General features: G+C 54.1%; 4 protein-coding genes across 19 annotated transcripts in view; 2 read left to right on the plus strand and 2 right to left on the minus strand.

The window, feature by feature from the left end:
* Window positions 1–8284, minus strand: part of SLC8B1 (solute carrier family 8 member B1) — a 20039-nt gene extending 11755 nt beyond the window's left edge. Inside the window, exons 1-8 of one of the 6 annotated variants that reach the window (XM_053929063.1) lie at window positions 8147–8284; window positions 6211–6578; window positions 4814–5057; window positions 1055–1207; window positions 914–966; window positions 708–766; window positions 455–559; window positions 207–374 (exon numbers count right to left, since the gene is read on the minus strand). In XM_053929063.1, the coding sequence (XP_053785038.1) occupies window positions 207–374; window positions 455–559; window positions 708–766; window positions 914–966; window positions 1055–1207; window positions 4814–4969 (694 nt within the window). In that variant the 5' untranslated portion in view covers window positions 4970–5057; window positions 6211–6578; window positions 8147–8284. Of the gene's footprint in view, window positions 1–206; window positions 375–454; window positions 560–707; window positions 767–913; window positions 967–1054; window positions 1208–4813; window positions 5058–6198; window positions 6876–8146 lie in introns of those variants that run through there. The other 5 variants (XM_053929066.2, XM_053929067.2, XM_053929065.2 and 2 more) reach the window with 5 other exon arrangements.
* Window positions 8285–17064: 8780 nt separating this feature from the next.
* On the plus strand, window positions 17065–34037 carry PLBD2 (phospholipase B domain containing 2). Of its 2 annotated transcripts, none has more exons than XM_053928130.2 (12): window positions 17065–17414; window positions 20748–20841; window positions 22376–22534; window positions 23797–23897; window positions 24114–24328; window positions 27918–28015; window positions 30185–30345; window positions 30968–31063; window positions 31331–31402; window positions 32017–32169; window positions 32872–32910; window positions 33117–33256. In XM_053928130.2, the coding sequence occupies exons 1-12, from the start codon at window positions 17143–17145 to the stop codon at window positions 33118–33120; spliced, it is 1464 nt and encodes a 487-aa protein (XP_053784105.1). In that variant the 5' UTR covers window positions 17065–17142; the 3' UTR covers window positions 33121–33256. The 2 variants fall into 2 exon arrangements, with proteins under 2 accessions (XP_053784105.1, XP_053784104.1); XM_053928129.2 differs by having other exon boundaries at window positions 17067–17414; window positions 32748–32910; window positions 33117–34037.
* Window positions 34038–36586: 2549 nt separating this feature from the next.
* SDS (serine dehydratase) lies at window positions 36587–40677 on the minus strand. Its single transcript, XM_024566801.4, has 7 exons — window positions 40392–40677; window positions 39969–40008; window positions 39601–39740; window positions 39420–39508; window positions 38510–38737; window positions 37493–37617; window positions 36587–36795 (listed from the first exon to the last, which is right to left on the minus strand). Exons 1-7 carry the CDS (start codon window positions 40542–40544, stop codon window positions 36587–36589), a joined length of 984 nt encoding a protein of 327 aa, XP_024422569.1. The 5' UTR covers window positions 40545–40677.
* A 10236-nt stretch (window positions 40678–50913) lies between these two features.
* Window positions 50914–67905, plus strand: SDSL (serine dehydratase like). Of its 10 annotated transcripts, XR_006656402.3 has the most exons (12): window positions 51167–51289; window positions 54870–55064; window positions 55240–55279; window positions 55955–56094; window positions 57818–57906; window positions 58548–58775; window positions 59218–59342; window positions 63341–63459; window positions 64571–64680; window positions 65491–65532; window positions 65933–66100; window positions 67796–67905. XR_006656402.3 is itself a non-coding variant. In XM_053928609.1 (10 exons), exons 4-10 carry the CDS (start codon window positions 54891–54893, stop codon window positions 60481–60483), a joined length of 990 nt encoding a protein of 329 aa, XP_053784584.1. In that variant the 5' UTR covers window positions 51212–51289; window positions 52170–52249; window positions 53771–54032; window positions 54870–54890; the 3' UTR covers window positions 60484–60682. The 10 variants fall into 10 exon arrangements, 4 of the variants coding, with proteins under 4 accessions (XP_053784586.1, XP_024422621.2, XP_053784584.1 ...); XR_008427360.2 differs by having other exon boundaries at window positions 64571–65532; XR_008427362.2 differs by lacking the exon at window positions 64571–64680 and having other exon boundaries at window positions 64703–65532.
* The last annotated feature ends 71 nt before the right edge of the window (window positions 67906–67976 follow it).

The raw sequence follows: 67976 nt of genomic DNA on the forward strand, positions 1-67976 counted from the left end.
ATTCTGAACATGCCCTCAGCTCAGCCGGCCCCGTGTGGTTATCCAAACCGTAAGTTTCCTTTTTGATTCAAGCTGACCTGAGGAATGTTTCCACCACTTGGAACCGACAGAGCCCTGTGCCCTGCTGGCCACCCTGTGGCTGTCCCCCTGTGCCTCCCTGTCATCAGCCCTGGAATCACCCCCGCCCCAGCCCTGTGGCTGCTCACCCAGGGCCCAGGCCAGTGTGACCCTGCCGAGGTACAGTGCGTAGAAGATCAGGAACACGGCCACCATGTAGAAAATGATGTCTCTGAGGAAGGGCCTGGAGGCAGCCGTGAAGGGACGCAGGATGGCGATGCCGCCCGCCACCACGGTGGTCACCAGCACGCCTGCCCCTGCAGGAGAGGATGCCAAGTTCGGCCCGCCCTGCGCTTCCCCCTACTGACCCCCCATCCGCGGCCGGGGTTGCTCCTACCAAACAATGCCCCGAAGGCCAGGCCGGCTGTGTGGGGGTCCGAGAAAGCCACCATGGCGCTGAAGATGTCAGGTGCACCGTTCCCAAAGGCCAGGAAGGTGACACCATGGGAGAGCATGTCAAGGGGGGGTCAGTGCAGAGGCCCCAGCCTGCCCAGGCCTTTCCTGGGCCAGGTGCTGCCACCCCTGTGTCCCAGCCACACCCCTCCTTCCCTCCCCTCCCTCCAGGGGCGCAGGATCTGGAGGAAAGGATACTGCCACATTGTGAGATAGCTTGAGCGTGGTAGAAATGGCTGACAAGTTAGGGCAGAAACTACAGAGAAAAAGCAAATGGTGAGGACTCCACAGTGAGTGACCCCTGTTCCCGCCCTTTCCCCACACCTAGGGCCGCCCAGTGTCAACCTCCCAAGACCCCGTATGTCCATCTGTAAGCTGGACGTGAGTCCAAGGCCCAACTCACAACTTCTCCGCGGTGACCCCCAGAATCAGAAAGAGGTAAAGCAGCCAGAAACCCTGGGTGGGGAGGCGGGAGGGGGAAGGGGGCGTTAAGTCCAGACGGGGCCCCCAGCCCACCCACCAGCTCCCCGAGGCAGGGCCTTACATAGAGGGTGATGGCCAGAGGGAGGAGGTTGGGGGGGAAGTGGCAGAAGATGCCTTCCAGGTAGTCCAGGTAGCCCCCACCACTGTGGCAGTCGGGGTTGGTCCGGACAAAGTCACAGCGGTCAGAAGTGTTCAGGCCGCACACGTCACGACACTGCAGAAAGGAAAGGGTGGGAGGACATCAGGGGTGTGACACTCTGAGGGTCACCAGCCTGGGCCCATCTAAGCAGCTGAGGACAGCCCCCTTCAGCCTGGCCCCCAAGCCTCCCATACCCTCCAGCCACCAGCTGCACACTTTCATTGTTTAAATGTAAACTTGTGTTTGAAATTAACACAGGTGCCGGGCCAGGGGGCTCAGTTGGTTGGAGCATCGTCCCAGGCACCCAAAGGTCGCCGGTTCGATCCCCAGTCAGGGCACATTCCTAGGTTGTGGGTTTGATCCTGGTCTGGGCACGTATGGGAGGCAACTAATCGATATTTCTCTTTCACATCTCTCTCTCTCTCCCCTCCCCTCCTTTCTTCTCTCTCTAAAATCAATAAACATATCCTCAGGTGAGGATTAAAAATAATGTTTAAAAAAGAAATTAACACAAGCAATTCATAAACACACATTTGTTTCAAACAAAAACAAACCATATATAAAGATTTCTAAATTCCTCCTTCTCCCTGCCTCCACAATCCCACCTCTCTCCAGAGGTCCTGCCACGATCAGCGTGAAGTGCACCCTTACAGACATTTCAGTTTGACCACATTTGCATATACGTCCTATTTTACAGTTTGGTGTGTCTTACAGAAACAGACCCATCCTAAACCTCTTATTTCTGCAATTTGCTTTATACTAATATGTTGATACACAATGAAGAAGAGGGTGACAAAAGTCAAAAACCTTCTGAGTGATTTCCACACTCCAGGCACTGCGCTAGGAGCTCAAATGTCGCTCACTTAGTCTGCACAGCCTTGTGAGGAAGGTGCCATGAACTAAGGCAGTGTCCTGGGTCCACTCGGTGGTGGAATCAGGCTGGAACCCGGGCTGTTTGAGCCTCTAGAACCCCTGTTCTTACTACCACACCCCCTTGCCTTCCTGTCGTCTTAAATTTTTATTTTTTTTATTTATTGATTTTGAGAGAGAAAAGAGAGAAACATCGATTTGTTGTTCTACTTCCTTATGCACTTACTGGACGCTTCCTGTATGCGCCCCGACCAGGGATCAAACCCACAACCTTGGTGTATCAGGAAGATGCTCTACCGAACTGAGCCACTTGGCCAGGGCGCCGCCGTCACTTAACAGCAGCGGAGTATATTTGATGCTATGAGGGCTGCATAGTGGAGGAGACACTTCCCCTCCAGTGGGCTTTGGGTGTGTTTAATCTTCCAATGATGCCAACAATGAACCTTCTTGCACATGACTCTCTGAGCGCACGGGAGACGATTTCACCAGAGAATTCTGGAAGTGAGAGTGCTGAGTCAGAGCAGATCCTCATCTGGGTTCCTCCCAGACAGGCACTGACAAGCATACCTCCTTTAGGGCGCTTCGCAGACACTGCAGTTTTTACAGATGGAAGGCCAGGGGGTCAGCCCTGCGCCAGGCAAATCTATTGGCGCCGTGTTTCCAACAGCAGTCGCTCCCCTGGACTCCCCCTGTCCCGTTTTGGTAATTCTTGCCACAGTTCAAACTTTTTCACCAACGCTATACAGTACAATATAAACTTAACTTTTATATGCACTGAGAAGCCAAAAAATTCACGTGACTCACTTTATTGCACTGTGTGCTTCATTGCAGTGGCCTGGGACCCAACCTACGACACCTCCGAGGTATGTCTGTGCAGGTAAGTAACGTATTTGGGAGGTGTGTGGGATGTAAACCCCGGCACCGGGGGGTGGGACGGGGAAGGGAAAGCCACCACTGCAGGCTGGACTGAGACTGTTCCCACCTTGGGCCAGTCATCCTGCGGGCAAGGGAGCTGGGAATTTATTTATCCACCAGGCCCCCGTCGGCCACCACGGAGGATACTGGGGAGGGAGACGTTAGTTTCCTGGCATTTCTGCTTCCCTTGCTTATGGGTGGTTCTGGAAAAAGATGTGGGCAGCTGGAAGTCAGCAGAAGCCCATCAACATGGTAGGGTCCAAAGGGCACAGGCCGGGCTCGGACAGTGTCCGCTGCAGGGGGGTAAACCTCCCAGCGCCCTCCCCAAAGCCGCACTTACAGCGGCTCCCAGCTGCCCAGGTCCAGTTCAGGCCGGTGTGGTAGACTCACAGGGTTCAAGGGCAAGTCTGATTACTTGTGAAGTTAAGCGCTCTTTTCCTGTGTTAAGGGCCATTGGTATTCCTTCTCTGAACAACCAGGTTTCTTTCCAGTTGGAATGTTTGCTTTTTCTTATTGACTTGGAGTAGCCATCTAACGGATATTAGCCCTTTGTCATTTGTCAGGCCGTGAGTTTGCTTAGGCAATGCCTTTGGCCTTGTGGGCTGATAAAAGGGTTCCTGTGGAAAGGAACCTCATGGGGTGATCTGATCATAAATTACCAGGCCTGTAACTCCATCGAAAGGTGTTAACCCACCCTGTCTGTTGTTCTTGGGCACCAACCCCCACCTGGCTTTCTCCAGTCTTTCACGTAGCTCCCTCCTTAAGTTCAAATGCATTAAAAGAACCTGCAAAACTGTTACTCTCCAGGGCATTTAAAATCTTGCTCCCCAGCCTATGTCATTAGTTTGGCTCAAATAAACTCTTTTATAAAAATTCTCCACAGGTACATCAACAGCCCAGAAGGTCCGCCTTCTCAATCATTTTGTTCAAAAGCTTCATCAAAACCACCTTGCATCCATTAGAATGACTGTTATTAAAAACAATTAAGTGCTAGCAAAGGTGTGGAGAAATTGGAACCCATGTCCCCTGTCGGAGGGAATATGAAATGAAGCCACCACATCCCTCCACCGAACCATCCGTATATCTCACTCATTGTGCCTCCAACATGTACCCCAGATCTCACCATCTTTTTCCTGTCTCCCACCATCGCTCATCTGGGTAGCTGCAGGAGCCCCCCGCCCCCCCCCCCCCCCTGCCGCACTGGCCCCCTTGCTGCCACTCTCAACCCAGAGAAGCCAGAGAGGTCCCCTGAAGAAATATATATGATTTTGATAGCCCTCTGCTTAAAACTCTCCATTGGCTCCCCACTATCCTGAAATAAATCTCACCTCCCAGCCTCAGCATATAAGGCCTTTTATAATGTGGCCACCACTCCCTCTCCATCCTTCTCTCTGAACTCTCTTGCCCTCACTCACTCTGTCCCAGCCACTCTGGCCTCCTCACTGCTACGGGAGCACACTAAGCTTGCTCTTGCATTAGGGACTTTGCACTTGCTGTCCTCTTCTGCCTAGAATGCTCTACCCCCGGAGGTCTGTACAAGTGGCTTCTTTCCTTCATTCTTCACTCAAAAGTCATTTCCGCATAGAAGACATCTGTGACCACCCAATCTGAAACAGTTGTTAATGTACCCTCCCCCTTACAGCTCCACCTCCCCAATGTCTCTTGATCCTATTATACACAGCATCTTACCACCTGAACTTCACCTGTTTACATCTTTATCTGACCTCCCAGAAGACTGTTTGCTCCATGAGGGCAGGGATTTTTGTCTCTCTTGTTCCCTCGTTTATCCCAGGGATCAGCTTAGCACCTGGCACATAGTAGGTACTCAATAAATATTTGTTGATTGGATGACTACACCCCCACCTGATGATGCCCGCTTCCCTCCTGGATACTCACATCTACATCGAGAGTCTGGTTCACACCCGAGGCTGGAAGCTGGGGGCTGGTGTGGGCCCATGGCGAGGGGCCACTGGTCCCAGACCCTGTCTCCACCATCAGCAGCACACAGAGCGAACGCAACACCCAGTGCAGATTCAGTCGTCCGTTGGCCATCGGCCCCCAGGGGGCCTCCCCTTCACCTTCTGCTTCCCCTTCTTCAGTGTGTCAGTTCCAAATGGCCAGCTGCTCCAGCCACCTGCAGCTTGGGGGTGAGAAGGAGAGCCACTGTCCCTGAAGACCCCAAAGCCCGGCAGGAGGGGCCTGAAAACTTTTTCAACTGAGGCTCTTTCCTCCCTCCTACCCTGACCAGAGGAAAACCAACATAGAAACCCACACTCTGGATGGAAGTTCCCCGAGGAACCCAGGCCACCCCCCACCACTCCTTCAGTAAACAGATTAGATATACCCTTCTTCCTGTGCCCCAGTAATGTCTCCATGGAAACCTAGGACCCTCTCCTCTAGCCTGAAACCCGAATAATATGGAGGCTGGAGGGGACGGTCCTGGGATCCAGAATCCAGATTGCCGCCTGGGCGCCACTGGATGACATAGATACAGGAAGAGGGCAGTGGTTGGGAATGCTGCAAGTCCTCAGAACAACAAAACACACACACATTTTTGGGCGTGGACTTGGCCACCAGTTTGAGGCTACTAAGCAAGCCTGCTGTTCTACGTCTTACAGTGAGTCAAGCTCTTAACAGTAATGATCTCATTCCATCCCCACACGTTGCCTGGGGCGGAGGTGGGGGGCAAGGCTATTAGTCCCCCTTTACAGATGAGCAACCTGGGGCAAACAGGCAGGTCAGTTCCTCACTCTCTACCACAGCTGCCTCGCCTCCCTCAGAAGGACTCTGGAGGGATTACTGTCCCCGCCCCTAAGTGAGCTGGGCTCAGAGGAGTTCCGTAATCTGCCTGAGGTCACACAGCAAGGAGGTTCGCAAAAGCCAACAGCGCCTTAGATAGGGAAATCGAAGCTCAGAGGGAAGTGAATTGCTCAAAGTCACACAGCCCGGTAGCAGATTCCGGCTGGACTCTGCCACCCTGCCTCCCACCCCCCACCAGGACAAAAACGACTTCATTTCCTTCCAAAGAAATTAAACCAAAAAGAAAAATCTTTGGCGCACTAATTTCCTTCTTTTGGCTCTTCCACACGTGTAGCTGAGCATGTTTTATTTTTGCCATCAAGAAAAACACAGCCCAGAAAACGTTTGCTTTTGTGTGTGTGTGTGTGTGCAAGGATTGCACAGGCGGTTGTTTCTCAACGTCCTGGCAGGAGCAGGAGGAGGCCCCGAGGAAAGAGAAGGGGAGAGGAGTGGGCAGAGGCCGCCGGTCTCTTTTTCCTCACCTGTTGACTCACCTCTTTTGTTGGTCTCCAGAATGTCGCTTGTCACCGACTTGGAAGCGCTGACCTGCAACTAGAAACTCCAAGTTTCCAATACAGTGCCAGCCACTTAACGAGCTGTGCAGCTTTGGGGAGATCACGTCACCTCTCTGAGCCTCTGATTCTTTTGTAAAATGGAGACAAATGCTGGCCCATGAGCGCATACAATAGGGGTTCAATAAGTGCTCGCGCCTTTGGTGCCCCCAACTTGAGGATCAGCACGCACCCGTCTCCTTCCTAATGGTTGCGTAGGTCCTGTACTCATTCACCAGGGGGCATTTACTGGGCTCCTCCGGTGCGCCCATCGGGTGCCCAGCGCTCAGACGCTCGGAAGTTCTGCAGACCTAATAGGAAGGTGCGGACGCAGAAAATCGGGACAGCCACCACCGTTGCGGCCGCACTTTCCAGGTGCTCAGCTTCTCAATCCCGACAGATGTTGAGAAGTTGAACTCCGGTGCCGGGTCTTCCCGCTACGCCCCAGGGGGCAGGCAGGCTCTTCTTACCTCGTGCCCGGCCTCGGACCCATAACCTACTAACCTGGACCTCTCTCGGCCTTGCGGCCTTCCTAGTCACCACCCGATGGCCTGCGGCGCCCGACCTCCCGCCCCCGACACCGCCCGCCCGGGAGCCCCGCCCGCTGCAGCGTCCGGGACTAGTCCTCGAGCTAGTCCGGGGCTCGTCCCGCCCCGGCCCAAGGACACGCCCTTTAGGGCTCGCCCCGCCCCTGTCCTTAAAGGCACAGGCTCCTGGGGAGGTCCCGCGGGTCTCACTGGCCACTCTCCTCTGAGCTCTCTGCCCAACAGTTCTGCTTTTGCCGCTACAGCAGAAGCGGAGCTGAAACCAAATGGGTACAGACAGCAGGAGGCCGGAGAGGGGAAGTCAGAGGGTGAAACTAGGGGGTTCTATTCCTGAGGGTGGGGGAGGCGAGAAGACGCCAAAATGCCTCCAGTAATGGATGGTGATAAGGAATATTGGAGAAGGTCCCGGGCGAGGAGGGCCCCGCCTTCCCCACAAATATCCCAGCTGTCCTGCCTGAAATCCCTCTATTTGAGCAGCCTCCTACTGGGTTGAGCAGTTCCCTCCAGTAGCAGCACTTTTAAGAGAAGGGTAAGGCAAACTGGTCAAGACAAGGGAATTAGTGATCTACTCGTCCAGACAGAAAAGAGTCCCCCTCCCCAGTTTCCCAGGTTCCTGGGGAAAGTTCTGGTCATCTCTGTCTTCCCTGCCACTGGCCAGGGGACAGCACGGGTGCTGGAGCAGGGCGATGAAGCTGGGAGGCCGGGTCTCCTCCCAGGCTGTTCCTCCAGCCCCACACCTGTCTCCAGAACTGGCCTCTCCCTCTGCCTGCTCTGAGCCTGGCCTGAGGCCCTTCACCTGGCGCCCCTTTCTGACTTCCTGTTTTACTCCCACCTGCATCCCCTCTGGCGCTGGCCTTGGAAATTCTCCCCATTCTCTGAACACCCTGCTCCTTACTCACCGCCAGGCCTTTGCTCCTTCCGAGTCCTCTGCCCAGAGGCCAGTCCTTCCCTTCTCCACCTGACAACTCTTATTCCTGTTCCCCACCCAACTCAGATGCCACCACCTCCAGGTGGTCTTCCACCTTCGTCCCTGCCCCTCTACCTCTGAGGTTTCTAACCTTAGAGAGACCACACCTCTAGTTCCCCACGTGATATCTCTAGAATCTCAGAGCATCGGGGTTCTGTGTGACCTTGGGGAAACATTTAGACTCTGAGCTCCAGTCTCCCTCCCTGTCAGACAGGGACCACGGTCGTGCCCATCTCCTGGGGCCCCTGCACGATGAAACAGCACTGGATAAGGCCCAAGCCCCGGGCCTGGTGCTGAGTGAACCCTCCTTCACTGGAAGGCGTTGCTATTGCTATCATTCCATGAATCCTACAATGTCCGGACTTACCCGCCTTTGTCCCCCACCAGGCTGGGAGGCCTCACAGCAAGGTGCAGGCCCAGCTTCGTCGTGTCCAGTGCGTGGGAAGAAGAGCCTGAGCCAGGGCAGCTGCTCCCCGGGGCACCTGCTGCCTGAGGAAGTAGCTCCAGAATTGCTGAGTGCGGAGCCTAAATCCTCCTTCCCCCAGGGGCCCTGACGCTGGTACTCAGGGGCCCCGCCAGGGTGGGGACTTGACGTCATCACCCTAGGTCAGCTGGGCGAGCAGATCACTACCTCCCTGTTTCCCAGGGGTCAGGGAGGTGACAGGAGAGGGGGGCAGAATGAGCGCCTATTGGGAGAAGCCTGGAAAGATCCAAAGAAAAGAATCATTGGACACAGAGAGGGGAGACACAGGTGGCCTGGGACACAGCCCTGGCTTGCCCCTGCTTCGGTGGGCAGTGATCAGTGTTAGGGCCTATTTCCATCTGAGAAAGGCTGTTTTGATATCACAAGATCAGCATCCGCAGTCACTCAGATGTAGGTTCGAATCCTAGCTCTGCCATTTACCGGCTACTTGACTTGGACAGCATCTCATCTTTTGGAGCCTCATCTGGAAAATGGGGCTGCTAATGGCACGTATGGGGTGCCCATAGGACTGTGGTCAGGATGCACTGAGATTATATCTGTAAAACCCGTCACCCATTGCTTGGTGCTTATACAAGCTGAATGAAGGGAAGCTGCTGTTATCATCATCATTTGTAGTAGTGAGGGTAAAAGAACTTGACCCAGTGTCCGGCACTCAGTAGGTGAAAATGTCAATTCACTTTCCCTGAAAGAAGAATTTTGTGCTTGTATCAGTTATCTATTGCTGTGTAACAAAGCATCCCAAAATTTAGAGGCCTGATCAGACATTTTATTATCTGTGACGGTTTCTGTGGGCCAAGAATTCAGGACGAGCTTGGCTGGGCAGCTCCAGCACCGGTCTGCCCTGCCGGTGCCGTCCAATGGTGGCTAGGCGGGAGTGGTGGGGGCTGCCTGGCCATTTCTCTTTCTTCTCGGGGTCTCAGGGCGGCTCTGTGGGAATCTGTCTACATGAGCTGATCTCTGGACTTTCTCAGAGTATGGTGGCCTCAGGCAGTCGGACTGTTCCGATGGCAGAGCCAGGACCTGAGACAGCTGGGGATGCGGAAGGGTTCCAAGAAACGAGGCAGAAGCCGTATTGCCTCTTATGGCCTCGTTGTGGAAGTGACACTGTGTCACATAGTAATATGCGAGCTCTTGATGTGTCTGTGTACGGAAAAGGCAGCCTGCCACCAGCCTTAACCCCCAGAGGTGACTAATGGTGGGTGTTTAGGCAGTATAACAGGAGCAGAGGGGAGCTGTACTTTGGGGGTAGGAGGAGAAAGGACCCTCAGCTCCCGCTGGGTGGAAAGCCACCTAGAGCGCCACACGCAGGCTGCCTCTGTCCTCAGCCTTTTAGGAGCAAACCCCAAACCCATGAAAGAAATAACGACACTATGGAAGACTTACACTTACAGCGATGTGGGAGGAACGCCGCCCAGCAGCGTGCTCCTCCCGTCCACCGCGGATGAGAAATAAATCGTCTTGGACACAATCTTGCTGTTCTGGCGGGAAACAGGGTGGCGATTCCCCCTAGAAGGGAACGCCCGAGCCCTTCTCCCAAATGGCTTTTATTGGCAATGGTATGTTCCCTTGCTTGTCCCATCTACCAGCCCTGTGGGGTGATCCCCCCTTCACAGAGGAGGGAATTGAGGTTCAGGGAGGTGAAGCACCCACAGGGAAGAAGCAGTGATGGGATCGGCACCCGGGTCCACGTGACACTGAGTGAGTCTCCTTCACCACCACGATCCTGTATCGCGCAAAGATAAGGCCAGCTCAGGCTGACACTGAGCATCCCTGTTCCGGGGGTCCCTGGCGTGGGTGGCGGCTCCGGGAACGATGCAGGTCCCTGGGGAAGGCGTGGGCAGGAGTAAGGGGTGAGAGGGGGAACTTGGAAGGGGAAGGAGAGAGAACCAGAACTTTCGGTCTTAGCCCAAGAGGGTCAGAGACTTAGATGGTTCCTTAAGATGCCTGAGTCTCACCTGAAACTTGTGCAAGTTCCCTCCTGACTCCAGCAGCCCTGAGCTCATAGTCGCATGGCCCCTTACTTAAACCCCCACAGGGACGGCATGCTCATTACCTCCCACGGCAGCCCAATTACCAGGGGACAGCAGCAATTGTGAAAAAGTGTGTTTCCACTGGCGTCGCTGGGGGCGTCTCTGGGACTAATCCTTCTAGAAGGTGACGGGGCGATTGATGTATGTAAATCCTAAGAGCCTCAAAAGCTCATGGGCCTTCTGCGCCCCCAGGGCTGCTCCTGGAGCTTTCCCGAAGTAAAAGATTTGGCCAATGTGCGAAGCACAGGAGGGTTTTGCTACAACCGCCTCTGCGACTGTGCAACCTCGGAACCCCCCTAAGTGTCCGGTAATGGCCCTTGTCATGGTTGCCACGAACAGAATTGTTCAATCCCTTTTGGAGCAGCTAGACCCAGGCTCCCAGCTTGAGTTTGTCCCTGGGGGAAGTCACCCCTCCTCTCGGACTGTGGTTTTCCATCTGTACCATGGGGTCAAGGTTTCGGGGATCCCTCAGGGTAGATGCACAGATTAAACGAGGAAATGCACAGCAGGTGAAGGTCAGATGCCTTGTCTACAACACAGAATTGCTCAGCGGTCACGGAGAGCACACCTGAGTGACTGCACTCACCTGGGTGACTGGTCTCACCTGAGCCGCAGCGATGGCCACCGGTCCATGACCTATATAGGGTGGGTCAAAGGCTGAGCACTGGGGCCATGCTGCCACAGCTAGGGGGCCAGCCTGGTGCTGACCGGGCCACTCTGAGCCGGGCCTGGGCGCTCTCTGCCCAGGATCCCTGTTCTCTTAACCTGGCCGGCTTCTTTGGATGGTGGGGACCTTAAAAACCGGCTGTGTCAGGGTAGCACCTGCTCCAACCTACAGAAACATCGTGGAACAATGACCACACTCCAACTGCATGACATATCCATCTCCTCACATGGTTGTCATTCTCTGGTGTGGGGAGAGGATACTTCAGGTGGACTCTCTAAGCAAATTTCAAAAGTATCCAATACCTTGTCGTTGCCTAGTGTCACCACGCTGTGTGTTACATCTCCTGAAGTTACTCGTTTTGCATGACTGCAACTTTGTACGCTTTGAGCACTCTTCCCCACCTGCCCCTCCCGCAGCCCCTGGGAAGTGCCAATCTACTTTCAGCATGTTCGAGTTTGACCCTTTTAGGTTCCGCATGTACGTGAGCTCAGGTAGCTTCGGTCATTCCGTGTCTGCCTGATTTTACTTAACATAGTGTCCTCCAGGTTCCTCCCTGGTGTCGCAAACGGCAGCATTTCTTTCTTCTGAGATGCTGAATAATATTTCGTTGCACGCATGCGCTGCGTCTTCTCTCTCCAGGCCTCCACCAGTGGGCGCGTAGGTGTTTCAACCCCTTGGCTACTGTGGATGATGCTGTAAAGACCGTGGGAGGGCAGACGTCTCTTTGAGATCCTTTCCTCTGCATGCAGATCTAGCAGTGGGATTGCTGGATTGCACGGTAGTTCTGCTCCTAATTTTCTGGGGAACCTCCACGCTGTTTTCCACAGTGGCTGCACCAATACACATTCCCACCAACAGTGCACAAGGGGTTCCTTTCCTCCACATCCTGGGCAGCACTTTAAAAAAAAATTTTATTTAGAGAGAGGGAAGAAAGAGCGAAAGAGACGGAGAGACATTGACGTGTGAGAGACATATCAATTGGTTGCCCCTCGCATGCTCCCAACTGGGGACCTGGCCTGCAACCCAGGCATGTGCCCTGACTGGGAATCAAACCAGCAACTTTTTGGTTCACAGGCCGGCACTCAATCCACTGAACCACACCAGCCAGGGCTTAAAAAAAAAAAAAAATAGCCATCCTAACAGGTGGGAGGGCATGTCTGAAGATTTTCATCAGCATTTCTGGAAAGGGGGTTTTCTGGGGGTGCTCATCTGCGTGCCGGGACCGCCTGGCTGGCCACTGCTACCAGCTGGGTGTACTTGGATTTGTCTCGAGGGCCCTTCAATGACAGTCTGTCCTCTGTGATTCCCCAGCAGCCCTAACCATTTCCAGCAGCCTCCCCCTGACCACTCCCCTAAGGCCAGGCCCCTCCTTCCCTCTCTGGGGTGCAGACCTTGCCCTGACATCGCCCTATACTTGGCCCTGATCTTGTCCCTCTCCCGGATGTCAGTTACATTACCTCTTCAGGCCTCCAAGGAGAAAGGGACAGCCCTCCTGCCCCTGCAGCCCCTCTGTCCCCTGAGATTCACCAGCTCTGGGGTGTGAGGCTGTGCAGGGGCATGTGCAGGGGGAGAAACGAAGCCAGTGCAGACAGTCTTTCACACGCTTAGAGAACATCCAAGGACACGAGGACACATTTACTAGAACTCTGGACTCTTGCAGGGACCTCCCTTACACCCCATCCTGCTCCCTCCCCCACAACACAACTGTCCCCATCTCCACGGCCATCCCATCCTCCACCCACTCTTTGGGCCAAGGAACACTGGAGTCCTCCCAGAGTCTTTCTCTCCGCCCCCGGCAGCCATTCCGTCAGCAAGCCCTTCCCCGGGAATGACAAACGCTGGATGTTTCCACGGCCGCCCTGGTCTCAGGGCCAAAGGTGGCTGCTGGACCCTCCTCACTGTCCGCTTGCTTCTGCCCTCGTCACCACCACAGCTGCCAGAGGGACCCTGGCACAAGGCTAAGTCAGATAATGTCCTACTCCGCCCCCCCCCCCCTCGTGGAGAAGTGTTTCGCCAATTGCTGATCTCATAAGGGGCTCGCATGTAACATGTAACAAAACCCCAAAACCAAACCAAAACAAAACTCCTGAAACCGGAAAAGTCAATGTTCGTGCTGCTTGTCACTATCAAAACCAGTAAGTAGAGACAAGGACTGAATCTTCATGGGCTCTTTATTCAGATGCCGGGGACCTGAGAGATGGCTGGTTACATACTCCTCAAAACCACATTAACACCTCATCTCAAGCCGACCTTTTTGTGGCAAGAAGGAAAGGGTAGGTAAGGGGTTTGGGAAAAGGTTAATCAGGTAAGAGTTGCAGTTCAGCTGGTGATTTTCCTAGTGTTTCTCTATCTGCTGATCAACAACAATTCTTTATCTGCCTCACGGACATTCCCCTCCCTGGGACACAAGGCTAAGATACCATCTCCATCCTAGCTTGCTGGCTCCCTGGGGCACCAAGGGTGAGTTGCTTGTTCACCTCCTGGAGTCAGGTAGGTCACGCATCCCAGTTCCTGGAGTAGCAGCTCTCCACAGCATTAATCACTTAAGCCTCTGGGCTATGACTGAAGCTAAAATCTTTAACTCTTGAGTCACCCTATCCCTCCTACAACTCAATAACAAGCAGGCAAATAATCCATCAAAAAACAGGCAAAGGATTTGAATTGACGTTTCTCCCAGGAGATACTACTTCACATGCATGAGGATGGCCATGGCTTAAAAAGATAATAGCAAGTGTTGGTGAGGATGTGGAGGAAATGGAACTCTTATTCCGTGGTGAGGATGTGAACTGGGGCAGCTGTTTTGACAAGCAGTTTGGCAGTTCCTGAAAATGCTAAATGAAGAATTACCCTATAACATAGTCATGGGTTACTTATTAGTCAGCTCGGGCTGCCGTATCAAAATATAACAGACTGGGGGTCTTAAACAACAGGTATTTATTTCTCACAGCTCTGGGGCCTAAGACCAAGGTGCTGGTATTCTCAATATGGCTCATGGGCTTTTATTAAATTCAGTGTTTCTTAGTGAATTACTGTTATTATTTTTGTGCCCACATGGTCCTAGTGGGAGCCTCTTCAAGCCAGCTCCTGGTCCTTTTGACACGTCTCCATCCTTCCTGGAGTATCTCCTTGCTTTGGGGCACAGCGAGGGGTGCCAGGTGTGGCTTGTGTGGCCCAACTGGAGTCAGCCATTCCCTCCAGGAGCTCTGGCTCCCCTTAGTGGAAATCAAGAGCTGGGTATTGCTGTGCTCATTGTCACTGAGGTGTCACTGTTCCTGGGCCCTCTCCAGTGGACAGAGCTAGAAAATAACTTGTATGTCGATACGCTCCCAGATTTCTACCTACAGGTATGAAAAACCACGAGTTCATATGGATACCTTAATTTCCTGTCCAGTTCCACAACAGTCTTCTGAGGCTTTTATCCTGTAAGATGAACCTGAACCCCAAATCAACGTTCTATTTATTTATTTGCTCAGCGCCTACAATCAACACACAGAGAATCATTTCGGAATTGCTACACCCACAGCACTTTAAAAGAACAAACTGATGACCTAAAGTGGAAGACTCATTCAGCGTGGGTTATATTATTTATTTAAAATAAGTCAGGTTTATTTATTTCTGTTTGCATTCATTTTTATGAATCTTCCCCATCCTATAGATTTGAGTTTCTTTTTAACTATGCAAAATATCAACATATTTCCAAAAGTCAAAACTATACACAGAGTCAACACTTGTCATGTTCTTGCCTCCCACCACTCCGTTCTAACTTGTCTTCTTGGGGAACCAATTTTACTAGTTTCTGGTTCTTCCTTCTTGTGTTTCTTTTGTAGAAGTTAGAAGATTTAGGTAAATTTCATTTTCCTTTCTTTTTGACACAGGATAGCATCTATATGTAATTTTGGGGGGTTTGCTTTTTCCAGTTAACGCTGTTTCTTTAGTCACTTTAATTCAGTTTGTACAGCTGCACAGTGTCGGAGCTGTAACTGTGCAGGTTCCACAGTTTTAATTAATTCTCTCTCTATGGCCTCTAGAGCATTTCCAATATTTTAAAACTACCAACAATGCTGCAGTGAGTAATTTTATGCATAAATATTTAGAAGTGGGATTGCACAGTCAGAAAGTAACATCAGCCCTGACTGACGTCAGTTGGACGCCGGTTCGATTCCCGGTCAGGGCACATGCCTGGATTGCAGGCCAGGCCCCAGGTTGGGGGCATGCAAGAGGCAACCGATGGATTTTTCTCTACCTCTCTTTCTCCCGCCCCTCTCTCTAAAAACAAATAAAATCTTTAAAAAAGGAAAGTGAAATCATATGCAGTTTTCTTAGACGTTACCCACTTCCCCTCCAAAGTGCACACGGACCCGTGACGCATGCGCACCTACTTCCCTGTGCTCACCCGATCGGCAAGCTTGTAATTTTTTCTGGTGTGAGACTTGAGGAGTGATATTTCAGTGTGGTTTCCTTAAACATTTTTTTTTGAAAGTAGTACAATTTCTGTGTAGCCTTTTCCCAGTTTCTCCCAATGATAACATCCTCTATAACTGGAGCACAATGATCAAAATCAGGAAATTGACATCAGTACAATACTTAAAACTTTTTTAGAATAATAATCATTATTTTTCTAAGATTTTATTTCTTTTTTAGAGAGGGGGAAAAGAGGGAGAGAAACATTGATGTGTGAGAAAAACAATGATCGGTTGCCTCTTGCACACCTCCAGCTGGGGACCTCGCCGCAATCCAGGCCTGTGCCCTGACCAGAAATTGAAGGGGCGACCTTTTGGTTTGCAGGCTGGCGCTCAACCCACTGAGCCACACCAGCCAGGGCTTTAAATCATTAAAAAAAAATTTTTTTTACTGTATACCAAATAAATTTTAATGGGTGAAAGAATCAAATATAACATAAATGTTTTATTTTTATTTTTAAATTACAGTTTACTTTAAATATTATTTGTATTGGTCTCGGGTGTACAGCTTAGTGGTTAGATAATCATACACTTTACATAGTGTTCCCACGGCATTTCCAGTAACCACCTGGCACCGTACATATTTAGTTATAAATTTTAACTAAATTACAGACCTTATTCAGATCTCACCAGTTTTACATGCACTCATTTGTTTTCAGTGTATATTTCTATTACAAACTTTTATCCTCAGTGACCCACAATTTACATTTCTCTTATAGTGAATGAAGCAATCATTTTCGATAACTTTAAGAGTTATTTTTACATCTTTTTCACAGGTTGTCTGTTTATATTTTTTGCCCATTTTTTTATTTGGTTTTCAATCCCTCGCCTCAGATTTAAAGAGTTCTTCATAGATTAGTAATACTAGCCTTCTCTGTATATGTTGTAAATAATTTCTCCCCGTTTGTCAGTTGTCTTTTGACTTTGCTTATGGTGTTTGAACATAGAGAAGTTAAAGAAAATTTTATGTAGTCAAATGTATTCATTTTTTATTGCATCTGCATTTTGAGTCATAATTAGAAAGCCTTTCCCCACACATAAATTATGGACGAGTCCACCCATATTTTCTTCTAGTACTGCCGTTTGATTTTTACATTTAGATTCTCATCGTTTAGAAGTTTATTCTTGTGTATTGATTGAGGAGTGGATCCCGGACCAAACGAAATGAAAAGAAATAGAGAACATTTTTGAGACAATTGGAAAACTTAGCATAAAACCCTGTACTAGATAATAGTATTAAATGAATGGTAAATTTCCTGACTGTTACAATGGTTTATTGTGGTTAAGTAGGGTGATATCTTTTCTCTTACGAGATACTGTACACCTATCTGCTGCATTTAGGGTTGACGCGTCGCGACGCCTTCAATGACTTCTTAAATGGTTGAGCAAAACATATATATAAAGAGAAATTGATTAAATATAACAAAATATTAGCAATTGATGGCAAACGAATGTGTATTTACTCTCCTCCTTGCTACTTTGCTCGGTGTTTGAAATTTTGAAAAATAGTAAGTTGGTGGAAATGTGCTAGGCAGGGTTTTCGAAGGGGAACAGTGCCGGGCTCTTTAAGATGGGCCCCGCCCCTTACGTCCCACTCCGGGCCCCGCCCACCCGGAAGATCTTGGCTCCAGCCCGCCTCTCTCAGCGGCCTGCGCTCTTTCCGCCCGGCGCGGCGGGGTGCAGTCGCGTCGGCGGGGCTGCGGTGCCTGGCTCCGCGCAGTGATGGTGGCCCCGAGGTGCGTCACCCCCGGCGCCCTCCTGGTACTGGCGCTGACGCGGGCGCTGGCCCTGCTGGTCGGACTGTTCTTGAGCGGCTTGACGGGCGCAATCCCGACCCCGAAGGGCTCCTGGGGGCCTGGCGGGCTGGACCCACCCCCTTCCCGCAGCCGCTCGGTGCTCTTGGACGCCGGGACGGGCCAGCTGCGTCTGGTGGATGGCCGCCACCCGGACGCCGTGGCCTGGGCCAATCTCACCAACGCCATTCGCGAGACCGGGTAAGGGTTGACCCGACTCCAAGCAGCACCAGGCGGGGTGGCGTGGGCGCTCAGCCTCACCTGCCCCTTGGACAAGCCTCTTGCCAGTGACAGTGCCCTTGTCTCCCTGGGGGTCAGTTTCCCGCTTCTGAGGATGCAGCACCGCTATCTGGACCGCGTCCCTGGTAGGGTGGGAGCCGATGCAGCATCCCTCAACTCATGGGGACCAGTTCCTTTTAGCCTGGTGTGACAGTGCCTCTGTCTCCCTGGAAGCCAGTTCCTTGTCATCAGGGCCCGTCCGTGGCTGGTGGGTGATACAATAACTTCTATCTCCGCGGAGGCCAGTCCCCATGTCCCATGCCTCACTTCCCCACCCCCTGGGCCTGTGGGGCGGTGAACTCTCCAGAAAAACTTTCTTGGTTGTACTTTGCCCCATGGGTACCAGCTCCTTGCTTGTGTCCCAGAATCAGGGCAGCAGGATTGAGCCTAGGTTACAGGCCAGTCCTAAATTCAGAGACCCTGAGAAAGTCACTGCCTGGGCTCACTCCTCCCTTCCTTCTCTCCTGCTCCCGGGATGCATAGTCTGGAGCCCAGGGCTCCGTCCTTGGCAGTCGTGGTCACCATCCTTCTGGCTGAGACTGTCATTCTGTTGCATGACTCTCATCTAACTCCTTCGCCTGCCTGGACTCCCATTTCCCCTTCTGTGGTCCAGATTTTGAGGATGTGCCCTGGCTGGGAGGTTGGGTGGTACCCCCTCTCAGACCTTCTTGTACCAGGGCCAGGGCCCAATCATTCATTCATTCACTTACCTGGTTTGCTTGGCCTTGTGACACAGAACTGAGCGGGTGGAGGTTCCCCATACAGTGGGGGAGATAGTTCCAGAGGGGGGAACCCGAGTCCATGGGAGTGTGGAAGTCTGCCTCTAACTTTGTCAGCAGGGCCCAGGCCCTGGATCCAGGCTTTGCTGGGGGTCTTCAGAAACTCAGCGTCCCATCCCATCCTGGGCTTATCCCTGTGCTTAAACTATGTGGCCCCTTCCTGCAGGCACGGCCACTGCCCCCACCTCCAGTTTGCTGGCATGCGTCAATTCCTGCAGTGTTGGGGAGACCCAGGTCATCCGCATTGTGGTGTCTTGTGGCACTTGGGCGGGTATCAGATAGAAGGGAAGTCTGGGGGATGGATTTGCTGCTGACACAGGAGCTAGGTGGGGCTAATTTGGGAAGGCTCCCAGGGAGAGGAGGCCACAGGGTTGGCTGGCACCGATGGAGGGAACCAGAGCTCTGTGGCTCCGTGACACTGGTGTCTGGTGACCCGTTCTCTGCTGACTCACACACATCTTTGGCCCTGCTTAGCTGAGCCAAGAGGGCATGACAGAGCTCTGCCTGGATGCCTGCTAGAGGAGGAAGCACAGATGGGAGGCCCAGCTGGGGAAGGGACTTTGGCCCCAGGAGGCCCCCACTGGGCTGCTTTGGGAAACAGAAGTGGGGCGAGGGTTTCCTTGATTGTGCTCATGGGAGGCTCTTGCAGGCCCAGCTCCACCGCTCTGTGACTGTGGGCAGGTCACCACGCCTCTCTGAGCCTGTTTCTTTACCTGAAGGTGTGGAAAGTCAGTGGGATCACAGAAAGCACCTTTGCTTACTTACTGAAGGAAGGAGTGACAGAGACAGGAGCAGGCCTCCTCTGCCCCGTTTTACAGATGGGGGAACTGGGGCCCGAGGTGTGAGCCCAGTTCTCTTCCACCCTTCTTGCTCTCGCTTCGCCATTCCAGCATCTTTTCTGTCTGGGCTCTCATCGCCTCCTCCCAGACTCCCACGCCCCTTTCCCGCTGAGTCTGACAGCACTTGGGGCTATGATGTAGGGAAAACCATCAGAAGCCCCATTTTATATTAGGGAAACTGAGGCCCTCAAAGGCACCCTCTTGAGAACTCGATGAAAGAGAGACTTCTGGGTAGGCTGGCCGCAGGGCAGCAGAACTGTGGGTGGCTGTGTCAGTTTGTGAAGGGTGGGGTCAGGCATCTGCCTCTTCACCTTCTCTTCACCCATAATGGACAGAGGACTGAACCAAAGAACTATAAATGACCAATAAAAACAAAATATATGTAATGACTAATTATGGGACTGTAATTAAAACAACATGATTCAGTTTTTTAACTAGCACCTTAGCAAAGTTGGAAATGGTTAACAGGAATCATTTTAAGCAAGGAAGTGGGCAGACAGGTGTTTGTACATTGCAGAAAGGCAGCATATACCCTGGTGGGGTTCTGGGACTGGCAGGTAGAAATACAGAATTTTGGGCTTTACCCCAGACGTCCTGATCGGTATTGGCTTCCTCACAAGGGCTTTCAGTGACCTGTGTGCACATTAGAGTGTGAGAATTGTGACTTCACAGGAGGAGTAGGGACTGGCCTGCCTAGAATCACATCCTGGCTCTGCCCTTTGCTAGCTCCCTGATCTTGGGCAAGTGTATCATCTAGTACTGGGCAACCGTGCTGTGTAACAAACCACCGCCCAAACCCGGTGGCTTAAAATGGCAACCGTTTACCTTTATGAGGCCAGGGGGGAGTGGGGCAACCCTGCTTTGTGCTGTAAGTCTGCAGGCCTGCTCAGCTCCGTGTGTCTCTCATCTTCCTGGGATCGGTGGGCTGGCCAGGGCTTGTTCTTTGTATGGCGACAGCAGAGGCACAAGAGTTCCGGTGGAAGCACAGGTCTCCTCTGGAAGGCCAATGTTATAACTGGCACAGTCACCTCGACCCACGACCCTGACTCCATATGGCCAAAGTCACGTGGCATGACCGAGCCCAAAGTAAGGGGGCGGGGAAGGACACTTGGTCATTTGCAGTGAGGACTGACTGCAGAGTGACCTGGCGGAGAGCATGGGTACGGGCAGAGGGGGAGCAGTGCCTTCTGCCACAGCAGTTCCCGGGCTCTGCTCCAATTTCCTCCCGTTCTGTACGATGGGCACGTGCCAGTGCGACTCTGGAGGGGTGTCACGAGGATTCAAGCGTTAACAGATATGTGCGTGGCTAGCACAGCGCCTGGCGCAGCGGAAGACCTCAAGAAATGTTAGCTGGTGTTTCCGTGGGGGTGGGGGAAGGTTAGCACAGCTTTTGGGGGGAGGGTGCTTGTCAGTAGCCATTAAAGTGAAAAATGCATGTTCCTCCGACCCCGCATTTCCTCTTCGAGGGATTCAGCCTGACATGTGCACACAGACAGATGGACAGACGTCACGTGGAGGGCGGTTCGTCACTGTGGCTTCTGATGGGTTTGACCCTGGAAACGGCTGTGTGCCGAGCTGAGTGCCGGCTTTGTACCTGTCCCTGTGCCGACCAGGTGTCCCCTCTCCTCCCTCTCCAGGTGGGCCTTTCTGGAGCTGCACACGGATGGGCACTACAATGACAGCCTGCAGGCCTACGCGGCAGGGGTGGTGGAGGCTGCCGTGTCCGAGGAGGTAAGGGCCAGACGGGGACACTCGGGGCTCCTGTCTCCCCCACCCCACCAAATGTGCTCCCCAGGGAGCTCTGGGGCGTGCTGAGCTATGTGCAGAGTAGGCTGCCCGCCCTTACCCCCCGCCTTCCGTCTATTTGGGGAGAAAGGCTCACGTGTTCTCACACATCTACACGAGGCACTGTGTAATCCATATAAAAATATGCATCACCGATTCGAAGCCACCAAGCACAATAATAAAGTGAGCACCCAAATGGAAACCCAGAATGTTCCTGATATTATTGACTCTGCTGTTATTGGGAGGCCCTCTCCCTTCATTCATTCCCTGTCAGTCAGTCAGTCACTGATATTGAGATACAACTCATATGCCAAAAAACTCAATTTTAAAATGTCCAGCGGTTTTTAAAGTATCTTTATGAGGTTGTGCAGCCGTCGCCACTATTTAATTCCGGAACGCTCTTGTCACCTTAAAGGGCTGGAACCCTACAATATCTGGTCCTCTGCGGCTGGCTTCTTTCACTGAGTGTCACATGTACAGGGCTCATCCGCGTTGTGGTAGGTGTTGGCGCCTCATTCCTCTTTATGGCCGAACGGTGGTCCAGGGCAAGGGCGTGCTGTTTATTCATTCATTTGTCGGTGGTTGGACGTCTGAGTCATTTCTGCTACCTGGCTTCGGTGAAGCGGGTTTCACAACATGCAGCGAACCCTTAGACAACATATTCTTTTGCTGTACTTGACTTGGAAGTCCATGAGAGTGCGCGTCACGCATCTCAGACGTCGGGCGGTGTCAGAAGTGGGTGGGGCCATGGTTGGACCCGTCCTGCGCCCACACTGGGCGGGCACCCACTCTGGAAAATAACTTGGCATGGTCTTATAGGGTCAGACACACACGTGCCCCAGCCCCTAGTGGTGACCTGAGGATGTGCAGGAAGTGTTCAAAGTCGCCCGGAGGTGGGAGCACCCAGCTGCCACCAGCGGGTGGATGGGTCAGTCACACAGTGCAGCGTGACAGGGGACGAAAATGAATGAGCACCGTGGGTGAACCTGAGGTTTATGATGGCAAGAGGGAAAGAGCACGTCACAGAGGACAGCCCACAGTGTGACAGCCTTTTATGAAAGCCACACTCCTCATTCTGACCCCCGGTAGCAGTTTTGGGCACCTCGATGGCTGTGGAGGTGGCCAGAGTCTGGCTGGGCCTGTGCCGCGTTGACTGACTTAGCGGACACTTAGATTGATCAGGGGTCCCCAGTAACAGAGGAGGCATAATCTAGGGCAGACTTCGAACGCTAATGGCTTTCAGAGGAGGGAGATGTCCAGAGGCGTCGGGCCCTGTTGGGTGGGAGCTGGGTGGGCAAGAAAGGCCTTCAGGGAGAGGAACCTGCGGGAGCAAAGGCGCAGAGGCAGCATCATCAGGGCGCCTGGCTCTTGGAGACCTGGGTAGGGGTGAGGACTCTGAGCCCGAGTGGGGAGCGTGTGGGGCCCTCAGGGGAGAGAGTGCCCAGCTGCCCTGCCCTCGCCCACCTCGCCCACCCCACAGCTCATCTACATGCACTGGATGAACACGGTGGTGAACTACTGCGGCCCCTTCGAGTACGAAGTCGGCTACTGCGAGAGGCTCAAGAGCTTCCTGGAGGCCAACCTGGAGTGGCTGCAGGGGGAGATGGAGCTGAACAAGGACTCCGCCTACTGGCACCAGGTGGGCATGGCCGCCGTGCTCAGTGGGGTGGGGCGGAGGGTTGGGTCCACTTGGGGACTTGCGTCACCACCAGCGGGGCTGCTGCTCTTCCAGCCGGTGACTCTTCTGTCCCCCACCTCTGGTGGCCAGCCCTTTGATGTGTCCATCACTGTCTCTATCCCTCCCAGCTGACCTACCATTCATCTGTCTGTTCAATCTCTACCTGTCCTTCCTTCCATCCATCCATATACCTGCCTGGTGGAGCTCTGGCCGCCCATCCTAGCCTGCCTGTCTTGCCAGTCCATTCTGCCCCTACGGTCAGGGAATCGCTGTAGTTCATTGCCAGCACGTTGTTTTACTTGCGCACAAGGGAGGTGGCTTGATCGATTGATCACATCAGAAAGGGGTCTTTCTAAAAAAAGAAAGGGAAAGGGGAGAGCTAGAACACCCGGAAGTTTTGTTTTCCTTTGCTTGAGGGAGCTGCCGACTAGTCAGGAGACCCAGGGAGGATGCTCTGCCTTTGGGCCCCTGGCCGGGCCATCAACAAAGTCATTTATGTATGGATTCCGTGGAACATCGCAAGAGTTTAACTGTGAAGGACACACCACCGGCAGCCTCTAGAAAGTGGCTGCCTGTGACTGTGAGCACCTCTACCTCACCTAGGCCAGGTGTGCATCTGTCGCTAAGTAGAATTTCTCACTGTCCACCCACCCACTGACTCATATCCTCACCCACTAACCCATTCACCCATCTGTTCACCCATCTATCCACCCACACACACATCTATCCACTCAACCACATACCATCCATCTTGCAGATGATTATTAAGGGCCTGGTGGATACCCAGCACAGGCCAAGGCCCTGTGGGGACACAGCGATGATACTCCATGGTTACGGAACTATGACAGTCACGATGGGGAGAAGTCAGCCACATGAGATAGGTGCCCTGACACAGCAGTGCAACCAGTAGCTAAACTCAGAGCTGCCTGGGAGGCTTCCTGGAGGAGGTGGCTTTGAGCTGGACTCTTAAGTGGGTGTGATTTGGGAGTTGGCACAGGGAAGGGGCATACAGTTCATTAATTGAAGGCAGGAAGGTGCTTGGCATGGACAGGTAGGTGGTGGTAAGGGGGTGTCAGGGCTGGCTGGAGCCTAGAGGGTGATCTAGGCCTCTCCTGCTCTGTCTGGACCCCTAGGCCAGGCCCTTTCCCCTTGTAGGAGAAGGTGTGAGCCTGGGGGAGAGGCCTCATCCTCCCTCTGCCCCCTGCCCTCTGCCCCCTCCCCAGGTGCGGCTGACCCTCCTGCAGCTGAAAGGCCTAGAGGACAGCTATGAAGGCAGTGTGACCTTTCCAACTGGGAAGTTCACCATCAAACCCTTGGGGTTCCTGTAAGTGCCACCCCCAGAGTGGACAGGGTAGGGGAGAGGGCCGCACATGTCGTAGTCAGACAGGCTTGCGCTCTAGGACTGGCCCTGCCACTACTAGCTACAGGTCTCAGACCGACTGCCTAGCCCCCCAGAGGCCGAGCATCCCCCTCCGTGTTCTGGGTCTGTGACAGCCCTGGGAGCAGGCGTGGTGACCCTGTGGTGCCCTGGCCTCCGCAGCCTGTTGCAGATTTCTGGGGACCTGGAAGACCTGGAGCTGGCCCTGAATAAGACCAAGACCAGGCACACTGTGGGCTCTGGCTCCTGCTCCGCCCTCATCAAGCTGCTGCCTGGTCACAGCGACCTCCTGGTCGCCCACAACACCTGGAACTCCTACCAGAACATGCTGCGCATCGTCAAGAAGTACTGGTTCCAGTTCCGAGAAGGCCCCCAAGGTGGGTGGACGTGGGTAGACCTGTGTGAGTGCGGATGTGGGAGCACAGGGCGGGTTGGGGCTGCTAGGACGCACCACACTCACTGTGGGAGCATTCTAAGGGCTCATCTTGTTGTTTTTTAAAGATTTTATTTATTGATTTTTAGAGAGAGGGGAGGGAGAAAAAGAGGGAGAGAATCATCAACTTGTTGCCTTTCACATGTCCCCAGCAGACAACCTGGCCTGCAACCCAGGCATGAGTCCTGACCGGGAATAGAACCAGTGACCTTTTGGTTCGTAGGCAGAGGCTCAATCCACTGAGCCACACCAGCCAGGGCTTATCTTGTTTTCAACATGTTAATTTTCTCTAGGTTTTTATTTCACAAGGTGTATCTGTTAGCTGGTGCTGCATAACAAACCACCCCCACATTTAAAACAACAAAAGCTTAAAATAGCCATTTGCTTTTGTCACATGTCTGTGGGTCAGCTGGGTGGTTGTGTTGTCCTAGGCCTGACCTGGCTGATCTTACCTGGCTCACTGATGCTTCTGGGGTCAGCTGGGACCAGCTGACTGACCTCGCTTGGCCTCATTCCTAGGCCCCAGGGGTTGGCTGTCAGCTGGCATGATGGGGTAGCTGAGCTTCATGGCTAGCTCAGCAGGCTAGCTCAGGCTTATGCCTGTGACCTCTGGCCAGGGAAGTGTGGACGGCCTCCTGAGGGCTAGCTAAACAACTGGCCTAGCATCCTGATGCCCAAAGCAAGTCAGGGGACCGCTCAGATTTGAGAGGTGGGGGACTAGACCCCGCTCTCTGATGTAAGGAACTGCAGAGTCACATTGCCATGGTGTGGTTGCAAGCATGGGAAGAATTAAAGACGGTTTCGCAAACCACAGGAGGAAGGCACGGAGGCACTCTTCCTGTCAAAGGTGAAAACTTGGCAGCCGAGGCCCACTACCCCATGGTGCCTCCCCGCTCCCTACCCCAGGCGCAACCCCAGAGTTAGTCCCTGCCAGATGTTGTAGTGCCTCCCTCTTGGCCAAACTTAAAAACTTACCGTTGCCAGGAGGTGGCGAGAAGACGGGGAAATGTACAGCCTCAGTCAGTACTAATGGGACTAGGCTTGGCACGGCCACTTTGAAGAGGAACCTGGCCGGCATCTGATACAACTCGAGAGCCGTCACTCCCGTGATCAGCGGTTCTCTGGCTCAGACCTGTCTGTGCGGAACCACAGCAGTTCTGCACAGGGAGCGTGTTCAAGGATGTCACCTGCAGTGGTGGTTTGAAGACAACCTAATGCCCCTTGATTTAAATCTAAGTAAACCTCCAAACTGATATTTATACCGGAAGGCGTGCACATCCTAAGGGTGTAGCTGGGATTCGTGCACGTTGAGCCCACACCTGTGTGTGGTGCCCGGAGTGAGGAACAGAGCATTCCCAGCCTCCAGAAGCTTCTCTCCCGCCCCATGCCGGGTACTGGTTACCAGCCCAGCGTGCTGCCTGTCCTGCCTTCTCACAGCACAGAACAGGTTTGCCTGGTCCTGGATGCTCCGTACACGGGAGCACACGGAACGTGCTTGTCTGTGTCTGCTCAGCAGGGCGTCTGCGAGAGCCGTCCGCGTGGCTGTCTGCAGCGGCAGATTTATCATTCGAGTTGCTGTGTGCCCATTAACATTTCAGTATCTTTTGAAAAGACCCACATAAGTCATACTCGTCTGTGACAGGAAATTGGAAGCTACAGCAAAACATACACACGCAACGAGAATTACTTAACACCCCCCACGACCCGCAAGAGATCGTTTCTCTGAACATTTGGTTATGTTTTCTCTGGACTTTAAAAAAATGCCCCTCAATTTCCCATTTGTTTCCCTTTATTTGTATTACACAGTAGTACGTGAATACATTCCAGCCTCACAGGTGAGGAGACACATCTCCCATGATACCCTTCGGTCCACATTTGAACAGCTACGTGTTCAACTTAACATGTCCCCGGTTGAGGATCGGGGCCATTTCCAGGGCTTTGCTCCTTGGAACAGTGCTGCAGTGAGCACGAGCCCCCCACCGTCCCCCGCCCCCAGAGATGTTTCCTCGTGGAATGGCTAGGTTAAAAGATGGGCACAATTAAAATCTTAGTCTCTAGATAAATGCAGCCAAATTGCCTCCAGGATCGGATGGGCCAGTTTACACTTCCACCACCAGTCTATGAGGGTGCTGACTTTCACCACAAGTTTGCCAGCACTGGGTGTTATGGTTCATTTCAATTTCTTGCCATTTTAATGGATGATAAATGACATTTCAGACTAAGTTTGGTTTGGGTTTTTTTTGGATTAATTTTATTGATGGATAGCTTACATACACATTTCAGAGTAGATAACCTGACAGGTTTGGACAAACACGGGCAGTCTTGTAACGGCCGTTCAGTAATGATAGAGAACATTTCACTCACCCAGGAAAGTTTCCTCTGCCCCAGATAAGGGGACTGAGGCTCAGAAAGGTTTGGGAACTTGCTCTGGGCCAACGAATTAATAAGAAACTGGGCCGCGATTCTACCCAGGTCTCCTGCCTCCAAAGCCCATGCTCTTATATGACCCAGCAATCCCCCTTCCGGGTGTTTATCCAAAAGGAATGAAATCAGGACCTCAGACTGATCCCTGCTCTCCCCTGTTCCTTGCAGCCTTATTCACAGTAGCTCAGGTATGGAAACAACCTGAGTGTCCACCGGCGGGTAAATGGATAAAGACACTCTGGCATGCACACAACACACAATGGCGTATTATGCAGCCTCAGCAAAGGCGGAAATCCTGCCACTTGCAACAGCATGGCTGGCCCTTGAGGGCCCTGTAATAAGTGACATACGCCAGACATGAGCAGACAAATACTGCAGCACCACTTACAGGTAGGATCTAAGCAGGTCGCCGTCATGGAGGCAGAGAGTAGTGCGGTGGTCGCCAGGGGCTGGGCGGGGGAAAAGGGAGGCGCAGGCCGGGGAGCCCAAGCTTCCAGTGAGGAGATGGGTAAGTTCCGGGGACGCAGGGTACAGGGTGGTGACTGTAGTTTACGGAACTGTGTGCACTTGAAATCTGCGCAGAGGGTAGATCTTAACCGTGCCCGCCATACACACCAGGAGGGAACTGTGGGAGGTGATGGACGTGTTAATTAGCTGGATTACAGCCATCATTTCACAATGTATTAAATCATCACATTGAGTATCTTAAATAGGGACAATTTCTGTCACTTATATCTCCATAAAGCTGGGGAAAAGGAGTCCCCCCCCAAACAAAACCTATGCTCTCAGATTTCTGGGTATTGCCTTCTGAATTGTATTTTTTACAATAGGGCTTTGTAATTTAAAAAAAGCAAAGCCAATAAAAGTACTAGTAAACAAACAAAAAATATATATGTATTTTGCTCCTAGCTTCTCTCTCACACACACGCGCACACACACACATATCAAATGCCCGCTTCACTAAACAGCAGAGAGAAAGGTGTGGGGGCTCCCTCCCAGGCCTGCTGCTCCCCACCTGGGGACTCCTGAGTCTCATGAGCGGGGGTGCAGGGCCCCAACATGGGCCTGTCTGAGCAGCACCCCCAACCCTGCATGCTGTCCCCCTACAGAGGACTCTCCCCTGGCTCCTGGCAACAAGCTGGTGTTCTCCTCCTACCCCGGCACTGTCTTCTCCTGTGATGACTTCTACGTCCTGGGCAGCGGGCTGGTGAGTCCCCCTCTCCTGTCACCGTTCTCCCTGGCTGCTCCTCACCCAGCAACCCTGTCGGGCACGTGGCTGCAGCCCCCACCGCCACCCCTGGGCCAAGGTGTGTTTTCCTGGGATGCTACTTGGACCACTGGGTGGGGCTTATTTAAAAAAAAAAAATTTACAGTTGACGAACCTATTATATTAGTTTCGGGTGTCCAACATAGTGATCAGATATTTATATACCTTACAAAGTGATCACCCAATCAATCTAGTACCCATCCGATACCACACATAGGGCGGGGCTTCTTGAATACAGATTCCCAGGCCTCACCTGGGCCTCCAGGACCTGTGGCTGGCCTGGGGCTCTGCATTGTAACACAGCTCCTCAGAAACTGCCTGTCTTGGGGCCCTTATGAAATATCCTTGACCTCAATGACCTCGTCTTGTTCTTAAGTACTTAGGAGAAGCCGTCCCTCCCCCAATGGCCTTGCTATGAAATACCGCCTTCTCTCTTGCCCTCCACAAAACCCCTCTAATCTGGCCAGGTTTTCTGAATAAATGTTGTTTACAATGTGTTGTTTTTATCGGTTTTCCTGGCCAGGGTCCAAACTCGTTTAGAAATCTGTCCCTGGCGCCCCTCGCCCCGGCAGCGAGCCCTGTGGTCGCCAGGGCAACACTGTGGCGGAGGAAGAACATGGCTCTAAAAAACCTTCCAGCACAAGACGCGGATTCCCTGGTGGGGGCAGGGAGTTCTTTTCTGTTAGTTTTTGAGGGGAGCATGGGGTTTAGTACCTTAGGTTGAAAGGCATGAGAGGGCCAGGCAGCAGGTCGGGGGGGTGGGGAGGGACCCCCTTGCCGCCGTCCTGGGTGGGGACAGTGGGGAAGAACAATCGAAATGACTAACTCCAGTTACCTGGAAAGTATCCAGGTGGGACATTTACCTGCCACCCAGATTCTTACCTGGTTTGGTGCCACAGACCCCTCTGGCTGTCTGGGGAGCTGTGAGCCCCACCCCAAAAGAATGTTTTTAAGTGCGTAAACCAAAATGTGTGGATTGGAAAGGAGACCCAGTATCCTGAAACATTACCTAAATCAGCTTGAAACACCTGTGCTGCTTTATTAGCACATAAAACAACAAGATGGGGTAGCAGGCGCTACCTACCGTTGCTGCGAGGAGTCACCGACATCCTGACGTGTGTGCACGCCTGTCACGCGGTGGGAAACCGTGGTGTCTGTCGGTGACTGTCTCAGGTGCCGCTGATGCCTCTGTGGTGTGTCCCCTGTGCTAACGGTGGAGGAGATGCTGAATTGTAGCTGGACGTTAGTGGAAGTTAAAATGTAATGTTTTTCCGAGTCTGCAGACTCACTGAGTACCTCTGCTCCCCTGCTGTAGAAGAGAGAAACCGTCCCCAAGCCCTGCCCCCCGGGGCTTTGGGGCCAAGCTGGTCCCACTCTGGCAGTGGCTGGGGGAGCTAAGTGCAGCAGGGTGGAGGGAGGTTCTTCCTGCCTGGGCGTGGCTGCTCCGCTGGATTTGCAGGGATCCTCTTTTAAACAGCCCATTTATAGCTACTGCCTTCATTTAGCTGTTTTCCAGCTTTGATGAAAAAGGGAGAAGCGTGCCAATATCCTGATGTAGGGGGGAACGAGTACCGATTTAAAAGCTGGAAGTTTGGGGATCGAATCTTGGCGCATCCACTTACCAGCCGTGACCTTTGGCGAGTCTCTTAGCGTCCTCAGTCCTCAGTTTACCTTGCAACAAGAAGGTGCATTAATAACCATGCTGTGTTTTTCCCGGGGGGGCTGTGAGTTCGTGGAGATGGCCGTAGTCTGCTGGGCTAGCAGCATCCAGCCACCCAGCGTTCCCTGCAAAACTGCAGGGAAGGGGTAGGAGAGGGCTGCTGTCTCTCTGGGGAAAGAGTGGACTGACTTGGGGTGGTGAGTCCATTGGCACAGCGCCCTGGGCCTTTCAGGGGCTCTTCCCCAGGGCAGAGCCGGTCCGGGAGCACGAACTCCCCAGTGTGCGTCCAGGGAACCAGAGAGCCCATGCCCCTGAACCAGAAGGTGAGGTTTTAAAGCTGTTAGTTAACCCATGAACTACGGCTGATGCAGCACTGCCCCTTGGTGGCAGCGTGCACCAGTTGTAAGTCAGCTGGCCCTTCAGGCAGCGTCCCCTCGGCTCCCCCACAGGTGACGCTGGAGACCACCATTGGCAACAGGAACCCGGCCCTGTGGAAGTACGTGACGCCCAGGGACTGTGTGATGGAGTGGGTGCGCAACATCGTGGCCAACCGCTTGGCCGTGGACGGGGACACCTGGGCAGGTGTCTTCAAGAGGTTCAACAGTGGCACGTGAGTGGGCTTTGGGCACTGTGGTCTCCCCACCCAAGAAATGGACCAGCCTCCCCCTAATGCTCAGACCCTGGGGGGCCTAATGTGGCACCAGAGCCACTACCCTCACCCCCTGCAGAGCCCTGTCACGGAGTCTCATTAGAGCCGCCTCCCTTGTTTGATCAATGGGGAAAGTGAGGCTGGGGAGGGAAAGCATTTGCCCATCTCTTGCAGGCTTCTCCACCCAGGGAAAGGCCCCCAGTGGAAGGACAGGAAGAGACTTTGGAACTTGAGAGCTCTGGGGACAGTGGAGGGGGGCGGCTGTCCGAGGAGCAGGATGTGGGTGGAGGAGGACCCTGTGAACCAGAGACACTGGAACTGAACAGTGAGGGGCTCAGGATGTGGGGCAGAAGTGACCTTTGCTCCAGCAGGCACTGGGGAGCCATAGAGTCCTCTGGAGCAGGCAGGCAGTGTGCTGAGAGAAGAGCTGGAGCACACCTGGTCCGGCTGCAGCTCCAGATGGCCAGACACCCCCAGGCCACCCGTGCCCTGTGATTCCTGGCTGTGTGGAGCACTGCGGGCAGAGGGAGGCCGGGGCCATAGCCCCAGGGTCTGCTCAGTCCTCCCTGCTTGGGCCTGGCAGGTACAACAACCAGTGGATGATCGTGGACTACAAAGCATTCGTCCCTGGCGGGCCCAGCCCTGGGAGCAGGGTGCTCACCGTCCTGGAGCAGATCCCGTGAGTCCCCTGGCGGGGTTGGGAGGGGGGGCGGCGCGGGTGCTCCAGGCAGAGGGAATCGCAGAAGCAAAGGCTGGGAGGCGTGGGAAGTGAAATCTAAGGAAGGTGAGGTTGGAAGAGAGGACAGCCCTGACTGGGCCTCAAGATTCCGGGCATGACCTGCCTCCAGGCAGTGGGGAGCGGGGTGGTGGTGGTGGGGCCCTTGAGCCGGGCAGGGCCCCCACGAGCCCCTTTTCTCACCATTCCTGCCCTGTTTCTCGGTCCCAGGGGCATGGTGGTGGTGGCTGACAGGACCTCGGAACTCTACCAGAAGACCTACTGGGCCAGCTACAACATCCCGTAGGTGTTCCTCCCTGCCCCAGCTCTCCCTGCGCTCAGCTCTCCAGGCTGGGGAGGGGCTGTCCCACATGATTCCCTCCCACCCCGCTTCTGGGCCAGGAAGGCCCTGGTAGTTTTGTGGTGCAGCCGTGGGGCTTAGGTCAGCATTCATGTGACTTCCCAGTCTGCAGGGTGATGGGGGTGGTCCGAATCAGGTGTTGACCCTGCTGTGGCTCCCTGGCTGGATCTGCTTTCACTGGGCCGCTGCTCGGTCCCTTCCTGCCGCTCACTGCGCTTCCCTGGGTTACGTCATTTGATCCTTGCAGCGGGCCAGCCACAGCTCCTGTTCCCGTTTCATAGCCCGTGACACTGAGGCCCTGAGGGAGTGCCTCACTTTCCCAAGGTTCCATAGCTGCTCGGTGATACAGCCAGGGTTTGAAGCCATGTCTCTTGGACCCCCAGAGCCCCAGCTTGGCTGTCCCGCCGAGCCACCCCCCAGCACTAACGAAAGACATTTCTATTGCTCTCCTGATGGTTGTTAGTGCCAATCCTCTGGTGTGGCGGCCCCTCCCCCTCCGTGGCCACGACCAGCGAGGTCAGTGGGAGTCAAGAGTGAATGTCCTCATCCCCGGCAGGTCCTTCGAGACCGTGTTCAATGCCAGTGGGCTGCAGGCCCTGGTGGCTCAGTATGGGGACTGGTTCTCCTACGACAGAAGCCCCCGGGCCCAGATCTTCCAGCGGAACCAGTCGCTGGTGCACGACATGGCCTCCATGATCCAGCTGATGAGGTGCGTGGGGGACAGCGAGCTCTGTGGTCTCTGTTGTCACTCATTTAAACGTCACAACCAGCCCGGGGACCGGCAGGGTGACAGTGTGTAATGGCCGATCTAGGGGGCTGTGGCCCCACTCAGTGTGAGTCCTGGGACAGGTGGGGACACTGAACTGCTGCTGAGTGACCACCCTGTGCTGGGCACGTGCTTGGGACTGGACACACAAGTGCCAAGCATGTCCCCCACCATCTTCAGGGGTCCCCCTGCCCCACGGACACGTGGGAAAGCATCAGGCACTCACACGGATGCGGGTGTGTAACTAGGGTTGTCTGAGCCCCCAGAAATGCTACTGAGGGACAGGGTGGGGTCTCTGGCCTGACTTGGGATGGAGCCCAGGGGCATCCCCGAGGACGGGGTGCCTGAGCGGAGGTCGGAATGACGATGGGATGACGAGGAGGAGGGGGTGAGGGGGACTCGGGCTCACTGAAGGCAGGTGGCTGTGTCAGGGGGGGGGGGGGCGCTGCTCCAGGCGAGTTTGGCCCCTCCCTGGCCTCCCCTCCCAGCACAACTGATGGCCCCTCCCTTCCCGTATCCAGGTACAATGACTTCCTGCACGACCCCCTGTCTCTGTGCAAAGCCTGTGACCCCCAGCCCAATGGGGAGAATGCCATCTCTGCCCGCTCTGACCTCAACCCTGCCAACGGCTCCTACCCCTTCCAGGCTCTGCAGCAGCGCTCCCACGGCGGCATCGACGTCAAGGTGCTGGCCGGGCCTGTGGGCGGGTCATCCTCGTGGCTGGGAGGGCATGATGGGGAAGGCTGGGGTCCAGGCTGACGGCAGGGCAGGAGTGGGGGCAGAATTGAGCTGTGGTTGGAGTGTAAATTAGGGTGGGCTCCAGGGCCCCAGGGTTGGGTCAGTGTGGAGCCCAGCCTGAGCTGACACTGGGCGCTCCGCTCTACCCCCAGGTGACCAGCAGGGCCCTGGCCAAGGCCTTGCGCCTCGTGGCAGCCAGTGGCCCCACGTGGGACCAGGTACCCCCATTCCAGTGGAGCACCTCTCCGTTCAGCGGCCTGCTACACATGGGCCAGCCCGACCTCTGGAAGTTCTCCCCCGTCGAGGTCTGGTGGGACTGAGGCGCTGTCTCTACCCGGCTGCCTTCTGCCCCTGCTGACCGCAGCAGGGCCACGCCGCCTTGACCTCCTGCTCATCCCCTCCGTGGCCTTTGCCCCCTGCTGTGTGCAGAGCCGAGACCTGGGTCTGCCAGGTTCACTGTCATCCGGGCACCTCCCCTGGATGGGGCACAGGACCTGCAGGGGCCCAGAACTGACTCCCTCTCCCCCGAGGTGGGTGAGTGTCATCTGTCTCCCTCTGCTTCACTGTGTCTCTCTCTCTTTTTCTTTCTGTTTCTCTGTCCTCTCTGCTTCTCTCTCTCCGCCACCCTGGGGCCCCATCCTCAGGCTGCCCCCCTGAGGGATCAGGGTCTGGGCCCCCGGTGGTGCTTGAGGGGCCTGTTCTGGGCCTGTTGCCAGTGGCTCCGGGGCTGGTGGGGTTTCAGCCCTGAGCCCCGGGCATTACTGTGGTTGGCGTCTCCTTCGGCCCCAGCTCCTCTGCCCCTTTAGGAAGCAGCCCCCTGATGCCCCTCTGGACAGCTTTCTCAAGGACAGAAACTGGAAAACAAACAAAAACCAAAGGTTTTGGTGACTTGTGGCTGGAGGGGCCTGAATGTCCTCACTCGCTGCGGGGCAGAGAGGAGCGTCAGCCCCGTGTCCCAGCCTCACACCCTGCCCCTGACTGGGCTCGCCCCTGGCTTTCAGGCAGTGCCCTCAGCTCCCCTGCTGCAGGCACCAAATCACAGGCTGTGACACCATTAAACGGGAGAGGCCGTGGCCGGGGCCTCTGTGCTGTACTTCTTCCTGGGGCAGTGGGGAAGGCTGGGGCCGCGCCTTTTCTCCCCTCGAGGTTGGGGTCTGCACTGTCCTCCCACGCATCTTCCCGCCCTTCCTTCCGTCCTTACACCTGTCCATCCATCCAGCCAGCCGTCCGTAGGTTTACGGAGCTCCCACTTTGTTCTGGGTGCTGTCCCGGGACCCTGTTACCCGCAAGACCTTCCCAAGTCCTACTGTGGGAGATCAACGCAAAACAGAGTCCCTCCCCACCTATTCATACCTGAAGAGCTGCGTTGGAGACAAGGCTCGCCCGAAGCTGTGTGCCTGGGGGAGACAGCACGGAGCCTGCGGTCAGAGACCACCAGGGCTCACACCCTGTCGCCGTCTCCTACTAGCACCAGGAGCTAGCCTCCCTCAGCCTCGGTCACCTCATCTGTAAAGTGGGACGATGGCATGAGCAACACTTCCCGGTGGGAGCATGGCGTGGTAAGGATTTGCCTCAGTGGTGGCTGTGACGCAGCTACGTAGGGCCTCGAACACTCGGCCTTTGTGGACTAGTGGGTGTTACTGAACACTTAGTGCGGACCGGGCACTGTGATAAGGCCTGTGGAGATCGTATGAGCAAAGGTCCGCGACACGTCCCTGCTCTTAGGAAGTTTACGTTGGAGAGGTAATCAGCCAAAAGAGTGAAACAGGCACGTCAGGTGTTGACGGATGATGTGGAGGGAATAGAGCAAGGCTGGGAGCCTCAGGGTGGGGGGTGGGCCTCCCCCAGGGCCGTTCTAGAGAAGGGGTGACTCTGGTCCGCTCTCCAGAACGATTCGGGCCCCTTCTGCTTCCTGGGAGGTGGGGACAGTCAGGGAGCCAGGGTGATTCTGAAGAGTATGGGCACGTGCAGATGGTCATCCAGGGAGGCTCCAGCTGACCCAGCCCAGGCAGGGCAGAGGCCGCCAGGAAGGCAGCAGCTTTCAGGGCCTGTGCCCCGGGCTTTCCCATAACCCTCAGCTGCAGGAGAGCAGCGGCTGGCTCACTGGGGACTTCAGCCCCGCCTGAGGGACATGGGTCCAGCCTGCTGGGGGGCTCCAGCGCACAGTGTCTCAGCCCCTCTGCTAGTGGGTGGAGGTGTCTGCCTTGCCTCGTGGGGGTGCGTGCTCGGTCCAGGCGGGACAGTGGGAGCTGGAAGCAACCCTGCTTGGAGCAGGTGCTTCTGAACTGGGTGCCGTTCTGCCCCACTCTCCCCGGGAACAGTTCTGGAGCCACAGGACTGCTGACTTCCTGTCCCTGCCAGCCCTTCCTTGATGTCCCATACCCTGGGAGTTTACCGTGCATGTGGAAATCAGTAGGCAGGCTGGTGGCCCTGTGGCTTGGTGTGGTGGTCCACTGTCCCCCTAAAATCTCATAGCTTCTGCTCTTTGTTGGGGTGCGCTGCAAGCCTGGCTCATCTTGTGGTTCTCTGAGAGGTCGGAGTGCTCTCAAACTTCACTTGGAACTTGGGATCCAAGAAGGTGCCCAGCGGTTGCTATGGGTGGAATGGGGACATTCCTGCGTGGTGATGGGGGGGTCCTCTCCCAGACCTCAAGACTCCTCTGTTTCACATGCTGCCTTCAGCACACCTTGGAAGAGAGGCTTTCATGTTTCTAGAGGCTTTGCCTGACACTGACTTCACATCACTCCTTCCCCGTCCTTGAGATGATTGTCCAGTGTCGGTTTACACACCTCCAGGGATGGGGGGCTCACTACCTGGCTCCCAGTGGTTCTGTGCAAAAATCTGCCTTCACTGGAGGCAGCCCTTGTCCCCAAGCCCCCCTTGTTCAGTGCCACTTCCCTCACCAGCTTCCCACCTCCTGGCACGCAAGCTCAGCCGGGGTGGGGGTCTTGAGTTCCACGTGGGGCTCCAGGGTTCCTAGGGGTGGAGGTGGAGGTTGAGGTTGCTCACTGCTGAGAGGGAGGCTGGAGCAGGCATGATGGGTGGGGGGAGGGAGGAAGACAGCAATGATGGAAAAACTCAAGGGATGTTTGCTTCATAAATACAGATTTTTCTTTTTCAACGAAAATGTTTGCACATTAGAAAAATGAGTGAGGGCAGGACTGGGCTTCCTGGGGGGAAAAACAAGAAGGTTCCTCAGCCCTGGACGGTGGCCCTGTCCACCTTCCCAGGTTGAAAGCCTGGGGTGGGGACACCTCGCTCCGAGGGGGAGCATCGTACTGTGGTCTTGGTCCCTCCCACCCACCTCGCTCTAGGGACCTGATATGTTATGTTACATGTGGGCAGTTGTCACCCTGGCACGGGTGGCTAGGGACGATCACAGAACAGTCACGCCGACAGCAGGGGTTCCGTTCACAGCCCCGCTGACTGCTGACCTCCCGCCTCCACCTCAGAGCGTTGGCCCCTCCGCACAGGAGGCTCGTGGGCGCAAGGAGGCGCTGACCAGCCCGGCTGCAGGCTCCCAGCCAGACACGAGAATGGCATGTACAGCGTGGCACTGGGTAAAACTCTTGCACCTGCAGGGGCTCCCAGGTGGTGGAGGGAGGCACGCAGGGGAGCACTCTCACTTGGGCAGCTCATTTATCATGCCCAGCTGTTTCTTGAGGGCCTGCAGCTGGGCCAGGCTGATGTTGCTGCCCCCACAGACAATGACCACGAGGGAGGACAGGGGGTTGCAGAGCTTCCCCTCTCCTTGTAGCTTCTGAACCACATGGCTGTAGACAGCGGCCAGGGCTGCCCCACAGGCGGGCTCCACCAGGATCTTCTCATCATCTGCCAGAGGAGGGGGTGGTGAGGGCAGGTCCCGAGTCTTGCAGGGTGCAGCATGGGGGGTTGAAAGCCCATCTGCTGTCAGCCCATCGACTTTGGCTACAGACTCAGCTCCTCCCATCATTATCCTGGATTGACCTTCCAAACCCTGAGCCAGGGCGAGGTTCTGGCATTAGTGCTAACACTGATGAAGTGATTGCAGTGGCCTGAGCAGGGTATTGAGAAGGATTCTGAGGCAACATCTGAGCAAGAGTGGCAAGGTTGATTGGCCAAACTGACACTGGTACAGGAGAATTAAGTGGCAGCCTAAATGCTACAGTGTATGGATGTGTGTATGGATGTGTGTGCCATCCTTGTCCTAGGCTGAACCCAGAAGATGTCCAACCTAGCTACAGACCCACTTCTTAATCCATCACTGAGGCCCATACTTTCCCTTTTCACCCTGGCTGCCAGGAAGCTCAGAGCCAATATTTTAAAATAGTTATTGTTTCCTGTTGTCATGGTTATCAGGCTTACTTCTTCATTTGTGCCTTTGCCCTTTCTATTTTTACTATATCATTTTGAATGGGAAGTTACCAGGAATGGATGGGAGACAGAACTTAAACTTGCAGTGATGGGAGCCTGTGGTGTACCAAGTGGCCAGGACAGCCCCTTAGTTCCTGAACCAGCGGGTAGGGTCTTGCAAGGACTGGGCACATACCCACAAACCTCTCAATGGCGGCCACAGCCTCCTGGTCCGAGATGACTTCTGAGAATATGGGGTGTTCCTGGAACATCTTCAGGGCCTGGGCTGCCACAGTCTTCACACACAGGGCCTTGGCCACACTGAGGCGGGGCAGGGGGCATGGGAATGGGGGGAACAGGGAGGAGAGGGGACGGAGAGAGAGAAATTTGGATTGAGCGTGAGGGGAGGAGGAACTGGGGTCGTGGGCATGGGGATGAGCATTCCCTCTGCAGCCGTAAAGCACCGAAAAGTCCCAGGGGCTTGCAGCAGGTGTGGCCATGTGACTTAAGTTCTGGCCAATGAGTGGTAAGTGGAAGTATTGTGTCTTTCTTTAAAGGGAGACGGCATAGCTTTGGCCCAGCTTCCTCTTCCCTGCCAGATGGAATGTAGGTGTGATAGCTGGCACTTATGCAGCTATTTTGGCCCCTGAGACTACATAATAAGGATGATGGAAACTCAGGGAGCCTGGGCCCCTGGCTTCATGGAGCTTCCCCTGGATTGTGTACCTCTAGATTTTTTTTTTTCAATAAGAGAGGAAATAAAAATCAATTTTAAGTTGCTGCTTTTTTGGATTCCTGTATAAAGCAGCCAAAACTAATTCTAATTAAACACTGCATGTCAAAGATTTGGGGCTGGGATATGAATTCCTTGGCAGCAGGAGCTGTGTTGATTCACCTGTCCCCAGGATCAGCCAGTGCCTAGTAAATGGTTGGCAAATTAATAAAGAGTGCAAAACCCTGCTGCAGAGAAACTCAATAAATGATCAGCATCAGACTTTTTGTGCAAGGAAGTATGATGTTCGCGGTGCAGTCACACAGGCTTGGGCTCCGTCCCTTGCAGGACCACTCACCAGCTCTGTGGTTCTGGGCAAGTGAACCAAGCCTCAGTTCCCTCACCTGTAAAATGGGATTTCAGGATCTGCCTGGCAGCCAGCACTGAGGGGGAGTCCCTACGGCCTGCTGAACCTCACATGGAGGGCCCCTGGATGCTCACCTGGTGATCTGGGGCAGAGAGACGAGCTTGCTGGCAGAGGCGGCAGCGTGGAAGCTGTGGGCTCCCTTGGTCTCCAGGGCGATGATGGGCACGTCCCCCCAGCCCACCTCATGCAGTCCCTGGACCACTCCGCACAGCAGGCCACCGCCACCCACAGACAGCGCGATGGCCCCTGGCTTTGTGCCCAGTGTCTCCTTCAGTTCCTTCACGATGGACGTGTGACCTTCCCTTCAGGGTGGCAGAGGGGGCAGGTCAGGGCTGGGCTTCCTGGAGACACTAGACAGGGGACCCTTCCACTTGTCCCCTCCTCCCCAGGTCCACCCTGGTTTCCAGCTGCCAGCATCTCATCCCCAACTGAAGGCTTCCTCTGGCCCCAGGGCTGCCTCTGAACATGGCAACTGGCAGTGCCAACCGATGACACCCCTGAGAATATCTTTCACCCAGTGTCCGTGGGAGGTAAGAATTAGGGGTGTTGGTGCCTAAACACCCCTGCTGGTGGGTAGCCCTGGTCTGTGCTCTGTGCTGGCTCTCAGGGGCCCCCACAAAATGGAGCTCCAGCTGCCCACAGCAGTCTCCTGCCCACGAGATGTCGGGTAGTGGCTTCTTTCCTTCCTCATCACCCCTCCCTGCTTCTCTAAGGAATCGCCTCCCAAGCAAACTGCTTTCCCTGAAACCCTCGTCTTGGGGTCCACTTCTGGACACGTCCAGTGGCAGACACCTGTGTACCAGAGAGCACACAGTCGCTCACGGCCGTGGAGAACGGGAGTTGGAGCAGGCGTGTGTGTGCTTCTGTGTGATGGCGTGTGCATGCACACATGTGCCACTGCTGTGCATAGTAAGGTGACAGGTGCCCACCCGGCGGTGGAGGAGGGGGACGCTGCCCACACCAGGCAACCTGGGCTCCACGTACCAGATGAGGGGGTCGTCAAAGGGAGGGATGAAGACCCAGCCTGGGTTCTTCGCCAGTTTCTTGGCCAGCTCGAAAGCCTCGTCCAGCATCTGCAAGGCCACAGGGGAGGCAGGAGCCGGTGAGGCGCCGGGACACGCTCCTCTGCTGCCGGCTGCCCTCCCTGCCCCAGGCTGGCACTCACCTCACCCACCACCTTGACTGTGGCGCCCTCACTCTTGAGCCCCTCGATGGTGGTGGCGGGGGTGGTGCTGGGCACCACGATCGTGGCAGGGATGCCCAGCTTCCTGGCGGCGTAGGCGGCCGCCATGCCCGCATTGCCCGCTGTCAGGGGCGGGGGGTAGAGTCTATCAGTGCGGGAAGGCCTGGGAGCCCGACCTCCAGCCTCTGAACCCCTTTGGGTGACCTCAGGCCTCCCCCTGGAGTTCCAAATTGTGCCTGCTGCAAATGTGTGCAACAGCTCATGGCTAGGGAAACCGGGGCCTAGGGAGGTGGGGCTCTTGGCCCTGGGACACACAGCGGAGGACAAGTGGAGACAGACAGGCCACTCACCTGAGGAACAGACGAAGTGTTTACAGCCTTGCTCAGCCCACTGTGGAGACGAGGGGGGAGGGGGTCAGGCCATCCCTGGGCTCTTCCCTCCCACCTGGAACACCTCCCCGGGATTCTAGCTGAACTGTGCTTCCTTCACGTGGACCTTGTATTGCCCTCACCTGTCAAATGCCGTCTTTCCTCCCCAAAGAGCCTGATCCAGGGAAGGGTGACGGAGAGGCTGGCAGCGGACAGCTCTGGGGTCAGCCCACAGGGGGCCCTCATGGCGGGCACCCCTTATCCAGCGAAAGCGCTAATGGTGGGTGCTCAGCCACTGCGAGGAGTCAGTGGGGCCTAGCCTGGAACGCCTGGGTTTCACAGGGCACTGGCCCTGCCCCCTCGAGGAAAGAGGACCTGCCACCCTTGCCCGGAGCTCTCCCGTACCGTCTGGCAGAGGTGTCCGATGCCCCGGATCTTGAAGGAGCCTGAGGGCTGGGAACTGTCCATCTTGAGATAGACGTTGGTGCCGGCCACTTTGGACAGGGCCACGCTGTCACGGATGGGGGTCTTCACGTGCAGGGGCTCTCGGGAAGTCATTGCTGGGAAAAGGGAGGGAGCAGGCCAGGGAGCTGGGTGTCTGGCTGGACCAAGAGAGCGAGGAACAGGTTGGAGAAGGTCTAGACGGATGGATGGGCAGACAGTCCACAGACAGATGGAAAGGGGACGGACAGGTAGACAGTCTTCTGAATTGTCCCAGGGCTACCAGGTCCCTGGCTTTATTCCCTGGGCACCTCTGGGCAGCCAATAAGGCCTCAGGGCCAGCCACACCTCCGCCAGGACACGCCCCCTGGCCTGAGGCCCAGGGCTGCCCAGAGGGGAAGGGGAGGCTGGCAGCCTCCTCCAGTCTCTCTCCCTGACCCCTCTCTGCTCCCTTCCTGCCACTTCCCCTCCCCATCCCCAGCGTCTTCATTTGCACAGAGGACAATACCCAGTTCCCAGGGTCTCTAGGAGGCTGCAGGCGGATGGTGTGAGACAATGCTCTTAAAGTCACTAGCAGGTGCTCGGTACATAGTAGGCACCCAAGAAACAAACCCCGGGAGAAACGGGCACGGTCGTTACCTATGCCCGTCCTGCGGAAAGGGAAACTGATGCACGGACAGAGGGCGGAGCTGGTGCTGGAGCCCAGCAGTCTGACTCGCGAAGGTGCAATCAGAACCTGTCCTCTATCGCCTTCCCCACCATCCTTTTGGGACTCTTTCATTACAAAGGGGCAGAAGGCACTGTGGGTAAGACCAGGCAGACCAGGGCTCACATATCGACTGCTGTTTGCTAGCTGTGGGGCCCTGGGCAGTCCCTTTGCCTCCTGGAGCCTCCCTTTGCTCATCTGTAAAGTGGGGACAGTAATGGTGCCTCTCCCCTGGGGATAGACGACATGATAATGTACGAGTATGTAAGTAACTAAGGGGCCCAGAACTCAGTGCCCAGTAAGTGTTAGCAGCTGCTGTATCTTCGTCTTCGTCGTCATCATCACAGAACAGCTGGGTCTTGCACCTGAATTCACTTCTTGCCGCACGCCGAGCATCCTGCCGTCCCTGGCTGCACGCAGGGGCCTGTGTGTGCACAGGCTGGCACACATGCGCTTGCACACACACACAGCCCTGGCCTGCCGTCTTCCTGGCCCCCTCAACAAAGCTCCCTTGTCTGGTCGGCCGGGACATGAATACCGATGAGACAGAGGGGGCTCGAGCAGCCTGCACAGCCGTCCCTCTCGGTGTGACAAGCTGCCCCTTCTTGCTGCCCCACCGACCTTCCACAGGCTCGCCCAAGGCCTCTCCCCGGTGGGACGTCCACAGGCACGTGCTGGGCATACTGGGCGCGGCTCATGTGTGGCCCTGAGTGTATAGGGCCGGCACCCCTGCTGCCCTGTGTCTGCTGGGGCCTGCTCTCATGCCAAGGGTTTCCCGTGTGGGGTGTCGCTTCATCAGATTATTAGGTTACCCATGCAGTCAGTGAGGTGGGGATGAAGGACACGGGTGAATTATTTCCACTCTGCTGCCGTCAGTCACGCTGTGGTTGGATGGCAGGGCCGTGGGGGCTGCAAACAAAAGAATTCATTGTTTCTGTAGCCCTCTCTCTGTTGTTCCATTTGTCCCAACAAGGGGGAGTCACTGTTGTGACTTGAAGAAAAACCAAATTAAGAAAATCAATCATAAAAAGATCCCCAAAGAGGGGAAAAGACAAAATATATATTGCTGTTATTGACATCCTGTTTGGGCATATCCTTTTTAAAAAAAATTTCAAAGATTTTATTTTTTAGAGGGGGGGAAGGGAGAAAGAAAGGGAGGGAGAGAAATATCCATGTGAGAGAGAAACGTGGATCGGTTGCCTCCCGCACGCCCCCAACCGCGGGCCTGGCCGGCAACCCAGGCGTGCGCCCCGACTGGGAATCAACCTTGCAGCCTTTCCTTTTGTGGGACAACGTCCAACCCACTGAGCCACTCCAGTCAGGGCTGGGCACTTCCTTTGTAAAATAACAGCTTTATTGCGATATCATTTGCCCAGCATACAACTCACCCATTATTCAGAGAAAATGTTCTAAAGAAACCCCATACCCATTAAAAGCCTCCCCTCCCCCTCCCAGCCCCAGGCAGCCACCCACCTGCTTTCTGTGTCTATGAATCTACCTCTTCTGGACACTTTCTATAAATGGGATCAGACAACGTTTGGCATTTGGTATCTGGCTTCTCTTACTTTGTATCAGATTTTCAAGGTTCATCCACGTAATGTGTCCGTGCCGCGTCCCCCGTATGGGTGCATAGTATTACGTTGTCTGGACAGACCATATTTTATTTATCTACTCATCCCCTAATAAATATTTGCTGTCTGGGCGTATCTTCATTTTTAAGTATGTAAAACTATGTACACGTGTGGGTACACATGTGGTTCTGCATTCCATCACATGGCTAGGAACCCGAGACCCTAACAGGGCAGGGGCCTCACCCAAGGCCACCCTGGGGAGGAGATGGAGCAAAGCCAGGTGGAGTCTCGACAGGATGGGGACGTTCTGACCAGTCGCCAGCTGGAGGGCCTCAGGGGAAGGCTGGCCGCCGTCACCGTGCAGCCTCAGGGGGGTCAGTTCAGGCCTGGGACTGGAGCACCCGAGACGTGCCTGTGTCCCGATGGCAAGTGGAAACAGCTCTGTTACATCACACCCTCCCGGGAGGTGTCCCTGGGGACGGCCAGGTCAGAACGTCCTTGGCTGCGGGAGGTGGGGATTCTGACGGTTGTTTTCACAGCTTGGGGAGGAACGGACAGCTCTCGCCTCTGTTTGCCCTTCTGGCTGGTGAAGCCATCCCCGTACTCCTGATTAGTTAAGGTCTCCAGTTCCTGAGTTCATCACACCTGGGCTGAAACTGACACCCAGCTGTATGACCTCAGGGTCATCACCTAACTTCCCTTAGCTTCAGTTTCCTTCCCGGAGAAACGGGACCTTGGTAGCTACTGGGGATTGCAAGACTTAGAGATAATGGCAGACCGGTGCCAAGTCAGGGCTCAAGGAAGAGGAGCTGCTACTCATGATTATCTTTAGCCTTATTATTATTATTTATTTTTAAAGATTTTATTTATTTATTCATAGACAGAGGGGAAGAGAGGGAGAAACATCAACGTGTGGTTGCCTCTTGTGCGCCCCCTGCTGGGGACCTGAACTGGCCTGCAACCCAGGCATGTGCCCTGACTGGGAATCGAACCAGCGACCCCTTTGGTTCGCAGGCCAGTGCTCAATCCACTGAGCCACCCCAGCCAGGATAGCCTTATTATTATTATTATCCATGATTTCCCCACACCGTCTGAGTCCTCCCTCCAGACCCAGTTCCTCACTCATGTTCCTTCCCTGGCAAGTCTGGGCAGGAGCCTCTTTGGGATTCTGCAGCCTGGCTCCCCTGGGAGTCTATCCCTGGGGGGCCATGAGTGGCCCGAGGGCAGGTCTGCACTCACCCTGTCCCCGCTGGGTCCCCCTCTCTCCTCCATCCATTCCGAATCCTATCATGCACAGAACAGCCACCCACAACAAAGAATTATCCCGCCCCAAATGTCAGTAGCACCGAGATCGACCAGGACTCAAAGCAATGTGGGCAAAAGGTACTCTCTCTAGGAGGCTGTTGCTCCCTGGCTGCTGTGGCTCAGTGGATTGAGCCCGCAAACCGAAAGGTTGTGGGTTTGGTTCCCAGTCAGCACATGCCTGGGTTGCAGGCCAGGTTCCCCAGTAGGGGGTGCACGAGAGGCAACCGATTGACGTAGCTCTCCCGGACTGATGTTTTTCTCCCCGCTCTCCTCTCTCTCTAAAAATACATCAATAAAATCTTTAAAAAGGAAAGAATTTATAAAAAGCACTTGCTCTCTGTCCAACTGCTATTCGATCCCCCCTCAGAGAAGTGAGTAGATTCTTTTCTTGGTGAAATTAATACAAGCGAACCAGGCCCGCATAGTTTCGGACTCAATGCGTTCACCTTTTGCGGCCCCCACTGTAGAACTTGGCAGCGAGCTCTCCTCGTTTTCATTCACCTGGCTTCACCCCATCATCCCTTTCCATCGAGACCTCGTGGAAGCCCCTGGATGGTGCTCTCTGTAGCGATGCCTCCGGCTTCACCCAGTGTGACACACCATCTCTTGATGGGCCTTTACAGCTAAAGCTGGTCATGGCGAAGGTCAGGACCCCAGGCCGCCCTGGGTCTCCCCTTGGGGGCTATCATCACCCATCAGCCCACATTCGGTGGGCAGAGCTGGTGAGGGCCAAACAGCCTATGAGGGATTTTGTCCAGAGTTCACGGGAAAAATCGAGCTGTTTGCAGGATTAAATTTCAGACCACAGACTCAGCGTGTAACAAACACATGAAGACTTCTTGGTTTATCCCTAACTTGACTTAATTTTTATTTCAAGCAGATAATTTTTTAAAAAATATTTATTTATTTTCAGAGACAGGGGAAGGGAGGAAGAAAGGGAGAGAAAACATCAGTTGGCTCCCCCTCTCGCAGGCCCCAAGCCAGGGACCCGGCCTGCAACCCGACTGGAGAATCGAACTAGTGATCTTTTGGTTCACAGGCTGGTGCTCAATCCACTGAGCCACAGCAGCTGGGGGTGAAGCTATTAATTAATTGGAGGTAATGAGGGTTCTCCTCTTCTCTCCAGAGGAGGCAGGGACATGCAGGGGCCAAGTCATCAAGGGCAAGGTCGGGGTGCGGTCTGGTCCTCCTGCCCCAGCTGCCTCAGCTTGCCCGGGAGGCTTTCTTCATTCCCAGCCGCGTGAGTCCCGGTTCTGCGGTCTGGGCCTGTGGCAACCCTTCCGGAGTTTTGGCCACTGCCATAAATTCTTTCTCTTATTCTGCTGTCTCCTCCATTCCCTGAGGCAAAGAGTGTGCCCTGCTTGTAGGAGCCCCCCTGGTCCCCAGCAGTGGAGTGCTGGAGTGGACTCCTACCAACTGTTAATTTGGCAGGAGGTTTAGGAGCCAGGTGTTAAACCTTTGGCAGCTTGAAAGTGTCCACCGTGGGAATGCTGACCTCCTGGAGATCAGCAAGTGCTATGAATCAGGACTCGCCCTCCTTCCCTCTGTCCTTCTCTCTGTCCTTCCCTCTGTCCTTCCCTCTCTTCTCTCTCTCTCTGTCTCTGTCTCTATCTCTCCGTCTGTCTGTCTTCCCCTCTGGGGAGGGAGTGACAAGTTAATTCTCAAAGCGTTCCTGCTCCACCACTGCCTCACCTGTGCGTTCTCCCTCTGATTATGCCGGCTACCGATGAGGGCAAAGGGGGAAAAATTGTTACCAGTGGTCCCGGGATGGGTCTCGTTCGTTGTTCCTTCTTTATCTAATGGTAGCCGACTATTTCTTTTCTAGCTTTTTCTGCCAACGGCTAGCTTCTCAACACATCTATCTATCCAGGAAGTGGGCCTGTTTCTCTCTCCACTTTAAAACATAGAGCTTTGGTCAACTAAGTTCTGTTTTAATGAGCATGAAAAAACGCCTCCTTATTGAAGCACTCTCTGAGGAGAGATTTTCTGCAGAGCAAAGAAATACGAGAAGTATTTTTATTTCCCCCTGCTTTTACACGTTTGGGTGTAGGGACGTAAAAAAAAAAGCCTTCTGATTTTAGGGTAGTTATAGATTTACAGAAGTGGACATCTGAAACTGCCTGGACAGCGCTGAAGGCTCCCTCCCACGCCCTGCCCATTCCCTTCCTATTAACAAGTTCACGAACATGGCACAGTTATCGAACCAAGGTTAATACATTATTATTCACCGAAGCCCATGCTTTATTCAGATTTCCTTAGTTTTCAGCAAATTTCCTTCTTCTGTCCTGGGGTCCCACCCAGGACACTGCATGTCATTTTGTCGTCTTGTCTCCTTGGGCTCCTCCTGGCTGCGACAGCGTCTCAGACTTCCCTTGTTGTCCATGACCTTGACTGTCTTGAACCGCACTGGGCATGGGTTTTATATTTCTTCTCATGAGCCCACTGGGGTTACAGGGGTTGGGGAGGAGAAGACTATGCGGGTGAAATGCCACCGTCCACACGTCACGTCACGCCAAGTCCATGTCAACCACTCACTAGACTTACCACTGTTGATGCTGATCTTGCTCACCTGGCCCAGGTAGGGTCCATCAGGTGTCCCCACTGCTAAGTTCCTCTTCATTTCTGGGCATGGGCTTTCTGCAGGTTGCGTCCATCTGTGCACCGCACAGACCCACTGTTTATCCTGGGCATTCACTGTCCCTGTTTGGGAACTGTCTCTCTGTCTGCACGCCACTCACACTGTCTGCATCGAATGGGGAAATCACTACACAAAGCCAAAGGCTTGCTAACGCCTTCCCTCCCCTGGTGGGTCTCATGTGGGGACCCACAAGGTCTCCTACACAGACTCTCTCCACCAGCCCAACACACAGCCACTGGCCACCTGTGGCTATTTAAATTGATAAAAATTAAATAAAACTGTAGTTTAATTCCTCAGTCTCAGGGCTCAGTAGCCCCGGTGGGGAGGGGGGAGGGGCTACCGTATTGAAGAGCACAGATTGCCAAGCATTCTCATCACTACTCCCTGTCCCCCCCTCAGCCCTCTCCTCCCTCATCCCACCGTCCCCTCCCCCTGCTGCCACCCCGGGGTAACCCGTGCTGTCAGCATTGTTCTCCAGGAGCCTCCTACAGGCATGCGCAGCCTCCAAGTCTGGGTGTTCGCTGCTTCTGCTCCTTGTTCTTTGTGAGTAAAAATCATCGCACACTGTAGGTATTTTCCCTCTTTTCTCACTTAGAATGCACTGTGAACATGGCTGTGGGTAATAGGTTTGGATCTAAGCGATTCTTGGGGATGCTGCAGAAGCTGGGGATGCTGCAGAAGTGAGGGCATATTATGATTACCCAACCGCTTCCCCCTTTGGGGGCATCTCAGCTTTCAGTGGTTTTGTTTGTCTGTTTCTGTGATTCTACACAGCGGTCTAAACACTCTCACACCCCTATTCTTACCCTCTCCTACTTTTTTTTTTTGAGAATAAATTCTCCAAATTAAGATTTCTAGGTTAAAGGAATGGATATTTACCAAATTGTAATAGATATTGACAGATTTATTTCCTGAAAGGATATAGCAATTCCTGGTTGCACCAGCAGCATATGAGGTGCCTATTTTGCTTCATGCTCACCAGCTCTGGTTGTTAGTGTTTTTATGCTTTTTAAAATTTTTTGCCAACCTGAAACACGGTATTTTATTGTTGCTCAAATTTGCATTTTTCTACTGCTGCATCCGCAATGCTTTACTGCACCCGTTGCCTGGGACATGGACTGTGAGCCCCTCGTGGGCCAGGAATGTATCTTATTTGTCTCCATCTCTCCTTTCACAGGGCCTAGATTTGGGTAGTATAGGGTGATGTTTGTTGAATGAATAAATGAATGGATTAATTCTGAAAGCCTGGTTCGCATGGACCCAATTTTTCCTTGGCCTTGAGGCCAGACGTTAAACTGTCTCCTTTTCTCCTATGGGCCTCAGTTTCCCCACCCACAACAAGGGTGCATTCTATGGCCCTTGATGGGCTCTTTCAGCTGAGATGCCATGACTATGGGTTTATAAGTCTCTGAGGACAAGAGTGTCCAGGTTGGATGTAGGTTCCTGCGACAATTGGCCCCACGGCTTATTTGCTGGGCAATCTGGGGCAAGTTACTTAACCTTTCTGTGCCTCAGTTTCTCCCTTGATGCCTGATTCCTTTTCTTTTCAGGGGCAAGAAGAGAGAGGGAGAGTTCCTCTGTTCAAGGGTCTCACACTCAAATGTTTGCAGGGCCAGGCAGGGGTCTGTTGGGCGTTAGAAATGCAATAGGAAGAGGTGGGAACAGTGGCAAATGGAGAGCCATGTCCTTCTACAGAGGACAGAATGACTCAGCTCCAGCCAGCAGAAGTGTGGCCCCTCAGCCCTGACCAGTGTGGCTCAGTGACTTGGGTGTTGTCCTGCCACATGAAAGATCACTGGTTCGATTCCCAGTCAGGGCACATGCCTGGGTTTCAAGTTTGGTCTGCAGTTGGGGCATGTGTAAGAGGTGATCGATGTTTCTCTCTCACATCGATGTTTCTCTGCCTCTCTTTTTCCCTTCCTTCCTTTCTCTCTAAAAAATAAATAAATAAAATCTTAAAAAAAAAAAAAAAAGAAATGTGGCCCCTTAGTTTGATACCCTCTCTGCTCTAGCACGGGTTATCATTTTGGCAGAGGTCTGAGAAGTTACCCAGGATGTACTGGGTGTCAGGAGACCCGGGTCCAAATCCCAGCTGGGTCACTCACTAGTGTGGCTGCTTGCCTGAGCCCAGTTCGCTCATCCGTTTAACGGAACCGAGCCTCGTGGCTGGGAAAATATATGGCCCGAGTCCAGAGAGCAGCCTGCACGTCTGGACGGCCAATCGCCCATGTGCAAGTGCTGTTGCTCCTCTCCCTGTAGTTCCCTTGCCCAGCAAACAAGAAAGTCATCGGGGGGTGGGGGTGGGGAGAATGATGAAATAAAGCTTAATGAATAACCTCAGGGACTGGCCAGGGTGGGTGTGTGGCAGCCTGAGGTATCGGGGACAGCAGCTGGCTGACGAAGATGGCCCAGGAGGGGACAGGTCAGTGACCTGGCGCATCTCTCCAGCCTCATCGGATGCAGCCACCCTGGCTTTCCCTACGCCATCCTCTTTCCAGCCGGGAGCTCTGGCGCTGGGCCCCTCTGGGTGTGACCCTGGTTCTGCCACTGCTGTGTGACCTCGAGAAAGTGCCTTGACCTTTCTGAGCCGAGTCTGCTCCCACGATGATGTGGAGTTCATTATAATCCGCACCTCCCCAGGTGCTGAAACCATCCCGTGACACGATGACGTCCTGTTTCCAGACTTCGGACCGCCATTTCCGTCACGGGGTTATCTCACCTCCTCTGTGACAGTAACAGTGACAACAATAGCAACGGCAGCAATAAGCCCTTGTTCCAAGTGTTTTACATACAGTGACCCACGGCCACACAGCCAGGGAGCGGCAGAGCTGCTGTCCATTTGTGCTGGAGCCTGTTGCAGCTATACCGCCTCCTCACGCCAGAAACTACCATTACTACTGCATAGGGGTTTTTTGTTTTATTTTTTAAACAGACTCTATGTTTAAGCTCTCATACCGGCCTAACTTTTTCCTCAGCAGCAATATCTGTGAAATTATGGGTTTGGCATCTCCTACTGCATACCTCCTTCTGCACACACACAGAAATACTCAATAATTAAAGATCCTTTAGGATATGCTGGGCACCACGAAAGGGCATGTGTACAGTAGGCATGCAATAAATGCAGTGGTTGTGCTTCTTTTCCAAGCCTGAGCTGTGTGCTAAGGCCTCTTCCTCCAGGAAGCCCTCCCTGATTCCACCCTGCCCTCAGCTGTCCTGTGGGGACCTTCTGCTCTCTGTCCTCCTTGGGGGTTGTTAGAACTGTCACTGAATTGGGTGTCTTCCTCTCCTCTCCAGGCCGGGACCCACCTGAGGGCATGAACTGAATTTTACCACCTCTGTTCCTAGCACTCAGGTCAGGGTAGAACACCCAGCGATGGTGCGTGTTTAATGTGTGGATGAGAATGAAGCTAGCTGCCAGCATCCTCGTCGGGGTTCATGGCCCACCAGCTCAACTTGACCCCAAGTGGCCGGGAGTTAATCATCAAACCTGAGGGGGTCACCCAAGGTGCAAGAAGGGTACAGGATATCTGGGCTGCAAGTCTTTCCTGAACCTCACCTCCCATTTGACATAGAGGGAAACTGAGGCCCAGGTGGATGTGCCTAGCTGAGGTTCACTTAGTGAGACAGCAAAAGAGACAAGATATGAATGTGATTATATCATTCCCCTGCCCAGAACTTTCCATGGCTCCCTACTGCCCCAGAATAAGACCCAGACTCTGGATTGGCACAGCCATCCCTGTGGACTCTGGTCCCGGCCCACCTCTCCAGCCCCTAACCCGCCTACTGCCCCACTCCTGCCTTCTCTGTCCCAGTCCCACTGGACACTTCTCCATTCTTGGAACACACCGTGTTTCTCAATTGCAGACCTTTGCACTCCATGTTCCTGATTCCTGGCTGAGCTCAAGGCTGAGCTCCTCCTCCAGGAAGCCTTCCCAGCCCTCTGGAGCCAAGTGAGCTACCTGGGCAACCACAGCCCTGCCAATACCTGGTGGCACTGATTGTAACTACTCTTCAGTGGCCCCTGGGGCCTCCGAGAGGGCAGGGAACACGTTGTTTTGTTTGAGGCTAAAGATCCCAGGATGTGACAACTAGTAGGTGTCCAGTAAATATTTGTTGAATGAACGAATCGATGGCCAGAGTCATTCGTTTGAAAGATAAACAATTGTTGGGTTCCTGTGTTGGGCATGAAATATCAGAGGTGAAGAAGTACTTCAGAAGAATATGCTTTTCTCACATGACAGATAACAACTGTTTCTTTGTCCTTGTTGTCTCAGGCCAAGCAGTTGCTTGGAGATGTCCGTGTCTCCAGTCAGACACAGAGATGAAAGAGGTGGTCCAGGGTGAGAGATAAAGGCTGTTCCTCATTGGCTGGGTGGCCTCAGCCAAGTGAATGTCCCTCTCTGAGCCTTAGCTTCTTCATCTGCCAAATGGGACCAGGTAATGTGTGTGTCGTGGACAGCGCGCAGCAGGGGCAGTGAGGGCCCATCTCATTCTCTTTCCCTCTCTGGCTGGTGCTGTCTCTTTAACACGGGAGGAGTGGCCAAGGCCCCAGGAGGCTGCCAGAAGCTGGGCAGAGCTGGTGCCCAGTTAGACTGGTAGGCAGCAGGTGGCCAAGTTGGTCCGGGGACACTTGGACAGGAAGGTAAGGAGGCCTGGGGTCCAAATAGGGCCCCTGGGCTCTGTGTGCACGGGTGAGTGTGGAGGTAGTATAGTCTGAATGGCTTTGGGGCCCAGTCCCAGCTGAGTGGTTGGAAAGTGAGAGGGGGGTGACAGCGGCCTAAGCCCTCCCAGGAATATCGATTCAACTCAGGGTGCTGTGGGCCCAGCCTGCTTTGCAGAAAGGAGGGGAATTGGTTTTGTTGCCAGAGGGGCAGGGCTAGGCATTCTGCCAGCCGGGGGCTGACTGAGGTTCTCAGCCCCCTGCAGCAGGGATATGGCTGTGGAGCGTCACCCAGGTGGTCTCTGGGGAAAAACCTAAGGGACAGGGAGGTGGAAAAAATTGTTGGTCTTCACCCAATTTATGGTTGCAACAGGCGAGGCCCAGGGCAGAAAAGTGACTTGGCCAAGGTCATGCTTGCTGGGACCTAAACCCAAGGCATGGCCTTCACCCTGCATTGCTCTGGCGCAGACAGGGCCCAGGGCTCCCCTCTCAGCCCCAGCGGCCGACACCCGCAGTGAGAGCTCCATGTGCCTAGGCCTGGGGTTGGCCCTGGGTTTCATGAGCATCTGGGCTTGATAAGGCTGTTGGGGTTCTCTGGGCTTGTTCCCTTGGCTGATGCCTGGCTCACAGGAAGCCCCACGCAGTCACCGGCTGTTGCCATATGCCAGGCACAGAGCCGATGCCTTGACCGGTGGCCTCACTCCACTGTCACCTCGATCCTGGGATGCACATGCTCTGCTCCCAGGTCGTTGTGTGGCTGCTTCATTTTCACTTTTCAGTTTCAGGTGTAAAGGTCACCTCCTCCAAGAGGTCCTTCCTGACCTCCCCACCCAAAGCAGGTCCCCTCGTTCTTCTCTTCCAGACTCCCTGTGCGCACCTGGCCCTCTCAGCAGTTTGTCTGCACAGTCTTTGCTGAGCGCTGCTCTCCCCACCAGACTGTAGGTCAGTCAGCTCCAGGAGCAGATGTCGGTTTTGTCCCCCCTGTTATCCCCCGTTCCTAGTCTGGCACATAATAGGGACTTGGCGAAAGATAGTTATAATTATATTAACATGCACCATAACCTGTGAGTTAGGGGCTGTTATTCTTCATATTTTACAGATGGGAAAACAGGCACAGAGAGGTTGAGACACTTGTCTGGGTTGCACAGCCAGGAAGTCACAGCTGGTCCCTAACTTTGGTCTCTGCTTGGCCCCTCAGCCTGGGTTCTGGAGCTGAGGTGGGACCTGGGCCAGGGGATGCTGGGTTTGGGTGACCCCTGGCTGCTCTTCCCTGATGCCATGCTTAGCTCGAGCAGCGTCCTGGGTGGAGCTGGGTGGAGATGGCTCAGGCTTCACCTGCCTGGGGAGTCCCAGGACTATCCCAACAAAGGCCAGCGGGTCTAATTCAGGGACAGTAGACCTGGAACTCTTCGATGGAGGACAAGACGCTTGGGATTGTGGTGGGTGAGGGAGGTTGCAGTATGCCTCCTAGTGGCAAGTGGTGGAACTTCAGAGGGCAGCTCACTGCTTTTCTTCCCCAGAGGGGAAAAATGGGGCTGAGTTTGGCCCTTAAAAAAAAAATCTTGCCCCAACTGGTGTGGCTCAGTGGATTAAGTGCCGGGCCTTCAAACCAAAGGGTCGCTGGTTAGATTCCCAGTCAGGGCATGTGCCTGGGTTGTGGGCCAGGTCCCCAGCAGGGGGGCCTGTGAGAGGCAACCACACACTGATGTTTCTCTCCCTCTCTTTCTCCTTCCCTTCCCCTCTCTCTAAAAATAAATAAATACAATCTTTAAAAAAATCCTTCTACTCTTCCTCCCATTTGTTTCCTCCGTCTCTTCAGCCTTGCCCTGACGCCCGGGTTCATTCACTGCTTGTTCACCCGTGCCGTGGCCTAAAACTCCCCACAGAAGCAGAATTAGAACCCCACCCCCAAGTCTGCCCTTTGGGCTGGAACGCCCTCCCCATCGCCCTCCCCACAGCCCTGCCCGCCTCCGGCTCTTGCACCCAATCCTCTCTCCGTGCCCACAACACTCGAGTTCATTTCTAGATCAGGGTGGCCCTGTCTGCCTTTCCCACACAGGAACGCCTTTCCCTGGGCTTGCTTCTTGTCCTTCCTCATGGAGTTCCCTCTTTGAGGCCCTGCAGATCAAAAAGGAATGAAAAGGCCTCTCAACCAGCCTCGATGCTCAGGTCCGAAACGCACCCTGAGTCTGACTGTTCAAGAGCCCAGACCATCAGCAACCGCGAAACAAAGTTTCGCGCAGCAAAGTTAGTGAGGGCAACTGGACATTTGAACAGATATTTGATATTAAGAAATTACTCGTATTTAAGTGCGATTACATTTTTAAAAATTAGCATCGCTGAAGTATAATTTCCATAAAATAAAATGAGCCCACTTTCAGTTAAAATTCAATGGGTTTGGGAGAAAATGTACACCGTTGTGAAAAGTCATGTGGCTTCTTTTTTTTTTTTTTTTTTTTAAAGGGTGCTTTGTGGTGGAAAGGTATAAACTCGCGGTTAGACAATAATAGGCCCCGGGGACGTAATGCGCAGCGTGGTGGCTGTGGTCAGCAGCACGGCATCGCACACTTGCCAGTTGCTAAGAGAGCAGACCTGAAAAGTTCTCATCACACAAAAACATTCCGTAACACTTCGTGTGGAGCCAGGTGTTAACTGGACTGACTGTGGTGATTCCTTTGCAGCATCTACAAACACTGAATCAGCAGGTTGCACACCTGAAACTAATGTAAGGTTACATGTCAATTAGATCTCGATACAAATTTTCAAAGGACAATAAACTAAATCTTGCCAGAGTAAAAAGAGCTCTTTACTTTTAGGAGTACATGTTGAAATGTTTATAGATGAAAAACTAGAGGAAAAATATAATAATAATAATAATAATAATAATAATAAAAAAGGAGAAAATAAAGAGGGAGTAGTGCAAATATGGCTGAAACCATGTGATGATTGATGAGGCTGAGACACGGCTACGCAGGAGCTTTATTACACTGTTCTTGACATGTTTGCTGTGTGTAAAACTCTCGTAATAAAAGTTTTCAAAAGTTTTCCTCTTGAGAGAGGTCCTTCCCCACCACCCTTGCCCAGACAGCTTCCCCGGTCACTCCCGTTTGGAACTCTGTGACTGTTTCCCCCACTAGAATGTGAGCTCTGTCAAAGCAGGGGCTCCCTGTGACCTGCCCCATCCTGGGTCCCAGAACATGGACCAGGCACATAGTAGGTGCTCAAGAAACGTCTTTTTTTTTCCAATCAGCAAATGATGAATGAATGAACTCTCCCACATTCATTCACTCATCACTTCATAGTGGCCACAGGTTACATCCCCCAACACCGTGGGCAGCCACAGTTACAGAATGCAAGGACCCATAGTTCAAACCTCCTTGTCTAGATGGGGAAACTGAGGCCCAGAGAGGAGCAAATACTTGCCTGGAGTCTCTTGGTTGGCAGCCAGATGGGGGCACTAAGGGAGCCAAGCTGAGGGGCTCCCCCAGGGCCCCTCTCCTGTCCTGGTTAAGGGGACTCTGGCCTGGAGCTGCTGGCCCGTGACATCTGTGTGTTCAAGCAGGTCCGCTCGGCGGTTGCTGGAATGGAGAGCTCTCTGGCAGAGCATGCTAAGGGCGAGCACTTCCACATGGTCACACCTCTGCTGGAGAGCTGGGCACTGTCCCAGGTGGCGGGCACGACTGTCTTCCTCAAGTGTGAGAATATGCAGCCCACTGGCTCCTTCAAGATCCGGGGCATCGGGCATTTCTGTCAGGAGGTGAGGGGTGCTGGCAGGAGGGGAGGGGTGAGGAGTAGAGGCTGGCAGGGGTTGAGGGCAGGAGCAGAAGTGAGGTTGTACAGAGGGGAGGAGACAGCTGTGGGCAGGTGAGGGGTGAGGCGTGCTGAAATGGGATGTCGAGGTCAGTCCCCAGCCCCATTCCTTCTCTTCCCAGGTGGCCAAGAAGGGATGCAGACATCTGGTGTGCTCCTCAGGTGAGCTCACCCCTTTCTGTTCCATGAGGGTCCTCAGGGCTGGGTGTGGGGGAGGAGGAGCTGGCTGGAGCAGCTACAGGTGTGCAGGGCTCGGCCTCTTCTTAAAGGTCCAGCCTCATGAAGGTCGTGGTCAGACGGCCATTGTGTATGTCCTCTCCCAGTCCCATTCCTATGACTCAGGACCCGTAGTAGAAGTGAGAGACCCAGTTCATACAGGTGTAAGCTACAGCCTCCGAGACCAGAAAATTCCATGGGATAAATGGCTTTCAGGCACAGCTGGGTCCAGGAGCTCATCTCTATAGCTCTCCTTGCTCTTGGCTTTCCTCTCCTCTATTCTGGCTGTATTCTCATGCAGGCCACATGGTAGCAAGCTGGCCAGCAGGAGTTTCAGGCTTGCTTCCTACCTTCCTAGGAACCCCAGTGAAAAGGGAGCGCCCCTTCCTGACCGCTCTCTTCAATCCACAAATTGGGTCGTGTACTCATCCCTGAACCAATCATGGGCCGGGGGTGATTGAGGTCTCTGATTGGTTCAGTCTGGATAACGTGTCCTCCTCGGGGGGCCTATGAGTGTGGGCAGCGGGTGATTCGCAAAGGGAAATAGAGCAGGAGGGGGAAAGGTTTGTCAACAGGCTAATGCGACACTACCCACTGCACCCCCTTCTGCTGCCTCCACAGGGGGCAACGCAGGAATCTCAGCTGCTTACTGTGCTCGGAAGCTGGGCATCCCTGCGACCATTGTGCTGCCCGAGAGCGCCTCCCTGCAGGTGGTGAGGAGGTTGCAGGGGGAGGGAGCTGAGGTTCAGCTGGCTGGAAAGGTAAGGACTCCAGGAAGATGAAGCCAGCAGGAGTGGACTGTTCCCCTTCACTCTCCCTCCCTCCTAAGAGATCATCTCATTTCCCTTTTGATGAACTATGCCTGGGACCCAGTCTTTCCTTAGGATAGCTGAGCTGGGGGGTGGGAGTGAGGGGTGATGCGTATGGAGGGCTGGGACCTCTCCACTTGCCAGTCCCCACCCTGAGAAGGCGACCCCTGTATGAGCTGGGAGCAACGGGAATTACCAGGAGCACACCTGCCTCCCTACCGCCTCACTAACACTTCCCATTGTCCGCTTCACCATTTTTTTTTTTTTTTTTGCCATTTGATGAAACAAAAATATAAAGAAAGATGGTGGCTTCTCTTCCCACTCTGAGACCACCCCACTATGGAAGAGGGCCGCTGATGAGGGTATCACTGGTTTGCCTGGCCACCAAAACCAAAACCGAACAAACAACAAACAAACCTGGAGACACAAACATGTAATCCTTCTACCCTCCCGGAAAGAAAAAAAATGCATCCCTGGAAAACAAATTTTTTAAAACCGCCAAAATTTAAATTAAAAGACATATTAAAGTACCTGAAAGCTGGTTTCCAAATAGTATATACAGTTTCCTCCCTCCTTCCTTCCCTTCCTTCCTTCTTTCCTTACTTCCAACAGATAGTCACGCAGCACATACTGTGCCTGCACTCTGTTAGACAGAGTTAGGGAGACAGATAATAAGCCACGCTCTCTACTCTTACGAAGCTCAAAGTATTGTTGAGGAGACACACAATGATGGTAACAGAAGGAGGTGCGTGCTGTGATGGGGGAAGCGGAGGACACTGAGGAGGAACAGAGAAGGCATGTTGTTTCAGTCAGCACTGCTGCTTGATAACGCTGGGTAACAAACAGCCCCCCAATGTCAGTGGCTTATGAGAAACATGATCTCTCTTGCTCATGGGTTTGTGAGTGGGCCGGGCAATTCTGCTTCAGGCTGTAGGAGGGATTACGGTCTGCACACGTGCCCCTCATCTTCTAGACCAGGGGCCACCTTCTCAAGGTGAATGACAAGAGTAGTGAGAGAGAAAATGCAGTTCCTCTTAAGGCTTAAGAGGCAACTGTGACTTTGTCTCTTCTGCCACATGCCAGAGACCAAAGCGACTCACATGTCTGAGACCAACATCAGTGTGGGGTGATGCACTGATGCACTCCACCCACACTAGTCCGAAGAGCAGCAAAGTCACGTGGCAAAGGGCATGGACTTGTGATTCTAATGCTGAGGGTGGTAGTGAAGAACTGGGTGATGGTCCAAACTACCATGGTGCTGTGCCTTGGACTTGGGGTGGGGGCCCAGGAAAGGCTCCAGGAGGAGGGTCCCCTGGCTTGGGTCTTGAAGGAGAACTATGAGTCCTCCTAAGGGAGAAAAGGGAGAGTGGGATGGTGGGCAGAGGAAAGTGGTGGGGACAGGCATGGAAGTGGCATGAGCCTGGTGCAGTTCCCTGCAGCCTGGCATCCTGCGGGGGGGGATGGTGGTGAAAGGGGAGGACAAAGGGGCACAGCACGGACCAAGCGGGGAGGCTCATGGGCAAGGCTGGCATGAGTTTTAACCTGACGGCCATGGGGAGTCATGAAGGGATAAGGATCGAGGGAGGGGTGTGGTCAGACGTCTTCTCCAGCCCCAGGAGCTCCTTGGGTTCCCAGGAGCAGCTCCTGAGATGACCTGTGCACTGTGTCCCTTCAGGTCTGGGACGAAGCCAACCTGAAGGCACAGGAGTTGGCCAAGAGGGACGGCTGGGTGAATGTCCCCCCGTTCGACCACCCCCTGATATGGTAAGGCTGGTGCCCATCCCCCCATGCTGCTCAGAGTTGAGAAACTCTCACCGGTTGAGGTCCTCCCATCAGACAAAAGGGGAAACTGAGGCCCAGAGAGTAGAAGAGACACAGGATCCAGGCACCTTTGGGTTCAGACCCTGCTTCTGCCCCCTGTGAGTTGTGTGACTCTGTAAAGCATCTCACTGCCCCGTGCCTCAGTTTCCACAGGTGTAAAATGGAAATGCTAATAATATATCCCCTTTCTAGAATATGTACTTTGGGACACATTTAATCCACTGAATCCTCCTTGAAGCCCTAGAGGTAGATGATTTATGCCCATTTTACAGGCGAGGAAACTGAGGCACCAAGGGGCCAAGCAACTTGCCTGAGATCACACAGCTAGTAAGTGGCAGAGACATTGGGTCCCCGGCCCAGAACTTGACTTGAGCCAGTTCCCAGTGGTACGCTGGTCTGGGAGGTTGATGGGAGGCAAGGAGGAGAATGAGTAAATGAATACATTTAGTGACGAAGGCTGAGTCTCCTCTCCCTTAAGCTGTGGGTGGGGAGGGGATGGTGAGGGAGGGGTTTGTAAATGTGAGCCTTTGGGGCTGAGGGTCTCCCTCACCTGGCTCCCTCTCCCCTCTCCCCCTACCCCTCAGGGAAGGCCACATCAGCCTGGTGCGGGAGCTGAAGGCAGCCCTGGGGAGCCCCCCAGGGGCCCTGGTGCTGGCGGTGGGGGGTGGGGGGCTCCTGGCCGGGGTGTCAGCAGGCCTGGCGGAGGTGGGCTGGCAGCATGTGCCCATTATCGCTGTGGAGACCCGAGGGGCACACTCTTTCAACGCAGCCATCGAGGCAGGCAGGCTGGTCACGCTGCCGAACATCACCAGGTAGGCACGGGCTGGCCTTCGGGCGGGGCTGGAAGGTGAGGACGTAGCTGCCCTAGGGCCTCCCAGCCCCAACTGGTGGAGGCGGGGGACACGGTGGTTGTGGGCTCCCACCACAGCAATCTGGATCTACATTCGAAGGCAGTGCTGAAAAAGTCGGAGAAGGATCTGAACCTCGAAGTCTCACCAGTTAATAAACAAGCTTTCACTGGTCCGTACCGACACAGTCATGGCTGTAGAGGCAGGGGGTGTGATGCGCCCTCCTCAGCCATCACCGGATGTAGTTTTGAGACCCCTCCTCTCTGCCAGGCGCTGCTCCAGACTCTTGCAGGATGGGAGGGGGCTGGGCCAAGGGAGGGCTGGGTCTGTGTGAGGAGGACACGTGATTCATCGGCTTTCCCTGCACCCCTGTACTCCCTGCCCCCCCTCCCGCCCCCTCCCTCAGTGTGGCCAAGTGCCTGGGTGCCAAGACAGTGGCTGCACGGGCCCTGGCATGCACGCAGGAGTTGAAGATCTTCTCCGAGGTGGTGGAGGACCGTGAGGCTGTGGATGCTGTGCAGCAGTTCCTGGGTGAGTGAGCACTGGCCCCTGCCTGGGCTCAGAAACCTACCAGGTGTCTGCATCCCCCAGCGAGAGCATATTTCCTTGTCTGCATGTCCAGCGCAGATCACAGGCCTGGGTATGCAGTGACTGTGCAGGTGGAAGGGGCGGGGATAAGGGGTGTGCTGTGCTGTCTCTAGACTCCACACTTTTGTACGTGCTCTTCTTCTCTCTAGCTGTCCATCCCTGGGCCTGCTCCCTAGCAGTTTCACATGACTAAAGGCTACTCAGCCATCATGGCACCTCCTCCAGGAAGCCTCCTTTGATCTCTCACCCCCATCCCGCCTGGGTTGGAAACTTCCTGGGCACCAATCCCAATGATCTCATATCTGCCTGATTCTTATCTGTCTACATTGCTAGACTGTGAACTCAGTGAAGGTGGGGGCTGGTGTGTTTTGCTCACTGTTGGGTCCCCAGGACCTTCCTAGAACAGGCCTGGCAGGGAGTGGGTGCTCAGTCAAGGTGTGTTGAATGAATGAATGTAAAGTGAAAAGGTAGACAATGGGCAGATGAATGGGTGAATGGATTGATGAGGTGATGGACGGATGAGTGACATAGAAACAAATAGGTGGATGGACACATTGATGAATGGACACATTGATGAATGGATAGACAGTCAGATGATGGATAAGGGATGAAAGGGTGGATGGATGGACGTGTTGATTGATGGCTACACTAATAGATGGACAAAGAGACGGTCTAGTGATGGATAGAGGAACAGATGGATGGATAGGTAGATGAAAGGTGGGTGGGTGGAGAGAGGGATGGTCAGGCTGATGGACGGAGAGGGAGTCAGACAAAGAGACTGTGAGGTGGGGCTGGCTGGCCTCCTGGTTTGCAGGCCCCAGAGCCTGCTAAGCACTAACTGGTTCCCCTCGCTTCTCCTCCACCCCCATTCATTCCTCTGCTTTGGGCAGATGACGAGCGCATGCTGGTGGAGCCTGCCTGCGGGGCAGCCTTAGCTGCGGTCTACTCAGGCCTCCTGGGGAGGCTCCAGGCAGAGGGCCGCCTGGGCCCCTCCCTGGCCTCTGTCGTGGTCATCGTGTGTGGAGGCAACAGCATTGATAGCCAAGAGCTGCAGGCCCTGAGAGCCCGGCTGGCCCGGAGCTGAGGCTTCCTGAGCTGGGAGGGCTGGCGGCACCCCACCAATTCCCCAGGGGCTCACAGATGCCCCTGTAGCTAGCTGAGGGGCGTCTGTGCTCACTGATGACAGTGGAAGCCGCCCTGTGCTTCTGTGCTGGCTGCCTCCTGCAGGAAGCCCTCCTGAACTGCTCCCTGCAACCCTGGCCAATAAACCCTTTCTGAGTTGAGTTGGTAACTGTGATGGGTCCAGTCTTTCCACCCCCATGAGCTCACAGGAGGCTGGCTCACAGCAGCCTGTGATGAAGCAACTCTTTCCAGCTCAAGGAACACAGCCGATTCAAAACACGGGTCTCTAAGGGAATCTGGCCATGCTGAGCTCCTAACGGGGCTTCCCTCACCTGGGGGACAGGAAAAGGAGGGGCTGCTGTCACTTCTCAGGTGCAGGCAGGTGAGGACAATGTCTCCAGTCTTCATCAAATGCTGGTGATGTGCCAGGAACTCTTCTAAGAACTTTCTACTCATCGTCTTCTCTGACGTTAACGGCACTAGGAAACAAAGCCATTATTACTATCCTTGCTCTACATGTGGGGAAACTGAGGCATGGGAAGGTGACCTAACCCACCCAAGGTCACATAGCTGGAATGTGGCCCAGTCAGGTTCAGACCCTGTGATTTTCAATATGGCTTTATATTTCTTGAACCTTGGCCTTCTTTGTGTGGGGGTTGGTGAGACATTGGGGGAGGACGTAGGACCTCCAGGTGGGTCACAAGGAGGGTGGGTGTTGGTCCTGGAATTGGGCACCTTGGGTCTTGGAAGGATCTTTTAGGAGACGGGAGGGGAAATTAGAATCCCATGGAACCACCAGGGGGCAGCAAAGCGCCTCCAATGGGGACTCCCCGCCGGGGCATAGACCACTGCCCTGCCCCTCTGGTCTTCCTTTGCTCTTACCCTCATGGGGCCCTTCACTCCAGCTGGGGGGGTGCTAAGGTCCTAGAGGTGGCTGGGGCCCAAGATCTTGCCATGGGGACCTCTACCCAACCCTTCATAGCCCTGTAGGAAACAAGGCTCAGAGGATGTGGGGTCCACCAGGGCCATAGCCCCTGGCAGAATCCACCTCCAAGTCCCACTGAGGCCCCCTTGCTTCCTGAAGGCTGTGTGACCTCAGCCAAGGGCCCTCCCCTCTCTGGGCCTCAGGCTGCACCTCTGTGTTGGAAGGAGCTTCCCATGTCCCTTCTTTGGCCTAGGCTCTACCCTCCCACAGGCGCCCCTTCCTTTCCCTCCAGGGGAGGGTCTGAGAGTGGCAATGACCCCTGCTGCCTCTTCAGCTGCCTTTGTCTCCATCTCTCCCTCTGACTGAGCCCCTCCTGAAGCCCTGCTGTGTGAGTTCCCTGCAGCAGAAGGGACACTGAGGGCCCCAGAGGCGGGCTCAGCCAGACCCAAACCTGAACTTGGTGCCAGCCCGGTGACCTTGAGCAGGCAGCGTTCCCTCCAGTGCCTCAGTGTCCTGACCCACAGAGTGGGCTGCCTGTGGGCTCTCACCATGGACCCCACTCATGTGGTCCTTCAGTGAATGTCAGTTCTTCCCACCCCTTGAGTGGCCCTCCCCAACCACAAGGTAGGGGGCGGGGACTAGCATGTATTTATATGTTGAGCCCTTACTGTGTGCTGTGGGCCTTAGTGGTCATTTCCTTTAATCCCACCATTACCCACATGGTAGACACTACTATGATCTTCATTTTTGCCAATGAGGAAACTGAGGCATAGAGCCGTTGACCTTCTCTATCCAAGTTACCCAGCTGGACCGGGACCCTATTGTGTATACATCTGAGGCCCATGCACCTGCCCCCTACTGCTCTCACCCCTCCCTTCCTTTGCTTAAGCTGTGTCCCCTGCCTGCCATGCTCTGTCTGATCCTAACTCCTACACATCCTTCAACGCCCAGTGTAGGGCGGCCTCCCTGAAGCCTCCCGGAATTGCCTCAGCCAGCAGTGGTCTCCCCAACCCCATGTGCCTCCAGGTGAGGGGCAGAGCTCACCGCCCTCTAGGTGCCCTGCCTCCCAGGCAGGCCTCCGCCCTCGGCTGCACTCCTGGGAGGCTTGTCAGCTGCTGTTTGCTCCTCTCCTGACCTCGGCAAGCTGGAGATAAGCAGCTGCAGGCCTGTCGACTCCATCCAGATAACATACATCAATTATCCTAGTTCAGCCCTTCCTGGTTGACACCCACGGAACGCCAAGGGCAGGGAGGAGGCACGGGAGAGAGCAAGGGCGTGGGACCCTCGGCATTCTGTCTATGCCCTCTCGGACTGCTCAGTGGGAAAGCTGGGAGCCCGCCAGGAGGGTCCGGGCAGCAGAGCTTCCTCGTGTTAGTCCGGGGCTGTGCAGACAGCACCGAACACTGGGCCGCCAGGTGTGCGCACCTGCCCGGGATACACCCAGCTTCTCTGCCCCAGCTGGGGCCCCCCGTCCTGAGGCCCGGAGCTCCTACATAGAGGGTTCTGATCCTCATCTTGGGGAACGTGAGGGCCAGGCCAGCCTTGCAGCCCAAGTCCTCCGTGTGCGCCTGCGCGCGCCTGTGCACTTGCTGGAGACTGCTGCGGCAGCCCCGGGCTCACGTTGTCTTACCTGGGAAGTGCGTGGGTGTGGATCCCTAACAGACAAGGAGGAACATTTTTAACGTAAGCACAATACCATTCCCATCCCATCACAATGAACAAGTAATTCCTTAGTGGTGATCTCCTCCCCAGTCTGTAGCCAGCTGTTCCCAGGTGGTCTCAATGGGGTCTCGTTAGAGCTGGTTCGTTAGAATCAGGGTCCAAAGTGCCCATGTGGCTCGTGTTTGGTCTAATTCTTAAGTCTCTTAATCTCTTGTTCTGTTGAGGAAAAAAGGTCAAAGAAGGCCTTTTTGAAAAGGCGAAATCTGAGCTGGGTCTAGAGGAGGTGAAGGAGTAAGCCACCTGGGGCTGTGGGGGAAGAGCAGCGGGAACAGCACGTGCAAAGGTCCCGAGGTGAGAACGCCTGAGGAGGCCCCGTGGCTGCAGGGGTAAGGGGGAGGAAGAGATGGTAGAAGATGAACAGGGAGGCAAAGTGTGTGAATTCCGGTGGTCAAGGCTTTGGCTTTTATTCTGGGCGTGAGGCAGACTGCGGGGGGAGTGGGGTGTCAGACCACACCCCCCAGCCCGCCTCCCTCAGTCCTGATCCCCAGGCTTGATTTTAATCTCCTGTCCCCAGAAACCTTTGCCCCTGCAGTGGTGCTCCCACTTTAGCGGGTGGGTGCAGCCAACCCCAGCTGCTGGGAAGCTAAGAGATGGAGTGGGTGCTGCCATGCCCAGAGATGCCTGAGAGGTTACACCCCACCCCCACCCCCACCCCTCCAAGTGGCCCATAACTAATGACTGGTGATTAAATGCGGGTATAAAAGTCGGACCCCCTTCTACCCTCAAGGCAGAGCAGCTCTGTGGTACCATCCAAAGTCCAGAGCTCCCCCTGGGACCAGGCTGGAGCCAGACTCCACTCCCCCCCGACCCCGCTCCCTGTGCTCACCTCCCCCTCTACTCTCATCAGCCCTTAAGAAATCATCGGCCAAGAATCCCCATCTCAGGCTCTGTGAGTAGAAAACCCAGTCCACACGGACCCTCTCCCCCTCTCCCCTTCCCATCGGCCTCTCCCTTCCCCAGTGTTTGTCCTTTTTAAACTCCACCAAAAATGTCACAGGCGGGTTTCTTGCCTTGCTTCCAAACTCCCTGATAAATTCCACTGGCTGGGCAACCCCAGGAGAGGTTTTCTGGAGCAAGGAACCCCATAAATCACCCCGCCGCCACTCCGGCGTGGGCAATATCTTATGTAAAAAGGTGTTTCCCGGGAGCACCAGGGGCAGGAGAATCCTATTACAAGCCGCCCCATTAATTATAAAGAGTCAAGTCGACCCTTCGCTGCGATTTTTTATCTTAAGGCTGAAAACTGATTACCTTCACCAGTCCTCCCCCTTCCAAAAAAAAAAAAAAAAAAACCCTAAAGAATAAAATAAATGTTTGCAGAACAAATACCCAAGTTTCTCTTTTTAGGGGAGAACCAGCAGGAGAAGTGGGTGGGAAAAGGCCCTTTTTTCTTCCTTTTAAGGTGAAAGTTGCAGAGTGCTTAGCTTCCTTGACTCCTGGGCTCCAGGGCTACAATTCATCCCATCTTACAGATGAGGAAAACTGAGGCTCACCTGAAGTTACATGATCTAAGTAAGCCTTTCTTCTGAGCCAGGTGGGCAGAATATGGGCCTGGCTGGGTATTTCGAGACCTGAGTTCAAACCCCACGCCTGCTTCTTTCTAGCTGGAACACTGAGCAGGTGAGTTCGCCTTTTAGAGCCTTAGTTTTCTCTCCTGAGGAATGAGGAATAAAAGCGCTCCTTGAAGGCTTCCAGGGAGAAGACAGACACCAGCAAACTCAGAGGACACCAGCCAGGCACGTCCCTTGCCTGGGTGCCTAGCAGCCGCCCCACTGGTCTGCTTGTCGCCAGTCTAGAGGCCCCCCCTCCGGCACCCCCAATCTGTTTGGCACTCGGCAGCCAGGGTAACCTTGAACAAGCCTAAGATAGATCCTCACCTCCCATCCCCTGCTTAAACCCTCCCACGCCCCTCATCTTGGCCTACAGGGCCCTGTGCCATCTGAGTTCTGCCTGCCTTTCGGGCTTCAGCTCCTGCTCTCTGCCCAGACTTCCTGAACTGAGGCCTCACCAGCCTCTTTCCCCTCCCAGAACTCACCAGGCTTGATTCCACCTCGGGGCCATTGTGTGGGCTGTTCCCTTTGCCTGGCACACTGTTCCCCCACATCTCAGCAGAGCTGGCAGTGTCTCCTCATCCAGGCCTGGGCTACATGTTGCCTCCTCCAAAGAGCCCCCATGGTTCACGGTCTGCCCCTCAGGGCCAGGTCTACGGGAAGGCGGGGGAGGTGCTGGCCTTGGGAGCCAAGGGTAAGGGGTGCCCTGTAATGCAGAAATCAAGGTAAATAATACTGTAATAAAATATTTTTTTAATTGCAATGAATGCAGAAGCAGTCCGCAGTGAATAACATGCCAACGTTTTAAAGAAAGGTAAGATCTTACCTGGCCCTGTTGTGTCTCAGGGTCCCCTGGATCCAGACCCGTCAGCTTCTGTCTTTAAACAAAAAAGTCGTCACTTTGTTCGTTGTAGATGATTATGCATTAATTTTGATTTTTCCAAAATAGTATATTAAAGTGCTATTAATCTTGATCACTGAGTTTTTTATAGGCTCCTTTCGCCTTCCGTTTTGCAACCAAGGCGAATGCCGCACACTTGCCTCGCCCTCGCCCAGCCTGGCTGAGTGTCTCTCTCAGCGCCTAGGGGCTCTCTGTCCTACCATTCTGGGAAAGTGCTGATCATTTCCTCCGTGGGTTACTGTCTCCCCCAGGAACACGTTACCCCTGCGAGGGCCGGCATGCAATTGAGTCTATTTGCATCTGTAACCCACAGCCCAGAAGAGTGCCCAGCACACACTAGACCTTCAACAAATATTTGCTGAATGAATGAATGAATGAAGATTCAGAAAGTGAGGTGGAAGTCTGTACAACTTGGCTGCAGAGTCTTCGGTCTATCCCTCTGCTCCCATTTTTCAGCTGAGGAAGCCGAGGCCCAGAGAGGGTGAGTAACCTAGTCACAGTCACACAGCACAGCCACAGTGAAGGCAGTCCCAAATGGAAACTCTCATCAGGTTGTGTGGCCAGCACCGAGAAGTCTCTGGTGACTTGGCAGGGGCTTGTCCGGCACACACGTTCCCGAAAGATCATCCCCAAACTCATTGCCACCTTGGGTTATGCCAAGTTCGTGCTCCATCTTTACTATAACCTAATTCATATGTTTCTTGAAGGCTTAACTGCTTTTGAGAAAGAAAATGGTATCACCACTCTAAATGGAGAGACAGTATCACTTCCCAGAGTTAGATAATAAGTGTAGCGATAAATATAGCCCAAGAACGAAAACAGAATGATGTCATTACATTGTAGCCAGCTTCTGCTGGGCGGAGTCTGCAGGCCTGCCCTGGTGTATGTTTGATCTGCGAGTGCTGGAGGGGCATTTAAGACGCGTAAGCACCAGAGACTCTTCCTAACACAATCAGAAGAGCTGGAGAGAGCTAAAAAAGATGGCTTCCTCATGAGAAATCGGGCACCTGTGAACTTACCCAGCCCCCTTCCCGGGGGTCCCTGTCCCACACGGCAGGAATCCCTGCCTTGGTTGAATAATGGCTTTGCAGGACCTCACAGTGATACAGACTTGGACTTCAGGGACCCCACAAAAGTGTGTGGGGCAAGCCCCTCCCTTCTCCAGCAATATCTGCCAGGGGTGGGGGTTGGGGGCTTCTGGGGTTGCTATAGCCAAACCCTTGTGTATTAACACCCCATTAAGCAGCTGGGATTTATTTTTTTAGCTAGATTTGGGAGTCCTGGAAGTCCCTGATTACAATAAAATTGCATTTCTTTTTTTTATTCATATTTGTTTTAACCAGGTGAAACATAACAAAATTAGTCATTTTAAAGTGAACAATTCAGAGGCATTTGGCACATCGATAATGTTATGCAGCTGTCTCCTCCGTCCAGCTCCAATCCATTCTCATCGCCCCAGAAGGAGACCCGTCCCTATTAAGCAGGACCCCCCACTCTCCCTCCTCCTGGCCCCAGCTACCACCAGTCTGCTTTCTGTCTGTCTGGATCTACCTGTTCTGGACGTTTCGTATATTCCGTACATGGAATCAGACACTATGTGGTCTTCCTGTGACTGGTTTCCTTCACTTAGCATCAGGTTTCCACAGTCATCTCATCTCAGCAAGTGTCAGCCTTTCGTCCCTTCTTAGGGCTGAATAGTATTCCACCGCCTGGACGTACCGCTTTTGTTTATTCCCTCTTTCGCCGACGGTGCATTTCTTTTTAAACCGATCGGCCAGATATCCTCCGTTAGGCCTTGACCTCCTGCTTGGGCCAGACCCATTCCTATCTTCACAGGCCGTGACATTTCCCAACAGACACTATGGGTATTTGGATGGATGCTCTGGAAAGTAATAAGCTGCATTTCTGTCTAAATAGACTGGGAAGTTTGTCCTAGTTTAAAAAACGATTTAAAGAAGAAAAGAGGATAGCGATAGCAATTATTACAGCATCCAGGAAATAGCCATTGCTATCATTACTGTATTATTATTATTATTATTATTTTCATTCAGAGTTGATTACTCAGCAGCCTGCTCCATGCCAGGCCCTGTGCTTAAACTGTGACATGCTCGTATGTGACCTTATTTAACCCTTACAATGACCCTTGCCACTCAATATCATTGTGCCCTTTTTGTAGGTGGCAAAGCTGAGGCTCACAGCTTGGGAATGGGGACAAAGATCTGCCGTGGGTTCAGATGTTATGACGGAGGGAGAGGTGGACAGAGCGTGGCAGCTTCCGAGGTAGGCATCACGAGCTTGGCTGTCTCCTTCATCTTCATGTACTTTGACTGTGGACTTGGGGTCCCTGCTGCTTCTGA

Source organism: Desmodus rotundus, chromosome 7 (assembly GCF_022682495.2).
Source record: "Desmodus rotundus isolate HL8 chromosome 7, HLdesRot8A.1, whole genome shotgun sequence".
Classification (NCBI taxonomy): Eukaryota; Metazoa; Chordata; class Mammalia; order Chiroptera; family Phyllostomidae; genus Desmodus; species Desmodus rotundus.

Coding starts and splice junctions, on each gene's coding strand:
- PLBD2 (XM_053928129.2), top strand. CDS start 17,143: ATGGTGGCCCCGAGGTGCGTCACCCCCGGCGCCCTCCTGGTACTGGCG. Junction 31,064..31,330: donor ACCGTCCTGGAGCAGATCCC/GTGAGTCCCCTG, acceptor TCTCGGTCCCAG/GGGCATGGTGGTGGTGGCTG. Junction 31,403..32,016: donor TGGGCCAGCTACAACATCCC/GTAGGTGTTCCT, acceptor CATCCCCGGCAG/GTCCTTCGAGACCGTGTTCA.
- SDSL (XM_053928611.2), top strand. CDS start 54,891: ATGGAGAGCTCTCTGGCAGAGCATGCTAAGGGCGAGCACTTCCACATG. Junction 56,095..57,817: donor AGGTTCAGCTGGCTGGAAAG/GTAAGGACTCCA, acceptor GTGTCCCTTCAG/GTCTGGGACGAAGCCAACCT. Junction 59,343..60,289: donor TGCTGTGCAGCAGTTCCTGG/GTGAGTGAGCAC, acceptor TGCTTTGGGCAG/ATGACGAGCGCATGCTGGTG.
- SDS (XM_024566801.4), bottom strand. CDS start 40,544: ATGACTTCCCGAGAGCCCCTGCACGTGAAGACCCCCATCCGTGACAGC. Junction 38,738..39,419: donor TTTGACGACCCCCTCATCTG/GTACGTGGAGCC, acceptor GCCACCCTGAAG/GGAAGGTCACACGTCCATCG. Junction 37,618..38,509: donor TCTCTGCCCCAGATCACCAG/GTGAGCATCCAG, acceptor GCCCCGCCTCAG/TGTGGCCAAGGCCCTGTGTG.